Source organism: Falco rusticolus, chromosome Z (genome assembly GCF_015220075.1).
Source record: "Falco rusticolus isolate bFalRus1 chromosome Z, bFalRus1.pri, whole genome shotgun sequence".
NCBI lineage: Eukaryota > Metazoa > Chordata > Aves > Falconiformes > Falconidae > Falco > Falco rusticolus.
This window is the reverse complement of record NC_051210.1, coordinates 22,364,999-22,437,087: the sequence shown is the minus strand read 5'-3', so window position 1 is coordinate 22,437,087 and position 72,089 is coordinate 22,364,999. Positions and strand designations below refer to the sequence as shown.

General features: G+C 43.1%; 2 protein-coding genes across 2 annotated transcripts; both read right to left on the bottom strand.

Moving 5' to 3' along the window:
- Positions 1-42,435: 42,435 nt before the first annotated feature.
- Positions 42,436-58,663, bottom strand: FEM1C (fem-1 homolog C). Its single transcript, XM_037373706.1, has 3 exons — positions 58,534-58,663; positions 57,202-57,931; positions 42,436-44,989 (listed from the first exon to the last, which is right to left on the bottom strand). The coding sequence occupies exons 2-3, from the start codon at positions 57,743-57,745 to the stop codon at positions 43,680-43,682; spliced, it is 1,854 nt and encodes a 617-aa protein (XP_037229603.1). The 5' UTR covers positions 57,746-57,931; positions 58,534-58,663; the 3' UTR covers positions 42,436-43,679.
- Positions 58,664-69,696: 11,033 nt separating this feature from the next.
- Positions 69,697-71,644, bottom strand: TICAM2 (toll like receptor adaptor molecule 2). The gene is given in 4 exon segments (XM_037373826.1): positions 69,697-69,801; positions 69,803-69,932; positions 69,934-70,135; positions 71,404-71,644. Coding segments are annotated over 4 exon segments (678 nt in total).
- Between the last annotated feature and the right edge of the window lie 445 nt (positions 71,645-72,089).

The window sequence follows — 72,089 nt, the reverse complement described above, 5'->3', positions numbered from 1 at the left end:
ATGTTGGAGTTCCCAGACTGCTTACCATGTTGTTATTTATTTACCAGAGCTGGAATGATTTCAGTCCCAGCTGACCCAAAAGTTTCACTGGAAACGTCTTGGCTCCAGCTCAGCACCCCATGTAGATCATACACGACAGGCAGAATTTCATAAGCAACCAATGTGAAGCTCCCACAGAAATGACAGGTATTTTCAGGGGTAAATTGTAGAGTCTGATAAGTGACAAAGCTAGTGCTAAATATAACAAAAAATTACTGCTTAATGAGTAAGACTTCATTCGGCAGAAAGGATTCCTCCACTGACTTCATTGGCATAATCACTCAAGGTGTAGGAAGCCTTGTAATGGAGAGGGTGAGGATGGTGGGGAGGCAGTGTGGGGTTGCGGCGGGTGGTCTGGAAGGAAATAGTCTTAATTTAGTGTCAAGCAGATCTTTCAGTATTTTCAGAACCTGAACAAGATCATGTATTTTCACACAAGGACAGGAAAATGCCTAAGCCTGAGACAGTCTTTTCAATGTGGCAAAAGCAGCAGAATAAAATGTGTTTATTGCAAATGATTCCTACAGGAAATAAATGCATTTCTGTAGGAATAAAATGATATTGCAAGTAATTCCTATGGGAAAACAGATATGGAGTAACTGATCATGAATGACATAATTTACTGAAGGAAAAAAAAATAAGGATGAAGAATTTTCCAGGAGATCTTATGTGAGAAAGACTAAGTATCTTCTTGCATTTGAACAATAAATGTTAAAGATGAGACGAAACCACTACTGCTGGTATCCATGATGCAGTTGGCTAATGGCTTAGGAAATCTCAGTTTCTGCAGGTTAAAGTGGAACTGAGGGTCACATTTTCTCTTTACTGGGGAAGTCTGTGCAGGGAAGGTGAACTTACCAATCTGCACTGCCCCGCAGTGCCCAACACCCTTGCACACATCAACATCCTCCCCTGCTTTCTCAGGAGGTTTGCTCTGTTGGCCTTTGGTCAGTGTGTAATGCAAATTAACAGTACTTGTTCCTGTTCTGTGTATAGCTTGCAGCTTAAAATAATAGCATACAGGCCTGAAAAACAGGAACTCTAATTATTGGAACATTGCAATTAGTATAATAGAGTGGTTAAGAGTGCAACTGGTAAACAACTAGCAATGGCCCAATGAGAAGGATGTCTGGAGTCCATCAAAGGACTATATGAAGCCTCCACAAGACACCTGTGGTATTTTATGACAAAGACATCCAAATATAGTACTCAAAGATGTGTAGCATGAACTGTACACACAGTGCTGCTAGTGATGGTTGCTGGAGTATGTGCTTAGCGTAAGGATAAAATAATTACCCAGTTAAAAACACATGCTAAGTGCATGATAGGTGGTAACAACAAAAAGGTATGACGTAAAATGTAAGAGATTGACTAAACATAAGTCCTGAGGAGCTAGCGATGTGCACTACCTCTGTGGCTTTCACCTCCTTCAGCAAGACCCAGGTGTGGCAGGTTGCTCAGACACTGCTGGCCACTGGTGCTGGGGTAGCTGGCTCCTGGCATCTCTGCTAGACATGCACAAGCCCAAACAAAAAAAACCAACCTGCAGTTTTGAGTGCCTCCTCCAGAAAGTGCTGGGTGAAGGAGGGGAGGGAGCTGCTGTCCTGCCACTGAGCTGACACAATTAGTCACTGCCGTGACAGCTCATCTCTGCCAGTGGGCGTGAGAGGGAGAAGAGACAAGAGCTTGAGAGGAGGCAGGGGAGGAGCAGTCTGAGAAAACACATGAAGGCTAGGCTGTCTCAGCCAGACAAGGTCAACCCCAGTGGGGTTTACGCTTCTTCCTCCTCTGGAACCCTCAGCAACTTCAGAAAACTCAGACTGACTATGTAAATACACACGTGCAATGCAGAGTTACTTACACAGGTGCAGCATGAGGGACTTTTTGCAATGACATGAGAGCGAGAGCTGCTGGGGCACAGCTATGTCACATCCGTGAGGGCTACAGCCATGGTTTTTTTGCAAAAAACACAGGCCCAGGGTGTGCTAAAGTGGCAGGACATTTGCTGTCAGGAAAGTAGCTTTCTCTTTAAAAAAACAAAAAACCCCAACAACAACAAAAAAAGAAGGTAAATAAACTAATAACTTGATTAACCCCAAAGCTGCCTGGGCAAAGAGTCTTGCCCTGGACCGTAGCAGACAGGCCACTAGCCTTGGGGGCTGGAGGTCTGAATTCTTGCTCTGAGTGCATTATGGCAATGCTTTTCTCTCCTCCTGGAGATGCTCCTCGCTGTGTGGATGATTCAGAACCTGCCAGGTGGCAGTGTGACAGGTTGGGTAGACAAATGGCTCAGGGCATTCACCAGGGGCATGAGCATTGAGTTCAAACCTGTGCCCCAATTAACAGCTGCTGACACAGAATGAAACTGCTCTGCTTAAGAGGCAGAGGGTCAGGTCCCTCACCCACAGCTAGGGCAGAGGAGGGCTCTGCACCGTGACCCACTCACCGTGTCCTCCCTTTTCCCTGCTATGCTTTATTAGTTGGCGGTCCATCCTTCTGCAGAGTGGGAATATGACCAGAAAGCTGGAAGAAGTAGGCAGAATGTGAACAGCATGTATTTCAGAGGATTTATGTTACAGCAGGGAAAACTTGTATCAGATACAAAAACCTCAGTGAATTGCATTTCATAAAAGGAAGATAATAACCTTAAAATGCTTTCAGGATCAGTAAAATTAAGTAAGAAGAAAGAATTTGAGGAGCAGTGCTTCATTTTAAAACATAATACTTTGTCACCCTGTTCTTTCTCACCGAAGAATTAAAATACCTTTTGTGAGAGGAAGGTTAACATAATTTATATTAGAAACTATGATTATTATGGCAGTGAAATCAGGGCAATTATTTTTATTCATGCCCACGTTCTAGCAATGACAATTTACTTTTCTAATCCCTGTGGGACCCCAATGGAGAGCTGTAAATGATATTATCAGGCACGCTTTAGCAAATCGGTACGCATACACACAAGTGGTGTGCTGGCAGGGCAGCAGCACAAAGAAAGCCCAAGCAAGGTAGGAGGAAAAGCCACTTTACATCCTACAGCCTTGTGCATGCTTTTCCACCTGCAGGTTAGTTGTCAGCGTTCCAAAGTCAGTGGGGTTACATCAGGGATTAATTTAGCTGCAGAACTTTTCAATAGCCATGTTGTTGCTATCATGCCACTTGAAGACATTTGTGGCATATGGGATGTACTGAACACACAAATCCTTCAATTACTCACCAAATGCTGTGAAACTTGTAGGTGGCTCAGTACCCAAGCAAACAGCACTTGCAGATCCCAATTACTAGCCAGATGACATGTACGAGCCCATAGTGTACTTGAGAAATTAGTAGATAATTAGCAAGGATCTGGAGAGTTGAAACGTTTTCGATTTTTCTATAGGTCTACTGCTAACAGGTCTGAATGTGTAATAGCTAGTTCTGAGCATGTTTATAACGCCAGGTCTTCAGCTCTTTAAGGCAAAACCCACCTCTTAGCATGAGTATGGGTAGGTCCCAAATGAAGCAAGCTCTCAACACACATGGGCTCCCGAAAGTCTAGCTGTTGTAATGGGCATAAATTAATTCACTAATGCAAGGTTGCCTTGTCAGAGGAGGCTTTGTATAGAAATGTTAATCTCTGAATATATATTATGTTATATTGATTAAAAAATATGTAAGCAGAAGATTTCAAGTTGACAGCTCAACTTTGGTAGGATATACAGAGAGAAATATAGTGTATGATAGAGCCCATGTCAAAGAACTACTTAGCAAGTCCTGAGGGGAAAAGACATCATATGAGCAACTGGGAAAGTGTCATAGGAAAGCAAGGCAAATATCCTGCAATATAGGTTATGACAGCTGGGACTAGTATGTTATTTCAGATCTACTTAAATTGGCTCAAGATAGCTTTGCCTCAGACTGAACTAGAAAAATAAATTGGGAAGGAGCTGCTTCCTCGGCTCTGAAGAGGGTGGGGAAAGCCAGGTGGCTTGGGATGTGCAGAAGGTATTTTGGGAGATACAGATTAAATGAAGACAGTATTCTTGCTACTGTGTCATATTGCAGGGACAGTTGCCATAGCACCATTTTCTCTAAGAATAGATTTCTATAGCCCAGCAGCAGGTCAAAATATTTATAAGAATCTGGATTTTTTTCAAGGCCAATTCAAACAAAATGCAGGACCTGGTACACAACTGCTGATAAGCACAAGAAGTAATTCACATGTCCGAGCTCCAGACTACAATGAGGTGGGGTAATCTGGACATGGCCATTTGGTGTTTGACATGAGCTTCTACAAAAATCAAAGTAGTCTGTGATGCTGGGTCCATCTTTCCTGAACCTTGTATCAGGAGACAAAGAAACAGAGCTTGGATTGTGAGGTATACCATTTTAAGCAGATTTTGTGAAATAGGGGGACAGTTGAGGCAGAACAACGATCTGAAATTATTTCTCCTCTCACCCACTGTTTTTTCCTTTGCAGGGAACTGGGCAGCTCTCTGTGCTCCCTATGGTACAGAAAAGCAATTTCTGAGTCTGAAGCAGGACTGTCCTCCCTGCAGTTGTCTGCAAAACATGGCTGGTAATCCAGCTGCCCCTGTCAGAAGCCGGTCAAAGGCACCATGACACAGCTGCACTTTTCAGTTACAGAGCTAACTTGCCCCAAAGCAGAAGTTTGCAGGCAGTAGCTAGAAGCAGATTGCCTGAATGAGCTTGCATTGTACATTAATGTGGTAAGGGAACTGTGCTTGCTCCCCCAGCAGTTAACAGGTAAGAACTGGAGACATGCTGAGCAGCACAGAACAGTTCCCAACACTGCAATGAAACAGAATCTGACCAGGGGAACACACTGCTGAGTGACCCTCTGCAATGCAATGAATCCACCTTCACTGCCTCGCCTACCTGTGGTTGCACACCTAGGCATCAGGTTTGCCTCTGCACAAGCATCTCTCCTGGCATGAAGTGGAGATGAGAGCTGGAGTTCAGAGTATTATTCAGGAAAAAAAATAAAAGGTGATGACAGTCTCCATAAAAATGACCTCTTTTTGTCACTTAGGACACTTCCAACATAAGACAGTATTCATCTATGAGAATTGCAGTGTCACCCTTCATCACGCATTTGATGAAAGCCAGGAGACTTACTGCAGAGACAGGCAAGTTGTAGGCAGAGGATGCTGTCTCCTTTTTAGCAGTTCTGGAGAATTGTTGTGCTTTATGGAAATATCAAAGAATGGGAGAAAAGGGTGAGCAGGAAGGAAAAGGAAACCACAAGAGTCTGTCATCTTCAGGGGGTATCAATTAAGCATCTGGAAAAATGATGATACACTCTCTGCCTCTGAGCACTGCTGCAGGACAAGTAGCTTGTTCTGTGCAGGGTATCTGCTAATTGCTTATATACCACTCTCATCAGAAGATCGTAATTTTGAAACTTGGGTGTATAAAATCCACCAGTTTCCTCTTACTCTTTTCTGACATGCTTGAGCTACCACAGAGCTTCCCACAGCATTACTGTGATGAAACCTTTTTAACTTTCTCACTGTGACATTCACAAGAAGACATTTGCTGACTGTATTTGTTCCATGAACATCTGTATGCTGCCTATTCTTTCTGTTTCACCCACACCTTTCCATACCAGCTCATCTTTGCTTCGATTAAATCTCATCTTTTTAGAGATGGATATAAGCTGGACTGCAGTGCAAGCCATCTATGTACATTAAGAATTTCCCATAAGGGCATATAAAGAAGCCAAAGCAGGATATGGACATGTCCTTATGTGTTTGTGTCTTAGTGCTAATCCTATTGGAAAGAAGTTATCAGCCTACTGAACGAGGCTCTCAGGAGGAAACCAGAACATGCTATTGGCAAAACACACAGTATGCCTTCTTCTTAACCACAGCCTAACTTAACCAGCCCAATAAAATGCACAGCTCTGCTTGTGCTGACCTGTATCTAGGATGGGATGATTTTGATAGCACATCTCAAAAATAGAAGTCAGTCCATACAGTCAATGTATTGGAATGCCCCATAACAAGTTCATCTTTGAAGTTGTGTAGGAGGAGTGTGAAGAAACACGGATCCTCTCAGCATATGAAGCTCTTTGCACCCAGTACGAAGGTTTAGCAAGCTGGGAGCAAGTGAAATGGGTGGGAGTAGAAAACTAAAAAAAAAACCAACCCAAACAGTAGAAATAGGATGAACCCAGTTGGGTTACTTCTCCCACCGTGTTGTATCTGGGCCAAAACCACTGTGCTCTGCAGAGCACACGCTTGTAGCAGAGAGGACTGCAGGCAGAGAGGAGCCACCTGTTCACTGGAAGCAGGCATATAACTCCTAAAAGAAAAATCACTGCTTCAGCTGTGTGTGAGACAGGGTCAGTGTGTTGGGTTGACCTTGGCTGGATTCCAGGTGCCCACCAAGCCACTCTGTCACTTCCTGCATCAGCAAAACAGGGTGGGGCGGGGGAGAAAAGAAGATGGAAAATAACCTTGTGGGTCAAGATATAAGTCACGCACACGGAAGCTAAGGAAAACAGAAGATGTTATTTTCTGTTTCCCATCAGCAGGTGACGTTCAGCCACGTCCCGGGAAGCAGGGCTTCAGTACCTGTAGCAGTTGCTCCAGAAGACAAACACCCCAAATAACAAATGCCCCCGCTTCCTCCTCCTTTCTCTTAGCTTTTGTATCTGAGCCGATGTCGTATGGTGTGGAATATTGCATTGGTCACTGTCCTGGCTGTGTCCCCTCCCAAGGTCTTGCCCACCCCCAGCCCACTGGTGAAGGGGGGAAGGTCAGAGAACAGCCCTGCTGCTGTGGGACGCTGCCCAGCAGTGGTCAGAACACCGCTGTGTTATCAGCACCCTTCTAGCTACCAGTACAAGCACAGCCCTACGAGGGCTGCGGCGGGGCTCGGCCGGGCCCCATACAGTCAGGAACCTGGAAAGCTGGCTGTCACACCGGGCTGTTTGCAGCACGCCCCACATACAGGTGTGCTAAGCACCACTGGGGTACGGCATGCCGCATGGTGCTGTGAGGCTTCAGAGCAGAGCAGACAGCATCCCCTTACCAAGCTGGTCAACGTGAATTACGGATAGATGTTAAACCTGCACCCACTGTGCACTAACATACTTTTTAAGTGATTGCCTTGTCTTTCTAAGGGACACAACTCTTCCTGTATCACCTGGGAACACACCAGCTTGCAGTGCTGTGGTGGGGTGGGAGGTGTGGGGGCTCCAGCCCTGGTCTGGGCCCTTCTGACAGGGACATCCCAGCAGAGATGTGGAAAGCCTCCCCTACATCATTTTGGTTAGTGGGTTTATCTGTGGGCTTTTTGTTTCCCAGCTTGCAGCCCTACTCTAGATAAGAGGTAATTTTTATCTATATGACTAGGGCACTAAGAAATCTGATGCTCATGTAGGAAATGTAGTGATGATGATACAAATTATCAATATATATATTCTGAGTCATTCCCCCTATAGAAATGACAGGATTCAGGTCATAATGAGACAGAGAAACCTGTTTATCCCCTGATACCTGGTATCAAATGAATGTATGCATTTGCAGGGCAAAAATAATCTTCCAGATTAAGGAGACAATACAGCTTGTTTCCCTGTAACCAGCTAACTTATCCCTTACTGGTGTGCCATGCTCCCTACCTTGTCAGTCTTCGCTACTGACTCCTCAACCAGTTTTGTTTTACTACCGCTTCTGCTGTTTCTTGTTTCCTTTTCCACCTTCCCCTCTCCTTCATTTTTAAGCTGTTTCTCCACTGCCCAGAAATGTGCAAAGCTAACAGCTCATCCCTGCCACTTGTCACCGCTGCTTTTCCCAGTCACCTGTCCCAGTTTCTGTGTATGTCTCGTGCTGAAGTAGTGGTGAGGGGAGATGCTATGCTCAGAGCAGCAGTGGGGAAGCAATTGAATTTGCAGCCATTGCCTTGGGAGTTGAGACCTGCATGACGCATGTTCTCAGCACATGTCACTGCTGGCAATCAGAGGAGAGAAAAGCACCTATTGTTTTCTTCTCAAGCTCTAGAGTCTTCCAGTGGTATTTTTTCTCAAATTATGCAATTCACAGGAAGTCTCCTCGTATAAGAGATTATTGAGAAAATAACTGTTTACACAAATCAGCTGCAGGCTTAAAGATGTTACACATTGGAAGAAGCCACCTGCATCTTCTTATCATATCCTGTTGGTTAAATTATGTGAAGATGCTGGGACAGTGAAGACCACTGAAATACTCATTTTTTTCTGTTTTAGCATCACTGGAACATAACCAGTGGGCAGAAGCCTTGTCCTTTAGTTTTAGAGAAGCACCATTATTATTTACAAAACAACACTCAGAGCAACAAGCAAACACGGCCCATGTGAAGATGTGATAGCACTATTTTTCTATAGTAAGGCAAAACATCAATGGCAAATGATTTTTGTGTGGTCTGTGTAAGGCAATTGAAAAAAAAATCTGCCAGAAATCGTCTGTGAAAGAGTACCTTGTGCATTTCCTCTTTGGAGGACTCTCCACAAGCTACTTATCTTCTTGAAATCTCAAATCTGAAACACTGGAAATATGAAAGGAAAGCATCAGAAAAACAAAAGTTTTGCAGGCACAAGCAACACTTACCATCTCTGGATGGCATTACATTTGGATCTGGTCACTACAGCTTGGAGAATTTCTCAGCCAGCAGAGATCTGGAAATTCAAACAACCTGCAAATTTGGGAAGTCATTTCAGCCCTGCTTTAACATAAGTGTCAGGACAGACACTTCTTAAACAGATAAATTTCATTTTTGAATGCAGTATTTCCACATCTCAGACAGAAGTTTTGATATTTTTTCCCACATTGCCGACCTAGCTTCTACCTGTGTCTCCTGGAGAAAGTAGGTTAGGGCAGCTGCCCAAACCGTGGGAGCTGACTTGATAGAAACCAAGCCAGACAGGTATGCAGGAGCTTGCCATCCAGGTCAAAACCAATCTGGGTTAGCCAGTGTACTTCTCAAACCACATAAAATTATGCTAGTTTTGCGTCTTTGCGAAAGGCACAGGAGGTCTACCAGAGCATTGTACTAAAACTGTCCGCCAAGGCTGGCTTTTCAAGTCAAAAGTGTACCTCCTAAATTTTTGATTCTGGGGTGGGGAGATGGGGGGAAGTCTCACTTAGGGAAAGACAAGAAAACACAGACGTGTGTTTCAGTTCGGTTTCACCCTCTCCCCCCAACATAACACACAAGATGGGCACAAGAGCCATCAACCTGGATCAGACTGACACAGTACCTGCTTTTAACCTTGTTTACTCAACTCTTAAAAAATATATATATAAAGGTTGCGATACAATAAGACCAAAATGCATAGAATATAACCATTTCTTTATAACTTCTAGAAATGCATATACTAGAAAGTAGGGGAGGATGGTGCTTTTCATAGAGTATTGCATAGCATGGTTTTGAAAGTACAAAAAAAATGACCTGTTAAAGCCCAGTGGAAACAGCACAGACACATGCTGCCTGAATGTTTTTGCTCCACAGTATATAAAACAAGATCTGCAGCACTTTCCACAGCAACTCTTTCCACACATGCTTGACAGACAGGCCCCTGGCACCCCAGGCAGATGCTCTGCCCCGAGCACCCAGGGAGTCACTGACAGTTGGACCTGGGTGGCTTCATGGGCTGAAATGGCCATCACGTTCTGAACAGCCACTCACACACAGCCTTGGGCATTGCAGTTGCATTTGCTGAAGCATCCTGAAGGTCATCCTCTATGTTACAAACATAATTTTTTATATTTTTTATATTTGTGTTTATGGTCAAACATAATTTTTTATATTTGTATTTAACTTTCCAGCTGGATCAGCAGCAGCTGCTTCCATGTCACGTGTCACCCCAGTGACAGCGCCACTGAGGGGGCCACCAAGCCTTTTGCATGCATGATCACACCATGTTTCAGATCCTTAGAAGGAAGCTCTGGCCAACCTTGATTTAGCTGGGGCTGCTGACAGACAGCATAGCTACCGCACCTGCATGAGTCCTCCTGGGGACCACAGGCAGAGGTCCTTTTGGTGGCCACCTAAAGAGAAAGCAACTGTCCATGCTTCTCCTTTGCAATGCAGTTGGGGAAGATCCATGTTTTTGGCTGCAGGGCTCCCCAGCACGTCCATGGGCATTGTCGCTGTAGATGGCAGCTGTCACAGCAGCACTGGTTATAAAACTGCAAAATAGGATTTGGCCCTGCTGAAGTGCAGTACTAAAGCTGTGGATGATCTCAGCTAAGGATTCGCAGAAAGAAGGGCAGCCTTAATCTCCCTCAGGAGCACAGCCAGAGTCCCGCTGTTGGAAATAGCACTGTGGATGCAGTAAACAGGGGCAGCATGAGCGGCCCTCTCTCTATGTGCCAGCGGTACCTACCCAGCAGAAGGGGTATTTCAGGCCCCTGACATCCACCTGCAGGAGCCCTAGGCACTCAGCTTCCCTGTGGAGCACTGGTTTACTCTCAGCACTTTACTCAGAGCGGGGGTGCTGGGTTTCTGCTGTGAACAACAGCGTTGTGCACTGCTGTCATGTCTTTGCTATGTGCTTGCTGTGTTCCCATGCAGAACATGACCTCTGCTATCACAGCTAGCGAAAAGGGTTGTTGTAGCAGCATATGCTTTAGACAGGCAGCTAGCAACTTGGGAAAGCTGAAGCCATCTGCGGCAGTCAGCCACTGTCCCAGGGAGAACACGCTGTCCTGAATCTGACCAGGAGTTCAACTGAGCTCTTAATGGTCAACACACTCACAGATGCTTTCATCACTTACTGAAATAATCATTACAACCTTCTCTTGCTGCCTTAGCATAGCAACTGAGAATCTTAAGAGAAGCTGCCTTTTTTGCTGGTTTTTGCAAGGTAAATTTGTTTTTAATGCTTTAAATTGCATTAAGAAGAACCAAAGGAATGGGATTATCACCAGCTCAGGGAAAGGTTTGCTGCTGGCTGGGCTTTTTGCACAGGCTGTCAGGCCAGAGTCCCCTAGCCTGGCCTCTGTCAGTGCACTTTGCTCGTGAGAGTTTGGTACAGGCCCGCTGCTGGCCATGAACAAGTCAGCATTAACCTGAAGCAAAGCCAGTGTGAGCTGCAGTGGTGGCTTGTGTGACCTGGACAGGGGTCCTCTGCAGTTTCCCCATCAGGGTGCTACACGCATCAGCAGAAGGAAGGTGCTGCACTAGGAATCAGTGGGAGAAACAAACAAGTCAACCTATGTAACTTAAAACCATGCATTATATACAGCCAAGGAGGCAGTAGTGCTACAGGCACTCTCCATCCTGAATCACAGAATGGTTTGAGTTGGAAGAGACCTTTAAAGACCATCTAGTCCAACCCCCCTGCTAAGGGCAGGGTCATCTGTCACTAGATGAGGTTGCTCAAAGCCCCATCCAACCTGACCTTGAACACATCCAGGGATGGGACATGCACAGCTTCTCTGGGAAACCTGTCCCAGGGTCTCACCACCCTCACCATAAAAAAATTCTTCCTTATGTCCCATTTAAACTCACCCTCTTTTAGTTTAAAACTGTTGCCCCTTGTCCTGTCACTACAGGCCTTGGTAAAAAGTCTGTCCCCATCTTTCTTATAAGTGCCCTCTTAAGTACTGAAAGGCTGCAACAAGGTCTCCCTGGAGCCTTCTCTTCTCCAGGCAGAACAACCCCAGCTCTCTCAGTTTCTCTTCACGGGAGAGGTGTTCCATCCCTCTGGTCACTTTTGGGCCCTCCTCTAGATCTGCTCCGACAGGTCCATGTCTTTCTTGTGCTGGAGGCCTCAGAGCTGGATGCAGTACTCCAGGTGGGGCCTTACAAGAGTGGAGTAGCGGGGGAGAATTTCCTCCCCTTGACCTGCTGGCCACCCTTCTTTTGATGCAGCCCAGGGTATGACTGGCTGTGAGCACACATTGCTGGCTCACATCCAGTTTTTCATCCACCAGAATTCCCAAGTCCTTCTCTTTCTCTGCTCTCAACTCATTCATCCCCCAGCCTGTATTGGTACAGGGGGCTGCCTCGACCCAGGTGCAGGACCTTGCACTTGGCCTTGTTGAACCTGATGAGGCTCACATGGGCACACTCCTCAAGCCTGTCGAGGTCCCTCTGGATTACACTTTCTTGTTAACAAGGGTATGAATAGAGAGCTGCTTCTGCATTTGTTTCTGCACCAGTGAGGTTTTAAACCCCAGTAGTTTATGTAGAGAAGAGCCAGCTCTGCATGCCTGGCACCCTGCACCATCCTGGGACATGCTGTCCGCTCTCCAGCTTCTGGCGACAGCTCTGTGCAGAGTGTGGCAGGCTCCCAGGAGGGGAACAGAGCCAGCTTTGTCTCCTCACCCATCACCGATGGGCTCCAGCGGATGCCAGCCTCACAGGACTGGCCACTGCTGCCCTGCCACATCCATACCTGGAGGAGCTGGGCTGCCCAGCTGGACACCGTGGGAGAGGCAACTGCTCAGAAGTGGCTTGGAGAAGCAGTGCCGGCAGCTGCGCTGGAGGGGACTGCGACATCCTGCTCCTTTACAAGAAGGGCAGGCAGGAGCAATAATGCAGGAGGGAACATGCTCCTTCTAGCTCGGCGCTGAGCAGCACTGATGGAGATGGCTTTAAGCCTGGGTCAGCTCTGCGTTGCTCAACAAGCAGCCTTTCTGCTGAGGCCACCAGCCAGGGGTGGCAGCTTGTGACATGAAATGCAAGTGCTCTGTTGGGGCTTAAATTGAGCCATCATTAAATCATCCCTCATTACCAACTAAGTGATTTCACAGAAGTCCCTGGCTATACTTTGAAAGGGAAAAAGCACTGATTAACGCTAATCATAGCAGGACTCACCTAGTGTCGTGGAGGTGGAAGTCGTGGGCTGGCACTGTCACCACCCCCACAACCACTGCAGGCGGCAGAGCCATTTCACATTCATCCTCCCTACTACTGCTCTCTAATATCTGTTCATCAAGATATATTAAGTAATCCTGGGACAGCCACAGTGCAAGTTATACTGATTCAGATATAGGGCCTATTGCTGAACTTGTTCTGGGGTTTTATTATTTGGGGTTTTGGCAATGGCTCAACCAATTAAAGAGAACAGAAAAGAAGCACATTTGACGTTAGTTTAACAATACCAGTCTCTTTCCTCCATCCTCCTGTTATTCCATTGTTTTTTTCTCTCTAACTCATGCACATTTCTCTTATTTGGGAGGCAGAAAAGCTACATTTCATTAGTCACTCTGTGTGTGGTTTTTTATTGAAGTCCTTTACTGTTGCTTGCCATGAAATACCTCTTGCCGCGTTATTGTGTGAAACTATAGAACAAAATATGGTCCTTTCTAGCGCTTTTTCATTTTTTCCCTCATTGCCTACAAACCCCTTTGTAAGAAATAAGTCTTTTTGCTGAGGTATGACATTCTGTGTGACAGTTTCACAGCAGTGTAAACAACCTTTCTGAGCTGCAGTTCCTAGCACAACTGATGTTACATAGAAAAGTAAGTTCACCTTTTATATGTTAAGTGAATTCCCTAAAGTTAAGTGTTTTTTATTTCATATGGAGAATGTGCTGCATGTACATATGTGTGTGGGTTTACCTGTCTAGGTAGGTTCTGTGTTATACCCATATACACTCAATACAAGTGCACTGCAGCTCAGATTTCCTATTCCATACATTTGAGGTGATCGCTTCATTTGGACCATGAATGGAAAAAAAGTCTGCATGCAGCCACCACTCTGTATCCCGTTAGTCACATACTCAAAAGCCACCTTACTGCTTGAACACATCAGCTGTCCTCTGGCCATTAATTCCTCTCCCAGGAAAAACTACTGAAAGACACACAACCTAAATCGGCTTCAGATGATGAGAAACCAGTGGGAAAAGTCAACCATAAAGCAAAAACAGGTATAGAAATGTACTCAAGTCCTTGGCAGAAGGGTGGGAAGGAAAGAAGACATTTGCTTCTTTTGATTTCGAAGTTGGAATTCAAAAAGGGTAAGAGGACTTTGAAAGAGTTTTCTTGGGCACAGGATGCCATGACAGCATCATTGACCATGACTGGAGAAAGTTTTGATCCTCACAGAGGGCCTAGACTCTCCTCTGCCAGTGGGGGTACCTCTGCCACCATCACTGGAGCTCTACAAGTGACAGCACTGTCACAGCAGTAGCCCATGGGTAATACACCTTGGAAGGGGTCTTGCTTGTAGCTGAGGTACTGCAACGTTACCAAAAGAATGGCAAATTGAAGGAAAATGGCATGACGTTTCTCCAGCTGGTTTTGGTTTTGTTGTTTTGGTTTTTTACTTTAGTTTAAAGCCATTGTTTGATGAGTTCCAACAGGGTCCTGAAAGAGGGAGCAGTGGACAGGAGAGAGCTAAGTGAGTCAAAAGTGCACAGCAAGTCCCTGCTGGGATAGCTCTTCCATGTGGGTGTATTTACAGTACTTGACCACCTCCTCGCAGATATACTCGTGCCAGTCATAAAATGATATGTGAGCCTCAATAGCAGATGCAAATCTATGCTTAGGAGTATTTTGCATGCTAGATAGGTTATTCATCTTGGCATGCTTCATTGCACATGCAGATGAGGAATGGCTTTTTTTATTTTTAACTAAAGTACAATTAAGTTTTAGGTAGGAAGGGGAAATACTTTTCTTCCCTTTCATTAAGAAAAGCATTGTGGGGATGGATCTGTTGAAGACATTGACCTTCCATTTTGAGCAAGTTTCACTTTGGGTAAGGGCTAGCCTGCACCACCTCCATTAAATTCCACCCCAAACTTAATCAAACATAGATGTGCTGTTTGCAAAGTAATAGTACAGTCATACTGTTTGAAGTGCAGCCGTGTATCTGCATGAAGCAACTGTAAGGCAGGAGAATGCTAGTCATAAAATGAAGCAATTAGAAAGTGCGGTGGAGCTGAGAAGGGTAGTGCAGACAGCATTGCAGGGAGGCTTGGAAGAAGGCTAGGATGATTTTTACAGTTTCTCATGCAGGTAGCTTCATTAAGGGCTACGTTAGAAGAGGTGTTACACAGCCCACAGCTCTCTGATGAAATAAAATTACAATAATTTCCATGAGAGGGACAGGGAAAATGAAGGATTTTAGTATTCAGAAGGGTCAACGTTACTTTATTTATTTAGAGGCAACTGTATTTATGATGTCAAGTTGAGCATTCAAGAGGTCCATCCTGGGAGCTGGCAGTATGTTTACTTTGATTGTAACTGTGAGATATTTTTAAAAAGACAAGAAGGAGTTGTGCAGTGACATTGCCTTGCACAAGCACTGCATCTGCAGAAGCTTAGGAAAGTATTTTTGCCCTTGGAAAGGTGCATGCATATTTTAGCCATTATTTCTAATATTAGAAATCATCTTTTCCTGTAAAAGTGCTTTGAAGTAATAGAAAGCAGATACGGTATCTTATAGTCAACCTTGGTTTCCATAAAGAAGCTGCAACTGACAGCACTCTGCCTGAGACCCCAAGGGACCCCAGGATTCCTTCCTCCCTCTGCTAAAAGTTTCCTGTGTTGTCTTGCCAGTGGACTATTTCTGTGCTCTCTGTTTCTTTGCATACCTAAAATGACAGTGTATCTCTTGGGTATGTTTTGTGACTTAAATAAGGCCCTAGGATGAAAGGGTCCATAAAAGTCCAGTGTTAAATACAGCCAAGATTAATTAAAATTATTTAGGGAAAGAGGAAATGTAAACCAGAAGCTTCCAGATGTTCTTTGCACTCCTTTTGAAATTTCCCTGTCCATAACTTAGCAGGATTTTGTGCTGCTGGAAAGTTTTCTTCAGCCTTCCTTCTCTTTTTGCATCCCCTATTGGAAAGAAATCCAAACCAGCAGTACTTACCCTAACAGCTGTGTGAATCATTTTCTTCAGACCCATGGCTTTTTACACTAGATACTAACACATGCACATGCACGTACACAAAATCTGCTGATGTTTAGTCTGGGATGGACATCACAATTAACTTTTTATTCAGCACAAATCACATGGGAAGAAGCATTTACACCACCTCCTTTAAAATGCAGTCCCATCATGGAGAAGGTTGTGTGTCACAGGGACAGGAGGGAGAAATTGTTGCATTCAAGTTGGAAGTGTTGAATTAAATAACCTGAACAGCTCTGCACTCAGTGTCATATATATTTGCCCAAATGTGTTGTTCTGTGTGAGCTGCTGTAGAATTGTAGCTCAGAAGATGTGCAGTGCTGGACACAGTGCTGGGCACAGATGTGCCTCCACATCCAGTCCTGCACAATATACGTGCTGCACTGCTTGGCACTAATGTGGGGCAAGGAGCTGCTTTTGGCTCATGGTAAATACATGGGCACAATAACATTTACCAGGTTTGTCATTGTACTTGTTGATGCACAGCTGAAAAACAAACAAAACAGTGTTGAGATCAGAAGGTGCACCCCCTGTGCCAGCAAAGGGGTTACACACAGCCTGCATGGCTAACAGCAGCTGTCATGGGCTGGCTGCCTGCTGCTGTCCCTGCCTCTCCCCTTCAGAAATGATGATGTCTGAGATTAAAGAGGAATGGCCAAAAGTCTCCATAGCGACTTCCCTTCAAAGACAGCTCTACCAAATGCCGGTTTACCTATAAAGTGTGATAGATTGTTTTCTTAGCAAAAAATGTGTTTGAAGAGAAGCAAAAGCATGTAGCCAGGACACAACCATGTTTCACTTTGAAAGGTCTTACTAGTTAGCTTACAGGGTCCTCAAACTATGGCCCGCGGGCTGGATACGGCCCCCCAGGGTCCTCAATCCGGCCCCCGGTATTTACAGAACCCCCTTCCCCCCCCGCCGGGGGTTGGGGGGGGAAACCAAGCAGCCGCAGATGACTGCCTGCCGCTGCATCCGCGCCGGCCCCTGGTTAAACAGTGTGAGGACCCCTGGTTAGATGTTACAGATTATAACCAAAAGGCTGGGAGCAGACTGCTAGGGCACAGGCAAACCTTTGATTATGAATCAATGCTTGCTTATTCATGACTCTTTATTTTGATGAGACTATTGGCTTTCTTTGGGTGGTCCTAAATATTCACAGTAGGCCACAGACTGCAGTGCCCTGTGCAGTGTGTACTGCTGGTCCTAGGGTGCAAGGATGTGTGCAGGTCCAAGATCCTCCTTTACTGAGAGGCAGGCTCTACCACCCTAGCACCTGTTGATTTCAAGCTTGGAAACAGATGTTAGTGGGGGGTGGGTGGGCGTGTTCTCGTTAAATTAATTAACCTGGATCAACAATGAGTTGATCATACCTGCTACTTAAAAACCCTTCATGATCATCCACGTCACCCTGTTACTGCCCAGTTTCGTACTTCCATCTTGTAGTAAGGACATTTTTGCAGCATCTAACCTGCTAGCAGCTCCAGGACCCTGCGTATTCAAGGTTTCACAGGGGGACACCCTCCTGTAGTTGAACAGCTTACAGATACATGATTAATAGAAGGTCAGTTTGTTATTTAATTTGAAATTTATAAAAATATGTAAGTATCTACAGTGAAGAACAGGAGAGAGTTTGAAAAACAGAGGATGATACAGACAGTTGGCATAACATGGCCTTGGGAGAAGGGAGAGACACCATAAATATGTCAAACTGAGGAGTAACAAGATAAGCTTGAGGAGAACCAAATGGTTAATGAGACTGAACAGAAAATTACTGGAACCGAAGATCCACCCTCGAGCAAAGAGAGCCCCCTCCCAACAAAGCCCCCTCCCCACAGAACATGAGCGGTGAAAAGAAAGAACACTGTACCTTCAAATAGAGACAAGGCTCCTAAGAACCCATGAGAATTAAGTGTGACTGAATGTAATTGTAAAAAATTGTTCCAAGTGCATAGAATATTTTACTGTGTTAAGAGGCGTGTGAGCTTTGTGGATTTACCACCTAGTGCCCATCTCTACGCAGACATGCAACAAACGTCTCTGCTCTGTGTGTGCATTAGAGCTGCACACTGGGTAACAGAGTCGCTTACAGGACAACATTCCCACCACTATAAATCACATCTCATCTGCAGACTCCCATCACCTACATATTCACTTCCTAAACAATCAAGGTCCTCATCTGCAAAGCTCTCAGGGGCTTAAGACACAGTTTACTACTTGAGGTGCAGCTCATCATTTCACAGCAGCCCTTGCCAGGCACAGTTCAGATACTAAACACCCCTAGACACCCAAGTTTCTGTTCTCAAAGGGCTGGAGATGAAACTCTCCTGAGAACAGAACCCAAACTTTGGCTTTCCTTCCAAGGAATATCTGCTTGTGTCCCAGTGTGACTGCCATCTTGTTAAAGTGAAGCACATGCTGCTTTAGTAAGGCCAAAAGATAACTCAGAAAAATCTATATAAGGTGCACATACATGTTACTAAGGGGGAACACATTAAACCCCCTCCATTTCCCCACAGATGCCTCCTTCACAATTCCCAGTGGTACTTCAGTTGGCAGAGATGGACACCTTGAAATGGGGTGCAGGAGAAAAGGGAGACCTTTTTTATTGAATCAAGTGAGGATGATTTTCTTCTGCCATTTATTCAGCACTTTTACTGTCAGATTTTTAAAGGCAGGCATAACTCTCACATGTATTGATTTGAAATTTCACGCAGAAGGTTTATTTACTGTTTCAATTATGTCAATTTCCAAATCTTTCCCCATTAACACACTTGCTCGAGAAGGGGACAGCTGAAGGTGACCCTCCACAGGTCACTGCAGTTTCCTTTGCTTACAACCTTGTGGCTTTTTACACTGAATTTCATTAGTACCTACTAACTCAATACACATGGTCTAAGTAGGTCGTTCTGAATTTAGGTACTGCCCTCCTTTTGCATAAACCCAGCCTTATTACTCATCTGCAGCTACGCTGAGCTGTACTCACTAGGGGAGGACCTTCTACCCAAGATCACTGTCAACATACGGAGGGTGAGGTCAATCTCATTGACCTCACAGCAAGCTGCAGCCACTGTCACAAAGGCCTTAAAATTGACACAAACAGCAAGTAAAAGACAGGTAAGGTCATTGTACAAGCATGCAAAGGAGGCACTAAGAGAGGATGCATCCAACCAAAGCCTGTGGCAGAAGGTGGACAGTATACCAGGTCTGATGTGACACTGTATTAGTTTTACCACTTAGCTGTATATATAGAGTATAATTTTCTAACACAGACTTTGTTTTCCCAGCCAGACCTCCATCCAGCAGATTGATACTTGAAACTCATTCGCTCTTTCTGTGCAGGATGGTTATGTATCTTTACATTCAGGCTTTTGTAGACCCCCTCAGAAATTTGACAGATTAGTTGTCTTGACTTCTGCTCCAGCAGCAACATACAACCAGTTCATCCCAGCCTGACTGGTGAAAACACCACTGTTTGTATAGATCTCAGGTGTGACTGAAAATCACATAGGAGGCAGTCTGGAAGTACTCGTGTAGATGACAGTCAAGGAGTGACAGCCCCAGTGGGGCAGACTGATTCGGAGCGAAAAACCAGACCAGCTCTTCAAGAAACGGAAGAGTTTGCAGAAGTCAGCTTTCCAAGATGTCTCTTAGACAAGTGGCCTCCACAGTTTTTTTGATTGCACATCCCTATCAGTAAAAAAATTTTGAGCATGCCCACCCAATATATGTATATTTATTTACTTATAAATCATATATATATACTACTGTACCGTATATCAGGTACATCATAAAACATACACAGAAATAGAAAGGACGAGTAAAGATTAAATAAACAGTATTTTAAAAATATACTCTTATCTTATTTATATGTACAAAAAATATTTTCTTCCTGCACCCCAATGGGTTGTCTTGCACAAGCCCTGGGGTGCATGCCCCCCCACTTCAGAGACCACTGTCATAAGCTGCCAGACCAGCACAGGGGGAGGATCCACACAGCAAGCTGTTGAAAGCTGGTAAGAAGGGGAAAGGGATGAAAATAGCACTGTGCAATGAACATCGTGCTTGTGTACTACATGTCTCTGGTTACTGTAGGGATGAGAGGAGCACGATCACTGAAACACGAACTGCATTAACTGCTCTTCTCAGAGCTCGTTATCCATGGATGTTATCACCACCTTTCAGTGCCAACCCAGACAGCTGCAAACTGTTTTGCAAGAGTTGCAGCAGGAAGAAATTGTGCAGGTCCAGGGAGGATAAGAAAAGGGATTTTCCTGCTCCTGGTTTTACAAAAAGGAATGTAGAGGGGGACAGCCCGTTCTTAGGCATTGAAGCTAGCATCATGTAGAGTGACATGGGTCAGACCCTGCCAGACCCTTGCCAAGTCCCTGCTGTTTGGCAGAAGGACCCACAGGTTGTGCGTTCAGGATCCTTGATGCAAAAGGCAGAGCTGCAGAGATGACAGCCTGCACTCCACAGTACAAGACAAGATGTAGCAAAAGAGAGGAACAGCTCACTAGCATGAATCCAGTCTAGTCCCATATTTCAGTCAGACCCCAACCAGCAGTAACTGCTTAGGGCAAGAGCATAAAGCATGATGCAAATATAAAGCAATCCTTTCCCTAGCATGCAATCTGGAAATCAACCATTTAGGGGCTCAGTTGCATGCAGACTGTGCGGTGTTTCCTTGAAGTTTCAATGTAATGTGCCTAATCCCTTTCTAGACCTACTGGTACTTTTAGCCACATCAGCCCTGTGGCTAAATTGCAATTAACAGTGCAAAATGCAGGCTAAGTACCACACGTAGCAGTGACAGTCATCACAGGTGATGACCCTGTAACAGTGGGGTCATACTCATTGGTTCCTAGTGATGGTGCAGCTTCAGCAACAGCTTTAGCATCCCCTCCCCTAGCCTGTGCAGTGGCTCCAGCTGCCTTGATCTGAATGCTAGCAATGCAATTCTGCTCTTCGACATGTGCAGCAGAAGCATACATTTTCCTGGAGAGCTTCCAACTTTCAGCTCTTCTGAAATAGATAATAGTTTTCACACTGAACCAGTGTATTTATACAAACATCTTTCAATAACTTACCTCTCAGATTCAATTTAGTTTGTTCACTCTGAAGCACCCAAACACATACATTTCTTATTTTAATTGGAGGTAGTATTCTTGGTTTACAGCCAATTGGTGTTTAAAAAAAAAAAAAAATCCAACTAATGATCCTTTTGGAGGTTCTTTGTTTGTTTGTTTTCTTTTAACCAAGGTGTTAAATGGAGTTCTAAAAAGTGGGGAAGCAAGGAACGTGGAAAGCCACCAACTTTCTCATTCCAGCCCTTGCTTGGCAGAAAGTGGAAGAGGGACAGACCTAGAGAAAACAGTCAGGGTCTGCAGCAGTTGAGTGTTTTGTTGTATTTTTGCCAGGTGTAGCTTATCCCATACAGTTCAGCACCTGCTACAAATAGGTGATGGCAGCTCTGCATAAGCTATGAAAGCCACACAGATACAGGTGTGGTCCTGAGCCTTCGTTACATTTCATACACCAATCTTTGCTCCATTTAGCAAAACAGAATTTGTGCATTAATGGCAGGATTTTTCCTTTAAAGGAAAGCTTTTATGAGCTGAACATGTTTTCTCATATAGTTCTCAGCACTGTTCCCTGCAAGACCATCCAACAAACACTTCTACTAGAGAGACACAAGGGTTCATCAAGAAAAGACCATGTCAAATTTAAAAGATACAAGTCCAACACTGTTTTGATTCCTTCTGCAAAGAATATTGAGTCATATTTATTTTAAGTCTGCTGTTTATTTCGGTTTATGAAAAACAGTGATCCCAAGGATTATTAAGCCCTCAACACTATTAATCAAATAAAAAATAACATCAAGAGTAAGCAAAGTGAACCCTAGAATTTTTTTAACCACTAATACCAAGTTTTTGCAAGGCATCAGCTCAGTTCATCTTTCTCAGAGATCTTCTTTTTTCCTCTGCCCAGCTTCAATGCCTGAGGCTCTATTTGCACAGCTGTTGAACAACCTGAGTTCCCACTGCTGCCTCATGAATGCTTCACTTTTCCAAACTGTGAATGCATAAATTGAGACAAGCAAAATAAGTAAATGCATTTGAAATTAATGGACTTGAGTAACTTATTAGAAGTTGGTGGATCCTGGTGCTAGCAAGATAACCCACTCTGCCTCTCGGGTATTTCAGTAAAGATAATTGTAAATGTAAATTATATTTTCAGAAGGTGGGTGGTTCTCTCTTGTGGCCTCAGCACTTCATGTTGCAATAAATTGGCAGTTCTCAGATCACAGCCTTGTGAGAGATGGCTAGGAGAGCAGCTGGGACCACTAGCTTCCACCTTTGCTCCTAGAGGCGAGACTGCACTGCACAGATGCTGGAGCACCTGTATGCACATTGCTGGGACGTATCCTCCCAGCTGAGCTGCCACTGGTGCCATTTCTGTTTGCATTTCATTCCTCCATTACCTGGCAGTGGAGGAACCCCAACACCTCACCAGACTCTTCAGCAGGCACCGGTGAGGACTTGTGGGTGGTGGTCCTGCTGCTTCTCAGCATCTTCTGCTGCCAGCCAGCCATCAGAGGAACACACAAGCCCTTGCTTCCATCCTCCCCAAAACAAGCAAACCCAAAAAAGAAAACCCCAGCTGTGAAGTCTGGTCCAGTAGACCTGTCTGCTAAGCAGGTGGCAGGCAGGAGGTGTCCAGACCATCCACCAAGTCATTTCAATCACTGCTGCCACTCAGCCACCAGTCTATAGCAGCAGATAGCCTGGGAAATCAATTCTCTTTACAGACACTGCCCCCCACCCCACCCCATCACAAAGCAGGGGTGCTGAGGGTCTCCCTGGAGCGCATTAACTATGCACAGAGCACAGGTGTGCTCCAGGGCTTGTCATGCCTCCAGCAGCATGTGCCAGGGCAAAAGGGACATTTACTCTTTCCCTCGCCAAGGTGTGCCCTTGTTCCCAAAGGCTCATAAAACTAAAGTTTAAAAAGGGGAGAGGGTAAAGAGAAGGGGGCAGAGAAAAAATGTTTGCGTGTTCTTTGTTTATTGCGGTTGGTTACATTAGTTTCTTCCTGAGGATTTTGAGAGCATCAGTTCAGTTTGACCAGACAAATGAACTGCAACAGGACCTGCAGAGATCAGAGCTCAGTAGGCTGCTGGAAGTAAGAAGATATTTGATATTAAAAAAAATTATAGATCCATATACCAGAGAATTGCTATAAACATCATCATGGTAGGTGGGAGAGGCGGGCGATGTAACAAGCAGCTGCACTGTCAGAAGAAGTTTAAATTGATTTTTGATCCCTTATACTGTCCCACAAATGTTGGTCCTTCTCACCAAGTAGTGACTGTGCTGCTAGGAGATGGTGTGAGCTGTAAGAAATACATTTTAGGAATTGGTCTTAAAACAATATGGAAATGCAGTGAATGCAACATAAACAGTTGTCTGCCTAACAAAGTCATCCTTGTGGAGTTTTCTTGTAAAACTGCTGTGTCAGTTCCAATTAATACTGATTTTAATCTCCACTGAAACCATTGTTCCTTGGAAATGAAGCAGGCATTGCTTTCTCACAAGCTTTGGCCAAGATTATCATCACACTTGTTTCACATCAGTCACACACTTCACCGAGGGCACACGTCCTGCCTTTTTTTCAGGGGAAGCAGGGAGCATCAAGTAAATCTTACCCATTCAAATGTCTCCATGTTCAAGTAACTTACATTTTAGCAAATGCAGACATGCTAAAATGCTATGGCAACACTGAGGTTATGACATAGAGGAAGTAAAGCAGTAAATTCAGCGTGAAAGATTACACACTGGCTGCTTTTCCTGTTACAAAAGAAAACCACGGGGCCGTGACCAGGCATACTGTCAGTCTTCCCACCCAGTCTTCCCACTCATGCCAATTCATTTTACTGCATAAGTGCTATTTAGCAGCTCCGTAATGCTTTTTCACCTGGTTTCCCAGGATAATTTTTTATTTTGTGGTTTACTCCCTCATGCATTCACATTGCCTGAGGCCAGATCATACCCTCAGGTAGCTCACTCCTATCAGCAAAGGAGAGCTAGAAATCTATATTGTGCAGACATCATGCTTCTCAGCTAGTTTTCTTGCTAGAAGCTTTAGTAAGTCTTGTATCAACAGAAATAAGGGCATGCCCTGGTCTGGGTTACAGCGTGACAGAGCACACTGCAGCCGCTGGTTTCCCAAGGAGGTGGCTCCTCTATGGACAGCAAAGGGCAGGAGAGTGCTCCAGTGTCTCCTTCCGTGGTCTGGCACTGAGGTGTGCTGCTGATCAGCTAGCCACAAGTTTTACTAATTATGAAGGTATTTATAGGATACAGCTAGCCACAAGTTTTGCTAATTATGAAGGTATTTATAGGATACAGGCAAAGCTGTAACTGCATCCTCTGTGTCCTGCCCCAACCTACAGCCAGATCTCTCCGACATCTTGGGCAGAGGTTGTGAAGATAATTTTTTTTAGGGGAGATGTTCCATAATGCTTTACAAGAAGTTGAAAAAACAAGATGCATGTTCTTAATGACAAATGACCCACTTGTTTGCTTCACTAAACTCAAATTCATGTGACTGACTGCAATGCTTAGGTGTGACAGATGCTGAGGTTGAGCTCACTGAGGAACAACTGGGTGAGGCCACCTGGCTTGTTTGAGTTTCAGTCACAGAGGTTTGCACTATTGTATTTCACAGACACGCAGCCTCTAAAAGATACTGTGCCTTTTTTCCTCTCTAACACTTTTTCAGCTAGTTTAGTTGCCTTCAACTGCAACAAAATTTGCTTTCCAGCAGTGTTCAAATAAGAGTCATTTTAATGCTCAAATTACCACATCTGAATATGGACTTTTGTAACTATTAACCCATTTTCATACAAACTAGCAAAACTGACAGTACTGCATGTTATTTAAAATAACTTTACTCGAAACCTGCATAACTGCTTTTTAACTAATACTTAAAACCACTGACATTGTCGGGTATCTGCCCCTAGCATTTTGCTGTAGATAAAGCCCCACAGCTCCCATCAGTGCTAATTCACAGTGATTCAATGCCAAAGATGCCGACTGTACCAAGAAGCATTGCTGAGACTGTATTTTCTCATTGCAGGTTGCTTAGTGACCTATCACTAAAACAAACGTAGTCATTCGTATATTTAAAGAGTAGTCTTTCCCAAAGGGTCCAGCATTTTGCAGGCACACCTGTTACTTGCATGCTTGAAATTTCTGTCCTGAAATGACAGGCTCGATGTCATACTCCAGCTGGCTAATGCTTTTTATAAGGAAGTCGTGGAACATGTGTGCAATCCTCTGACTCACACTACACATCAGCTTGGCTTAAATCACACTTCAACGTGCACGTTGTCAGACCCACCACAGCAGCAAGTGTCAATAAAGCACTACCTTTCCCAGACACATGCAATTTATACATTTGTTTCCTATTTCTCCATCCTTGATGGAAACGCTACCTCTCAATAAGTACACTGTTCAGTTAGTTGCATGTGAACAAGGGCACGTGGCAGTATCTGAGGGAAAGGGTTTCCCACCAGCTGGGACACAAATCGTCCTGCAATGTTGGGTCACCCCACACACCCACGACAGGGCTGAGCACGGAAGTCCTCCTCAGGCACTGGAAGGGCTCTGCTCTGTAACAGTCACACCTTGTGTTTGATGGCTGGAGGTTAAGCGATGAATGTAGGGGTTGTGTTGGGAGGTTAAAGATGTGTGGCAGCCAGTGCAAGCTCCAGTAGAAGGGCCCAGGTATACGGGGTTGCTCCTTCTTACACTCAGCTTCAAAACTAGCTGAAGTCTGAGTAAATACTGAGCAATAGATTTATGCAATAAGGCTTTAAATATCTGTAATAACAGAGTGAATGACACCAAAAGGATGGCAGCTGAAGAGTCACGGATATACACGCTCACATCTTGTCCTTCTCAGCTCAGCCTGTCACCCACAAACCCAAAAAAGCTGCAAGCCCAACAAAATATATTTGTGAAGGCAGACACTTTATTCAGAAAATTCCAAACGCAAATGTTTCACAGGAAACTTTTCTTCAACCCTTCTGTTTGCACGCTTGATGCTGGCAAAGCTGACAACAGCCTTTGCTGCAGGACTGGGACGACAAAAACAATTAATTTCTGGCCCAGCTGTTGAAAGCCAGAAGGTAGGAGGGCAGAAAGGAGGCCCATCCCCAGGAGAGGAGTGCCTGAGGATGCTGTGGCACTACCAGCTCCTGCATAAAACTGCAGTCATCACTTCTCCTCATGGTAAAGCCAGGTCTTTTGCCTGGCTCATTTCAGAGCAGTGTGTGGGGCAGTATGCTTATGAGGGATACAGTACGTCAAGGACCAACCTCATGAACAACATGCAGCATTTGCTTTCTCCAGAGGCTGGTGCCAACTGGGGCTGAAAGAGGCTCGGAGCACCAGCACAAGCACCAGCAGCCCCCTGCCCTGCACGCACACTCCACTCCCCTGTAACTAGCACAGCTAATTCCCAGCCTCCCCGCTTAACACTCCCTGCTTTGAACAAAGCTCTTCTAAATTGCAGTTTTCTTTTCCTCCCTTCCTTCAGAGCATGTCCGTTAACAGGCACCTCTAAGTCTGGCATCAGCTGTCAGAGAGGTTTCCTCCTGAGTGTGTTTGCAGAGCTCCCACTGTGAATGTTTCACATGCACAAATGAATTGAGTCCTCTCAGCACACCTGTCATACCTGATTGTGGCCGCCTTTTCATTTCAGAGCTTGATAAACATTCCTAACTCTGCCTTCAACAAGCTGTGCCTCTATTCCTTTTTTCCTTTTAACTTTTCCATGTCCCATTTGAAACATGAAGGAACTGATTTTTTAAGAATACAAAACAGTCAGCTTTATCATATTTCTTTATATGTTTAAAGCAAGTCTTTCCTGCCGACTTCAGTTACATCTGTGAAAACAGAAGTGCAAATGCCCAGTGTAACTACCCTTGAGAATTTAGGTGGAAGCCAGCTGCTTTGCAGCACCAAAATCCCATACCAGAGTCAGGTGGCATCCAACTGGCGAGGGTAGTGGTCAGGCCCTTAGCCACAAGGCTATCTGTTTGCTTGTCCTGCAATTGTCAGGCCCTTTTGCTACACATGCTTCAGCTCCCGCAACAGCAAACAGCTTCCTTTCTTCCAAACACAGCCCTGACTCACACCCAGGATCACATCCTGTCCAAGGAACGAGGAAGGGGTTTGTGAATAAAATAACCTGATCATGTAATTGCCAGCAGCTTGATCAGCCATGTGCATGTGGGAATGAAAAATGAGACTGCTGGCAGTCCTTACTGAATTTTTAATTGTTTGACTTTGTCATCATATTTTCCCTCTAACTTTGCTCTTCTGCATAATTATATACACACATGTCTATCCACATGAAGAAGCTGTTCAGAGAGACTAGATGATGCTGGAAGAAGTGTGGGATCAGAGAAGTGAGCGCACTGGGAAATTAGGAGTGCATCCAGTGGCTGAATAATAGTCAGAGATGAGGAAGCATCAAGGAGTAATAAGACAAATATTGACAATCAGAAAATGCTGAGGAAGGAAACCTGCAGCTTGTTGATCTATTAAATTAATATTAGGGGAAGAAAAGCACAAATCCGAATAAATAAATACATCTGAAACAGTGCATGCAACTTAGAGGTGATGTGTTTGTGGAGCTTACCCTCCACAGGCTGGCGCATTGAGCCAGCTGGGGAAAAAACCAGAAATACCCCTGCCTTGGTCTGACTCTGGTAAAATATGTGTGCAGTTCTACACTGAAGCGCATAAATGAGAAATCTTTCTCCCCAAATATTCAGCAGAGAGGCTAGACGATTCTATAAGAAACATTTACCATCAAGATTTTCAAGACTCAACTGGATCTGAGGCTTCCTGACCTGGCCTCCTACCTGGCCACACTTTCAGCTGTAGGTTGAATAAGAGACATCCTGAGTTCCCATCTAACCTAGGTAATCCTGTGGAAGCTAACTAACGGCACCAGCAGCTAGAAAACATGCAGTGTGTCATGCATACTTAGCATCTGGCTGAGAGTCACATGTAAAGTAGATTTCCAGTCTCCTTGACAGCAGTGAAGCTGCTCACAGGAAGAAGTTGAGCAGAAGCATGTTCTTAGTTATCAGCCTGATTTGGTGGGCTGTCATACTATAAAGTGCGCTGTTCCAAAACCACTCTGACCTGTAAGTTTCCAGCAGCATAACAAGAACGAAAGCTGGCTGAAAAGCATAAGACCACCAAACCCAGGAATTTGCCAAGGCATGTTGCAAATACATTTTTGAAAGCTTTTTGTGTGTTTGAAAACACAATGACAGTTAGCTTAATCAGAAGTTCCCTGTACTCTGTGACAACCTAGATTTTATATTATTAAATGGCTTAACATGCCTGGCAAAATTTCACTTTGCACAGCAGTGTACACAGTGTATTCCTATCTCTGTATAAACAATTTAATCCTATTCTAACACACTGTAGTTTCGTAAGTAAGCATACCAATAATTCAGAGCCTTGTAGCTGCAAAATCCCCCCACGAGCAAGAGAGGAGCAAGGGAGGAGCAAGGTAATCACACAGTCTCACTCCTGCGTGCCTTACAAGAATGCCCTTTGGGGCTAAGGACCATGTGAGCCACTAGGAGAAGCAGCCCTCCTCAGAAATATTTCCCCCATCTCCCATATCCATGGTGATCCTATTACTGGTTGTCCCCATTTTTCTGTGCATCTGCATCTTCACACACAAGGTACAAGAATATAATAATAAAAAAAACCAATTCAGTTGCTTCCACCCCTCTTGACTTGAGAAATTTCTTAACTTTTCAGGGGATCTGTGCCAGACTGCAGGCACAACGGTCCCTCTCTGACTTATGAAGCCTTACTCCTACTGATGGAAGGCAGAAAAATTCCTTGCTGCTGAGCCACTGCACCTCTTTCCTCTTCTGTCCTTCACCAGTTTGGCCATGTCATTGCAGTCTTGCATGCTGTCCATATTATAGTTGGCAAAATCTAAAGAATTTGACTCCAGAGTGCTCTGAAACGTTAAGAAATACCTTGAATTCCTGAAGAACAGGGAGAGTCCCAGCAGCCTGCCATTATAGTGCTGTATTTGCACAAGCATTTTGATGGCACAAACCTGCCTATATCAGCAAGCCCTTACACAACATAGACTTCTTCCCAAAGAAGAGTCTTGCCCTCAGAGGACAGCAAAATGGCTGTGGCAGCTGGCAGAACACATTGCCACCAGCCCATTGGTGACTTCTGTACCAGGGAAGAAACAAGCAGCACAGGTACCCTTCCAAGGGAGGTATTAGCCTCATGGCTCACCTTCAACATTGGAAGCTGAAGGAGGTCCCCAGGAGCACTGTAGAGGGAGTTCATGTGAGCCAAGTGCAGATCATTGGGGGAACTGCATGTGGGCATGCTTACAGCACTAGGTGGGAGACAGCAGGAATCAGGAAAAACAAGGAATATGATGGCACCCTCCTAAGCTTCACTAAGTCTTGGAAGCCAGTGCAACACTGTTAGTAATCCTGACATTTCTTTGCCTTTCCTAGAAACTTTAGCTGGCATTTGCATTGTTAATAATGCTGCCATGTCATTGTGACCTTGCACCGTTGTCATCCTGGAGACACGGCTGGGAAACAACTTGCTTCTGAATGCCAAAGTTTCAGGCTGTCTGCAGATGTGAGACCTCTGCCACTGGTTCGCTCCCAAAGGCTAGCATCACAGACACTAACACTAAAGTCTGCATTTAATTTAAAAAACCCACAAGCCTGAAATGAAGGAGCAGGCAAAGGGGATGTATCTTAGTTCTGCAGCCTGCAGTCTCCATTCCTTCCTGTTGGTGATGCACTGGGAATTTGCCCTGTTTCAGAGGTGTCTCTTACCAGTACATGTTCTGCAACACAACCCATAGCTAGGGACATATTTTAGTAATATTACTATTTGGTAATAACTGGTAGCGCACACCAACTGCACCACACTTGCTGTATTGCAGCATTTCACTAGGCATGATGGAGAATTACTGTGCTTTGAACTCTCAGACACGGGAGACACGCCAAAGAGGCTTCTGGTCTTCATTTCTGTGAAGAATTAGACAAGTTCTCAGTTCAGCAGTTTTGCAAGTGAGCTATTTAAGCAAACTGCACTTCCACTTTGCAGATAGTATGATCATTTTGAGGTAAAACACAGTTATGTTGTTGGTAGCTCTTTTTTACATACAGTTATTCCATTTTGGGGAAAAAAAGCCAACTTGCAAAAGCTTTTAAGAAAAAAAAAAAGAATCCTACAAAACCTGAGTCTGTAGGTGTTCCTCTCAAAACCCTCATATCTTTATCAATCTTGGAAAACACTTTTTTTTTTCCTCTTTCCATTCAATGAGCAGCCTCAATGGAAATGTTCTGTGAATACGTGCCAGGCTTCATCTAAGATACATCTGCGGGGGCAGCAGGGCAAAAGTACACATGGTGGCTTGCAATCAGTTGCAAATGCTCACAGCAGAAAAGGAAACAAAGGCAGTTTTTGATTTCTTTTCCCTTCTACACTATGTTGTCACACATTTTTCTAACCATGCTAAAGCAGAAAAATAGTTCCTACTTACCCATATATGCAGTTGCATCATATGCCATTAAAGACACAAAATCCAGTAATCTCTACGAAAATTAGCTTTCTCCTTGGTGAGTAGCTTTGTCCAAGTGCATGTTTTTCTCCATGGCCAGTTTCAAACAGCCACACAAGCCATAAAACAATAATGGTTAACACTTCTGGTTCTCTTAGTGCCTCAGTTTAGCTATCTGGTATCTCTGCAGTTGGCTTAATGACTTTCAGGCACTCACTTCGCCTTTGCTACTTCAGGCAAATTAAAAGAGACATGTTAAAAGCAGAGTTAATTTCTAAGGAAGGTTCACAGCTCCTGCAGCAAAAATATAGTCCACTGGCTCAGTATTAGATCAAATGTAGGCATGTACGTGTAATAGAAGGTCAGTCTGTTATTTAATTTGAAATTTAGACAAAATATGTAAGTATCTATAGTGAAGAACAGGAGAGAGTTTGAAAAACAGGGATGTTAGTTAATCCTTGAAAACAGTTAAACAAGACGGAGCCCTGGGAGGAGGAACAAGACGGAGCCCTGGGAGGAGGAACAGACACTGTAAATGCATCAAGCTAAGAAATAACAAGATAAACTCAAGTTGAACCAAATGGTTAATGAGACCAAACAGAAGATTACTGGAACTGTGTGTGAACTGTCCTGCTTAGCATACTAAAAGAACCACACTCAAGCAAAGACAGCCCCCTCCCAACAAAGCCCCCTCCCCACAGAACATGAGCGGTGAAAAGAAAGAACACTGTACCTTTAAATGGAGACAAGGCTCCCAAGAACCCATGAGCATTAAGTGTGACTGAATGTAATTGTTCCAAGTGCATAGAATGTTTTACTGTGGGTTAAGAGGCGTGTGAGCTTTGTGGATTTACCACCTAGTGCCCATCTCTAAGCAGACATGCAACAAACAAATACCCTGTCTCTGTGTGAAGTTGGCTCTTTGCACACCGGGTAATGAGACAACAAAAAGAGCGTGCTTCCCTATTTATAAGTATGTGCATGCCTATGCACACAGTGTTCTGCTAGACACGCACATGCATATTTATGCCATGAGCTATACACGCTCATTTTGATGTAATACAGGCACACTTGCTGGGCCCTGCCTGGTTAACGGCAATGGAATGCCTTAAGCCTCTTTCAAGTTGTAGTTCAGCACCCACATGTGCTCAACCCCAGGTGCCAAGTCTAGGAGCTTCAGGAGACCTTTCAACAGTCTCCATGGTTTAAACGCTCAGGCTGGAGACAGAAACTACAAATTCTAGGTGCGTTTTAGGTTTGTGAGTCTTTCTTATATCCTCGATTAATTAAAAATCCCACCTCTGTATAAAAGCAGATGATTTCCCTAATTTGAATAATAGTAACATCCGCGTAAGTCAGCCGTCTGAACAATTACTGAATTGCCTCCCACTGTGAGCTGAGAAGTGATTTCTCAGCAGAAGCATCATCAGCCATCTTCTAGAGAGCATATAATAAAAGGCCTGGACAATGTCACTTAACCTTTTTTTTCTAGGAGTATTTATCAAATTTTTACAGATAATGCAAATGGGTTGTTCCAACTGTCAATAGACAGATGTCCTGAATTGAGAAAAGGGTGTGCATTCCTCCCTACCTTCTGAAATTTCACTTTTGAACGTGAACTTATTCAGGACTGAATTGCTTTCTAGTTTTATGATGCCATTGCACAAATCCTACAACATTTTTGTCTCTGTCCTTGATGGGGTAGTTCTTAATTTCAAAGAGTGCTCTTTTATCTGAATGGACTGCTGAAGAGTTGACTATATAGACAAACTCTGCCTAGAAGGTACAAATTTTGTGCTGAAAGGCCCTTTACAGAAGACACTGCAGTGATTTCATGTCAATCAGGAATTCTTAGCATCATGTCTGAGAATGGTTTGGTGACTATGCATAAAATCTTAGCTACTTTGAAAAGACACAAAGCTACATGTACTTATGTTTCTTTTTCTGGGATCAAAGCTTGCTAAAATTACTAAGGTGATATTTCAGGTTTCTTTTCCAGCCTGGCAGCTCACAATATTTGAGCACAGGCTCTGATCTATCTATAGTGTCTGCCTTGCACTGCTTTTTGCTATTAGTACAGCAATGATACTTCATTTCCCCACTGAGTATTCTTCCAGCATCTTGTCACCCTACCCAACAATAAAATTTACTATCGCCTGCTAAATCAGCTTGGTTTCGCAATAGTTGCATGCCCTTCTTTCTTTTCTTCTTGGCTTTTTTCTGCCAATGTAAGACCAACATCATAGAGCTGAAGACTAAACAAAGCAGGTTCAAGGGTCTATTAGGAAAGAGTGGCACCCGCCCAGCGTGTCTCCATACCACTTGCACTCAGAGCAGTAGGCTCAGATACCTTGACTGCTATTCTATCCTTGCTCCTGATCATGGAGCAACTCAGAGTAGAGGGCTGCCTAGATCAACACACTGCTTGTGCAGTCCCTGTTCTGGAGAACAGGAGGATGATGGCCACTGCACACAGGGGACAGAAGGGGACTTCTAGCAGCAGCCATCACTATCCCTGTTGCTGCTGCCCATGACAGCAAGAGCAGAAGGTGCACTCTTCAGCCTCATCCCTTGCACTTGCAGCAGAAACAAGCTCAGACCTTTGTCCTGACACCATGAAAGATGCAAAACGGTCAGGAGAGACTGCTATGAGGAGTTGGTGAATGCAGGGGTTTATGAGAGACATCCATCCATGGCATCCCTAAGTCACCTAAAGTCTGTTAAAGTCCAACTGACCATCACATCTTCCTCTTTCTATCAGACACTTTCTGGCCTTTCCTCCCTCTTTTTTTGCAAAAAAGCAATCCCCTGCCAAGGCAAGATTAGATTTCCTTTTGCCAACTTTGCTGAGAAGCCTTTGGCCAGCTTTATGCAGTTATCATTCTTTCGCTAAGTCTGCAGAGGTCTACTTATCCAGCCATGGTAAGGTTAACAGTAGCCTGGGGGCAAACAGCATTGTAAGTGTATTTACTTGCTTCTCCAGTCCCACCAGTAGGTGCCTGTACCTTGTCCCAAGGTGCAATCAAAGCATGCTTGGTGTTCCACTTTCTAGAAGTATGTCCAGCTTCCTTTTATTTTTTCCTTTTTGGATTTAAGAAAATAGTTCCATATTCAGTTCAGGTTATTAACATACATTTATACAGTAGCCATTTAAAAAAATTCATTATCACCCATTTTAAAATATTCTTTTTAGCCTACTAGAATTTATCCTGTGAGGTAGGTGACCCTTGCCTTGTAACGGCACAACAGATTCAGGCAGAATATACAGTAAGAGGCAATTTTAAATGCACTTCCCACCTTTGCAGCACCAACAGACATCTTCAGAAGAAACACATGACATGTCACATTCCTAGTACTAGCACGTATTTCCACAGCACAGAAAGGTAAAATGGGGTCATGGAGCAGCAAACTGGTGGACAAACTTGTGGGACTTGGAAAGACACTGACAGAATGGCATATTATTAAGGCAGATTTTCAGAAGCCACAACCTGCAAAATCAGCAAATTTGAAAACATAGGACCAGTTGTTTAAACAGGGGCAAAGCTTTTTAAGTAGCTTCTGCATGGGAGGAGATTTGCTTGTGGAATCACAACAGCTTACACCAGCAATACTTGTATGGAGTTCATCCATAGCCTCATGTGAGACAAAATACATTGTGCAGAGCAACTGATGGAGCCCACATTTCACATTAATGAGGAGAATAAGCACCCGTTCCTTGCTTAAGAAGCAGGAACAGTAAAGAGAGGAGACAGAGAACACAGTGAGAAGCAATGATGGCATGGCTAGAAAAGTGTGATGAACAATGGAGGGAAATCTGAGCTTTGAGGGTTTTTTTATTTTTGAATAGCTACCATTGCTCATCCTCTGCACCAGCGTTCCCCAGGCATCACTGTCAGAGAGAGCTGACTAATTTGGCAGCTGACTCCCAGTAGCAGTGCAGGGCAAGGGCAGCTGGGGCCAGGCAGGGTGCATGGCTGTGTTCAGTGGGGCATGAGGGAAAGGTGTCACAGCTGGAGAAACAGCGATGCACAAAGACAACCAGAGAGAGCTGGAAAATTAACCTCAGGCAGGGACAGAGGTGGGGATCTCAGGAAAACTCCTGCTGGGGACTCAGGAGAGAGCAGACCTTACCAGACAGATTTTTCAGAAGTGCCAGACCCCTTTTCCCACAGAACAGTTTTCCATCAGATGCATGTTTCCTTTTCCAGGATTCATTTCACATCACTTTAAGCTTTTTAATACACCAGTTTCCATCTTGGAGGACTGAAATGCTTCATTTTGTGAGAGGGTGGTTATACAGTCTGGTCTTGCTTGTAACACACACTGAGGTCAAAAGAAACTAGGATGCAAACAAGGTCAGAACCCTTATTGCTGAATTGGGAGTCACTGTTTCCCTCGACCCTCTTAGTAGGCAATCATAACTTCTCAAAAAATTAAATGTAAACAATTTTGGCATGTATGCTAAATTAATTTAAGGTAGTGCAATAGTCAGTATACAGACAAAGATGGTCTTATTTTGTGCTGCTTAGTCAATTTTCATTTACAGTCTGTGTGACTACAGCTAACTACAACTCAGGACATTGAGTAAGTAATGAGGGAGATTAGACTGTACAAACCAGAACAATCCTTTGGTCAGATGCCACCACCTTGATAAGCAGGTGAAGGAATTGTATGATATATGATGTAATGTCCTGGCCAGTGACTGGATCTACTGCTCTCTAGTGAGGTCCAGGCTGTGATCAAAGCCTTTTCCGTAGTCTAAGTATTTTAATCTCTGTGTGGATTCTTTCAAGTCTGATAAGAGTAAAGCTCACACTGTACCAAACTGTTAGTAGGGAGCCTACCTTCTGCCCAGTCTGCTGCTCTCAAGGAAGATACAGACATGCATAGGCTGCTCTATTTCTGTTCAATTTATTGAACTGGCCCAACATGTTCAAAAATTACTGAGGGAAAAGAGGGATAGACACTGTAAGACTGTGCAATGACTTCAGCCTAATTTCCCTAAGACGTTCCTGGTGGGGTTTTTTTTGTTTGTTTTTTTAGAGCAGACTCTTCATGTATGCAATTACTAACGTCAAACCATACCTGGAACAAAGAGTCAGAAGATTAAAAGTCCCTGGAACCAGATGACCTGAACCATATTCCTTGCTACAGCACAAACTTCCTATGGTCATTTCAAGAGGTCACTGAGTCTGTGACTTAGTTTCTGCATTTATATAACGCAGCAAATACTTTACACCACATCAACAGCACTTTGTACTAAGGTCAGTCATGCTGTCAGAAGGAAGTATCATCGACACGTACAGCACAGCTGACTCATTTTCCAACAGCTAATGATGTGGTAGATCCACCTTAGCAATCAAATACATTATCTCATTTTAATTTTCCAGCTCAAAGCATAACATGGATTGTGGGATGTTACATTGGATAGGCAGTAACCACTTAAAAGCAAGCAAAAAAAAAAACCAAATCCAAGAGCGTATGTGTCAACTTCTGTTTAACATAGGAAGAGAAACATAAAACTATGGCTACACTGGTATCAGTAAGGAGCAGATCTGTAGCATGGAGGAGTTGGTGCCAAGGATCAAAAGTCTGTGACACTTTGGAGGGTGAAGGGAACAGAAGAGGAAAGAGGGGTTATTTCAGAACAACTTACAGTCTGCTCCCATGAACTGAACACCCATTAGTGGTCAGAGCCTGCTAGGTGAGCTTTTGGAGCACATCTTTCAGCCCACTTCCATTCAAAAGGAATTCAGGTCGGGGACTAAGACAACTCTGTGACATGAACCCAAACAGGCAAAGTGAGGACAACTGGGAGACTCACTTCAAAAGCACACTCCTGACCTAAGCTACAACACTGGAGTGGGTGCCACTGCATGGGCCAGCCTTGTCACAGCACTATCCACTGTTTGGCTCTAAGGTTAACACAAGGTGGCAAGGAAAGATGTGTGTACTCATCATTTGGCTACTCACTGGGCATCTCCCTCACAGAGAACATTGTTATGTTACAGTAGGCCCTGTATTTTGGTTTGGGTTTTTTGGGGTGTGTGTGTGGTTGTTTGGGTTTTTTGTTTGGTTTTGGGTTGGGTTTTTTTGCAGCTCCCTGGAATTCTCACTTAGTGCCGGAGGGGGAAAAAAAGCATGATAAAGAAGGTGATGTATTTCTTTCAAGCAGCAAAGCCAGAAAAACAGGGTAGGAGGACAGATAGCTTAGGAGGACCCTGTCTCACAGGCTAGCGAATAGAAGTATAGTGTGAGCCTGGTAGCCACAGATGCAAAAAAGAAACAAATGGAGAAAAAGCAAGTTTACTATTCTGAGGCTATGGGACAGAAATAATAAATAAACCAAGTCTGGCTCATCCACTGAACATTTTACCTCACATTCCAGTTAGGATAATGCTGTGCGTTAGATGCAAGTGGCATCTACAAAAATTAAGATTTGGACAATAAAATTGTATCTAAAAACAACTGACTGTAAGATTACTGTGAAAAAAAACCTGTTCCACTGTAACAAGGAAAGAACTGGCAAGTTAAATGTCAGGTTCAGCAGGAAAAAATGTTTAGTGAATCCGTGAATCCCTTTTTTTTTTTTTTTGGTAACATACAAGCAAGGGAGGGGAAAAGGAAGAACTGAACCATTAGGTCAGCTTACTTGACTCTGGATTGTTCTCTGTTCTTTGCCCATCCTTAGTTCTTGGGCTTTCTTTGGTTGGTTGGTTTAGCATAACCACATGAGGGCTGCAAGAGGGTAACTGTCTAAAGGACAAACAAGTGCTGAAACTACGAAAAGATCCAAACATACAAAACTATGAAAAAATAAGTATCAAACGGGAATTAAGTTCCTTATTATTGAAGGGCTAGCGTTCCAAATAGTCTTCTGAAGAGAAATTTGGCAAGGAACTTATCACTTAACAAATCTTCAGGAGATGCGATAGAAGCAACCCTTTGAACTTCAGATTGGAACCTGCATTTTACAACACGATGGGAGACATGATTGTCATTTACATCATAGCCTCACACCCACCGGCTTCTGACAGGCACTTGTAGGGATCAGAAAGCAATTCTTTTTCCACCTTTGAGCATAATTCAACATCATTGTCTGTAACTTCTGAGTTACAGAGGAGAAAGTTTATTCTCAGTTTTTCAGAATGCTGGAGATCAACTGCAAGATAAGGCTTTGATTTGGTGGGAGGGGGAAGGACTTTCCGCTTTTCACTGCAGATGGTATACATATGCCCTCTGAATATTATGTGGGAAACAAACAAATACACTGCCTTTGCCATACATACCATACACTTGGCCTCTTTTGCCCTCTTTCTGCACTACTTTGTATGGTGAGTTTTGGTCTTCGCTTGACAACCAGCATTTGCTACCACCAAGAAGTATTGTTGCATGGGTATACAGCTTAGGTAACCAGCAGACACTTCCAGACGAAAACATCTTTCATCATCTGCAACTGCAGAGGGATGGATAATGATGTAGAGGATCCTTTTCAGTTCTTCCTTTTCCTAATTAAGAGACCTATATTCAATTCATTAAAGCCATCTGTGTGAAAATTATCTCATTGTGAACGCTCTGGATCAGTTTTTCTCATCTAGAACCAGATGCTGTTTGTAACTGATTAGGCCTACATCTAAAATTTCAGCTCTCTGAAGCATATGCTGCCTTTTAAGTATAGGATTGTGACTACTGTGTCTAACTATAAAGATCCTTTGAAATTACAATGTCAATGTTATTCAAAGTCTTCCATTCTCTAGCTGCCTTTAATGAGGACCTTCTCATAGTTCTCTCACCCCTGGAATGTTCTATTCCTCTGTTCTAACTATCCATGCAATAGGGAAGAGACTTCAAAAGTTTTAAGGAGAAAATTAATTTGTGCAACTTCCTTACTTCTTACTAGGTCTTTCTAACTACTTTTATGCTATAAACTAAGACCACAACGTCTTCACAGAGTTAATAGCATGACTAACTGCATTTTCTAGAAATGGGAAAATGTCTCCTGTATTATCCAGTTCAAGCCTTTTCTTTACTGTTACCCACTACCAGAATTTAAAGGCTTGTTTGGACCACCATTTCATAGAAAGAAAGAGGATAAAACGTGACATTTTGTTTCAGGTAAAGGATCCTTAATGATATGAAGACTGAAATCTAAAGCTGCAGCATTCACATTTAACTATTTAAACTCAAAGAAAGAGCGGCTTACCAATGAGTATTGCAGTAACCCTAAAGGAAACAGATACATAGACTCAGACAGGTGTTCTCCAAAACATATTTTTAATGTAATCTGCATCTGGAGCCTAGAGAGAGAGAGAGTAAAAGCAGAGAAATATGCTTATTTTTCCTTTTTTACATTACTGTTAAAGCTAAATCACGTCACGTAAAAAAGAAACTGCAATATTTCCATACATGGAGCTAGCCCTGCATAGGAATTATTTGTGACAGAATGGAACACAAACACGTTAGTTAAAATCAAACTAACAATAGCTTTTCATTCTGCCCTCACTGAGGGCTGAACAGTTACTTTCACACTTAAAGCCAAGAGATATGAGCAGTTTAGTATATCTCCTATCAATTTCCCCAAAATTACTTTGAAACATTAAATGCCAGTTGACTTCACTGTACTCACAGAAGATAGAAATTAGTGTTTAGCCTACTTATATTTGTCAACATTTTAAAGTATAACAGGCATTCCACTCTATTTCAAAGCAAGAAGCTATTTCAAGAGCAGTCATCCTGCCTTTGTCACCTTGCAGTTGATACAAACCGAGGAGAGATACATTTTTTTCCTCATAAGGTTATTATCTTTTCATAAACCCTCCTGTAAGGATTTTGCTATAGCACTCTATTCCTTTTTTAAGGTAGTGTTTTGTACAAATGGAAGAGGTTAATTTTAACCAGTTGCAAAACAATCATTAAAACAGAGCTCTTTGGGGACTTCGGAAATACACTAAGTAACTTCTCATCCAGGGACTGTTGTAATGTGTATAAAGGTAAACTAACCACACTGTTGCCTTGCATTTCAGAAAATGTCTTCACACGGCACTTAAACAGAACAGAGACACCACAAACAGCTGGAATCTTGTTACGAGCATAAGCTATACAAAAATAGGAATAAAATTTTAGAATTTGGTAAGAAAAGCTTTTTTTTTTTTTTTTTTAATGAGAATACCTTTCATCTTCCTGGTTGAAGTATTTAAGTTGAAATGCAAGATGAATAGCAGAAAAACTGCTTTAAGTATTTATCCCCAAAAATACAGCTTCAGAGGTCTCAACAAGTGAGGAAGTATCAGTGTCTTTGTCTCTAGAGAGCAATACCTAGGAACTGTTTAATCAATTTTAAAGCCTGTTTCATCCCTTCAGGGCATAATTTTTTTTTCTGTAGCATTCTTCTGCATCAGTAGCTCTGATCAGCATGCAGCAGAAGCAGTGTATATCCTCAGAAAAAAAAAGCCCAAACAGGAAGAAAAAAGAACAGAAAAAGAATGCATTAAAAATATGATAAAAATAAAATGTGTTTTGAATGTTCTTTAGTTCCTCATCCTTACCACAGTCTGAGTCCAGCTAGCAACACTACTGCGTGTATCATCACCATGTTCCACTAAAATAAAACATATACCCACCTCTGAAGAGTAACCACAGTAAGAATGGAACAGATTTCTGGTCCAGAAATTTGGTATCTATACTGAAGTTAAGACAAAATTGGTGTGGAGACAAAACTGATTTCAATCAGGGGCTGAGGGGGCAAAACTTACTACCCAACTGCACTGGCCTTAGTGGCACATGCATCTCAAGAACTGCTGCCCCAACCCTCTCTTCCAATCAACAAATCCAACTTACGCCTAACACAGTACCCAGCACAGGCTCTCTACCAAATTGTTTTAAATTAAGAGAAATTAAGCAGAGTAATGTAAACACACAGGGCTAAATGGAAGTGATATTAAGTGCATGAACTCATCTGCCTGGACACCTGAGCCCAAGTATCCAGCAAGGCAACAGTTCAGCAGATAGCCTTATCACCATGAAAAATTAAATTCTGCACAGAGGTGACAGTCTTTAGGACTGATGCACATTGGTTGATATTTAGACAGAACTACATACAATAAATCAGTGCATCCTATTAAATTAGTTTGTTTTTAAAGAGCAGCTAACAGAATAAGCCTGCCTTGTAGCAATTTTCACTAGGTTTACATATACTTAATAGTGATACGCTTCCTCTTCTGGGAATGTTTTCCATTTAAAAATTTGCTAACAATTAACAATTTTTGCAGACTAATAATATCCAACTAATTTTAAACATTTTGGTTTTTGACAGTTAGAAAGACAGAAACTTAAAACCACTAAAGAGTAGAGATTCCAGAGTATAAAACTCAAACTCTAAAAACCCCTTTCTCTGTGACCTATAGAAAAAGAATTAATGACTTGAAGAATAATGTGGATCATTTCTAGTGATTTGTTGATTATCCCTACTTACAGAATAGTAGAAAAGTATTAAAAAATAAAAAAAATCAAAAATCAACTTAGATGTTCACACAAATGACAACTTGGGTATCATGTGTTTTAATCATTACAAATCAGAGAAATTCAGCCAATTTAATAGAAATTTACTCCTATGTATTTGTGAGAGCAGCTAGCACCCTGGCTTGTACCAGACAGAAACGGTGCAGCCAGGACTACGGCAGTGATCATACCCCTGTACTCTGCACTGGTAAGGCCACACCTGGAGTACTGTGTTCAGGTTTGAGCCCCTCGCTACAAGAAAGACTTTGAGGTGCTGGAGCGTGTCCAGAGAAGGGTAGTGGGGCTGGTGAAGGGTCTGGAGCACAAGTCTGATGAGGAGCGGCTGAGGGAAGTGGGGTTGTTTAGCCTGGAGAGCAGGCTGAGGGGAGACCTTATCACACCCTACAACTACCTGAAAGGAGGCTGTAGCAACATGGGTGTCAGTCTCTTCTCCTACATAAGAAGTGCTAGGACAAGAGGAAATGGCCTCAAGTCATGCCAGGGGAGATTTAGATCGCATATCATAACAAATTTCTTCACTGAAAGGGTTGTCAAGCACTCCAACAGGCTGCTGAGGGACATGGTTGAGTCACCATCCCTGGAGGTATTGCACTTAGGGACATAGTTTAGTCGTGGACTTGGCAGTGCTAGGTTAACGGTTGGACTCTATGACCTTAAAGGTCTTTTTCAGCCTATGAGATTCTATGATTCTCATAATTTCATACAGTGTAGACATGGCATGGGACAAACAGATGAAGGTTGCTTCAAAATACAGACTCTGAAAGTGGCAATACACAAACAGCACTGCTTTCAACACATCTTTGTTTAAAAGCATCCCCATATTTTTCCCCAGTAATGGCTAAGCTGGTAGGCACCATGCTGTACACTAACAGGAATACCAAAAGCCCAAAAGCAAGGAAGAACTATTCTTATATGCTCCTAAGACACATTCTTCCTCAATGTAATTTACAAACAACAAAAGAATTCTGACATCAACTTAAGAAATAAAAATATTAAAAAAGACTCACCTCAATTTACCTTTAATCAATTTGGCTTCTAAATATGTCTATCACTGCCAAAGGCCTAAATCAACTTGTTGAATTTCTGGAGCAAGAACCCCGCAGGCACACTTAACTGCCCACCACTGAAATAAAATATCAAGCCCACCGACATTCAATAGGCTTGACAACTAAACCTGCAAGCTAACTTACCTATCCAACAGAAACTAATTTAAATTTAAGACATTTGCAGGTCTAATGTGCCACAATAAATTCTACTATTAATCAACAGTAAAGTGCTGAATTATATTAAATACCTGATTCACACTCAGATTTAACATTGTTTAGATTTCTTATCAATTCAAAAGAGCCCTTTCTGTTGTAAAAGCTAAGCTGTTGTGCAAATATTATAAAAATAGGTACTTTAATTAGGAGCTACATACACAACAGAACTTCTGCTTTCTTGTTAAGTACAGCTGACGGCATAGTAGAGATATAAAGTCCATGCAAGTATTTAAAAAGATACGTAAAATGAAGAAAAAAGGACACTGCTAGAGAACTTCCAATACCCTGGCAAACAGCCACTTACTATATTTGATGATGTCTAGATCTGGACTGATAAGCATCATGCCATCGACATGCTTTATTTTCTTTTGCAGCTAAAGTTGATTTGTAAATTTTAAACTACAGCATACATTTGATTTATTTCTCTTTAAAGTGTATCATTAAGTTCAAGGTTAAACTCTGAGCAAACTTCACATCTAGTCACATAACCAGCACAAACAAGACATCAGTGCAAAGGGGAAGGTGTCAGTCATACACAATGAGGACTCTTCCCTAACTGCACAATGCAGTAAAACAATTTTCAGATTTAAACTTTAAGTGGACTACAATGAGAAAAAGCAAGATTTTTCTTCTCCCAAATTTAGCACAAGTTTCCAAAGATCAAAAGGAAAGCAACCTCAGTTACAGCAGTCAAAAAAGTCAAACCCAAGTTTGGAGAGCTGGTAAGTAAACTCCAAAATTAATCATGCTATGAAGACAGCATTCTCAAGAGAGCTCCAAACAAACTGCAAAACAAAATTGGCATTTAAGTTGAAATTGGCCAAGTGCTGCATAGAAATATGCTCACACACAACAGTCATGTTTCTCTATGCACTATAGAGAAGATAAAAGCACTTATGGTAGTTGCAAATGTTAACAAGTCCATACAACTTGTACGATTTAGCAATGAGTCCATAGAAAAAGAATACAGGAAGAGTAGAAATGCTCAAGCAAAACCAAAAGATGACCCTTCAACTGTATAAAATCCACATAACAGTTATAGCAAAAAGACATCAGTGGAAGATATTCAACCCAGTTCCAAACACCCAACAGGCAAGTAAAACCAGAATAGACAAGCCTTTGGCAGACAATTTTAAAGAGTCTAGATATGGCATTACATAACTAAATAATCCACAAAATATATTATATGGCATGTTCATATTAAATACTGGGTAACCAACTCTGCAGATCTGATGCTAACAATACTTTAGCCAATGACAGCACGATGGAGCAAGCTAAGGGAACGCTGGTGTATCACAACAGTGCTCAAGGAAAATATCTTCACCAAGTCGTGTTTCAAAATCAGTACTCTGGGACTCCATACTATCACCTATGGAGCAAAACAAAGTTCTCTAGTTTCTCAGGGATGTGCCCTGCATAGTATATATTATGATTCACTATTACACGAGCAGCAAGACACTGCAATGTAGTATGATTTATGGGCTGGATTAAATTTTTTGCTATTTCCTTCTCATCCAGCAAATCACTAGCAGTTTGTTTATGCAAGTTTGTGGCATCAAAGTGTGAACCTGACTTGATAAGAAGATTCATGATGTCTGGATGGTTGTTCAGCGCAGCAATGTGTAACGGACTGTTGTTATCTGAGTCTCTGACATTCACATCAGCACCACATTCTACCAGGATAGCAGTAACTTGTAGAGAGGGGAATTTACAAACTGGGTAGCGACCCACACATGTAGTGTTATTATCAACAGCAAGGTGAAGTGGACTGAAGTTATTCTTCCCTCTGGGCTGAAGCTTAAGAAACTTGTAAATAGTCTGTTTCTTAAAATGCTCCTGTTCTGAGCTGCAAGGTACTTTCTCCAACAAGCAAATTAAATGCAAAATGATGGAAAGGGCTTTGTTCAGCTGTATCGGATCAGGGGGACACTGGGTTTGTTTCATGGCCCGTTCTATTTCAAGCACACTTTTGCACAGTATACCCATGAGATCATCAAATGTGACAGTAGTGCCTAGCAGGCCTTTTGCCCTATCTTGTAGCATGAAGGAGAAAAGTTCAGCAAATGACAGTAAACTGCTGGCTGTCATAGGGCTCAGTGGATCAAGATTGTTCTGCTGCATGTCCAAAGCATATTTCCATAAATTGATGCAACGCTTGAAGTTTCCAGAGTCTGCATAGACAGCACCTCTGTATCTAATATAATAGGATGTATCTGGGTGAGAAGGACCAAGAATACGTTCTCTAATTAATAGTGCTTGCATTCTCATTTCATCAGGGTCTGCAATGAGATTTTCTAGCTCTTGTGAGCTGTTTACCTCTTTAGCATAATCGTATGCCATAATTAGTGTTTGTGGCACAGGTTTGCTCAGGATATTAGTCCTATCACTGTATCTCATTTCCATAGCTCGCTTCCAGTACTTCAAAGCGCCAAGCAGATCTCTCTTCTTGTCCACGAACGTTGCTCCTAGAAGCTCCAGAGCATTTATGCGTTCAGCCTTACTGGTTTGTACATGCTGTGTCAGAAAGTCCACAATATTTGTGTGGCCTGTCACACTAGCTGACATAAGGGGAGTCATTCCATAACCATCCTTTTCCATTTTAGCACAGTACTTGAGAAGCATCTTCATGATCTCCAAACTTCCAGATTCCGCACAGTCATGTAACGCAGTGTTTCCTGTAAAAGAAGAAACACCATTACGCGAATCATAGTTGAACTGTAGTCCAAACCCCACTACAGTAATAGTTAAGAAAAATCAGTTTAAAATACTTTTTAAAAAAGCTAAACATTAATAGTTAAAAAAACAGCTGTTTTGACATCTAGAGACTATGAAAGGCCAAGTAAAACATTAAAGATCTGATTGAATATCAAGGCTGCCAGGCAGTTATACAAACAAAACTGCTTGATATTATTGCCTGAAGGAATTAAACAGGTTTAAAGGACCCTTTTTGTCTCATTATTAAAAAAGATCAGAATTAAAATTGAATTCTCCACTACATATAAGTGCAGGAGCAGGCAATTCCATTATGTTAAAAGTCAAGCAAACAGCAGAAGACCAGCCTGGCTAAACAGGGAACTACTTGTGGAGCTATGCCAGGGGAGGTTTAGACTGTACATTAGGAAGCATTTCTTTACTAAGAGGGTGGTCAAACTCCAGACCTGGCTTCCTAGAGAGGTGGTTGATGCCCCCAAGCCTGTCAGTGTTTAAGAGTCATTTGGACAATGCCCTGGATAACATGCTTTAATTTCTGGTCAGCTGTAAAGCGATCAGACAGTTTGACTAGATGATCATTGTAGGTACCTTCCAACAGAACTACTCTATTCTGTAAGGGATTTTCTATTTGCTTTCAAGTAGCAAACAGAAACTTAAGCTTGCTATCTCCATGTTGTTTCACTTTTTCCTTCTTCCCTTGTCAAATATCCCTTTCTCTCAATCTCCGCCAGCGACTAAAAAGTAATGAGACCTGTACAAAAATTAAAGCTGGGCCAACTCAACATTGGCTTTGTTTGCCTCTACACTGTATCTCTTCCTCTCTCCATGTGCCAAACAGGTGACATATGTGTTTTGAAGCAATTAACTGTGGAACACAGTTATTCCCAACACAATGGAAAATAAAATCATCACAACAGGCCCTTCATCTCAGCTGGGGCCTTTTGAGACTGCCAGTATATTCTGAGGAAGGTGGATATCTTAATGTTTTCTTAGGTCTTCATCCTGAAGTTGCTCAGTAATCCCTCTGCTCCTCCAGTTAGGATTCCCAAAGCCAAGAAGAAAAACATAACTTCCGACAAACAACACACAGCCATCTATCTTAAGCGTCTTATCATTGACATTCACATTATTTCTCATTAGCATGAGAATTCACAGTCTTTTAAAGGCATTCTAGTTCTAACACCATGTAAGGAAATTTCTAGTAAGCACTAGTGCCACCTGTTTGAAAACCCTATTCACAAAAAATTAGACAGCAAGCACTGGACACAACAGCTAAATATTTAACTATTAGGCTTCAACTAGGTGAAAATTTTGCTTAACTTCAAACATAAGTACTTCTCTGGAGAAGGAGACAAATGCTTCTGGTTGCCTCCCAACATAGTCGCTTATGTTGTTGACTGCTTTTAAAATGACACAGTTTATAACTACCTTGTTCTTTATATTATACATACTACAGATTCAAGCATAGTAACTTTTCAGCCTCCCACTAAATGAATATGTAAATTATTAACAGAATGCTCACGTAAAAATTCTGGCTCTAAGATTTCTTACATCTTTACAGCTGCAAATTCCAGCTAACTGCCCATGAGATCATCAGCTTCTGTTGCACTTCAGCAAGTTTCCACATTCACAAATGAGACCTCCTTTTCTAAGTGTTCTCTGCCCAGTCATAGTCATCAGATTTGGTTTCTAGAATTTGAGAAGTTTCAGAAAACTTCTCTAATTTGCAATTTTTTAGGCTTTTTTCTTATTGCCAACAAGACAGCAATTAACAGTGTGCTTTGCTGTTGTATTACTAGTTTTTAACAGAACTACAGTGGGTAAGGAGACAGCAGTAGTCTTGAAACCTTCAGCTCATGTTTGGGTTAAGCATGTATTTATATAATTTACTGATCTAAACAGTTTCTATTTATATTCACACACTCTGATTTTTTTCCAGGCTCTGATCTCTAGAAAATGCAATTCACTCTTTATACTACAGTACTTAGCTAATCAAACTCAAACCAAAAGCATGACCAAGATCTGTCTTAAAAGCTGAACACTGTATAGAAACAAATTAAAACTAAAATGGAGGTAAAGTCTTTCTGCTATTATATTCTTTCTGTTGAGAATGCATTGTTTACACTGTCTTAAATATATATATACACATGTACTAACTTTGAATGTTTTGCTTTTGAATTTATCATATGCACATGTCTATAAGGAAAAAGATTCATACTTATTAAATGCAGTTCAGGAATAGAAAATTTGTTCCATTTTCATTTCAATTATAAGACCCTAATGTAGTTCCCTACAAATAATTTTCATATCATCTAGCTTTTACATTTGTGACTTCGTATCACACATCTTCCTTCTAACAAGACACAGTAAGAGGTTAAAGTTGAAGAAAAAACACAAAAGTAACATTCAGAAATATCTGGTCAAGCCATAATGACTGTCCTCTAAATTCAATACCCACTTGTTGCCAGCAAAACCAGACACCTCAGATCTACAATGTAGACCTCTATTCGGTGTTTTGAATTAGCAGATTATCATGCAGTAGCTTGCTTTTATCTTCTGTTGACAAGCCATCAAGCCAACAAAATGTTCATCCAATGCTTTTGCAAGTTTTGGTATGCAGAAGAAGTGGTATATAGAGACTCAAGGTCTGTTTGGATGAAAATTTTTTAACGGACACTGGGTATTTTGCCTTAGGTTCCCCACTAGTATCCCAAACAGCCTCTGTTAGCTGTTTCTCTTCGTATCTTTCACTTCTCAAAACTTCACATGTAAATTGGTCTGCTGCTTCTTCCTCAAACTTGTTTGTTCTCTCAAACTGGAGAGCTCACAGCACATTTCAAGGCCTTTTTGTTGCTTTCAATTCCAGCAACCACAAGAACAGCGCTAAAGAGGAATGGCAGTTATTCAGGACAGACTGAGTCTCAATCCAGACTCAGCAGATACTAAGACTTAGCTGACACACTAATCAAATTAATATAAAAGATGCGTAGAAAGTTATTTTCAAAAGCTTATGACTCAAGTTTAACATGATTTTGCAATTATAGCAGAGCTACAAACATATTCTGTCCCCCCAGCCAGTATTTTGAGTGCAAGTTCCAAACATTAAAAAAAAACCAAAACCCCACAGAAAATATCAGATTGTTTCATTAACAGACAGTGAACTTAACTTGGAAAATATTCTTTCCCTGAAACATTTTGGAATAGTGGCCAGTGATTTTATTATCATTTCCTAACAAATAAGCTGAAGAGGACACTCCAACACAAAGTGGCACTTGAAATTGTCTGTTAGATTAAGATTCACAAAGCTAAACCCAGTTCTTACAATGGCAAGTGATTTTCAATCTTTGATACCTTAGGCAATTTTTATCATTCATAGAGAGCGTTAAGTCAGTTATAGGTCTGGCCACACTACAGTCTTTAGCACGAGCAACAAAATCTCCAAGCACATAAACGGAGATTCAACCAAATTTAGGTGGATTAACTCAGACAAATTTGACATACATAGTTTATCAGCTGTAATCCCCTCTTGTCCTTACCACACTGCAGACCAGAACACTGTTGATACTTCAGTATTGAGGGGTGTGAGACCCTTAAACTCCTAAAATGGGAAGATGTCAAACGCAGACAAATACACAAACTCACCAGCACACATACACTGTAAGAATGCTTACTATGCTGGAGAAAGCCTAGTTAAAATGCAGCTACAGCATTCAATTCAGAACTAAAGACTGGCAGGTTCCTCACACCACCTGCACTTCCACACTCAGTGATAAAGACAAAACCAGATGCATTGGGGTGTTGGCTGAGCCACCAATTAACACAGCCATTTCAGGGTGCATTCAAGTCCTTACACCACTTCTCTCAACAGAGCTCTGAAACATTGGAACTGGCACCTGTTTTCTACCTTCAAATTAATATTTTTTTAAGATATTTAAAAACTTGTAACATAAAAGCATCTTAAAGATGAATAAGTGAAAAGGTACTAATAACACCACTGTTCTTAATATTGCTTCACAACTATTAGTATACATCTTGCTGGTTTTAACAATACAATCAATGGCAGCTATTCATATTACACACTGTAGATCCATTGCCATATAATGCTGCTCTTGACACTCTTTTATCAATTGCCAGGCATACATGCTATGACACATTAATACTGAAAAAATCCACACAAATTAAACTTGGCCATGGCCTGGGTAACTTCAGGTCCAATCCAACAATCTGTATGTCATTAATTTACAACGCAGCTATGCAGAACATGTGGAAATACACTCAAGGCATCAAGGAATTTCACTACTCTGTCCAACTGGATGTCCTTGATTTAAAAAAAAAATCACTTTTTTTATTCTTATTACAATTACTGACATAAGCTGTGAGTAACAGCTGTTTAAGCATATCAAAAGTAGCATTTTTTAGCTACTTACATTGTAGTAACCCTTGGAGTTAAAATAACTATAATTATTTTAAGCCACGCACAAACTAATAAAAGAAGGCCAGCACCGCTATTTTTTAGTGGCTGCACCTTATTTAAGTTTGACTGGATGGTACAGGTACAGCAGTGGAAATGATATATTGTAAAAAAGCCCAAGTTTCCAGAAAAGTGGGCAGGGGAAGACAGTTGAGAGCTGCCAACTTAGAAAACATAAACCCCAGCCTTAAGAAATAACAAGATTACCATCCATCTATATCTAGCAAGTATCAAGTCTTAAAATTTGAGGAAGAACTTGAAAGAAAACATGCTAGTGGCCATTATACCTAATTCAAAGACTATGTTCCATATACTAGCCATGAATTGAACAGTTCAAGGAAGTATAGCAAATCAATCATTATTCTGTGAATTAATTCATCCAATTGAAAAACACTGTATTGTCTATAGTGACAGGAATAAACAGTGGCTGAACACAATTTAGTAGTTAATCATATTTTTGTAACAAAAACAAACATTGTATCTACTACTATATTAAAAAGGGAAAAGGCTAGAAATGTAAAATTTGAAAGTCATTCTCCTTGATAAGCAGTTTTCCAAGGCACACATAGGAAGATGTTGGTCAAATTCAAATATTTTTTTAAAGGTGTGTATTATTATTTCAAAATAGGTTTCATTTAATTTTCCTAATGTATTTTCAATTTTAAAATGATCTGCAGTAATTCAATCATATATAGAAGATAGCTAATATTACAACAACATGAAAAGCTCTTGCTCTTGCACAGAAACAAAATTGGACTGGGAGTGTTTTGGTAGTCACAGTACTTCTTTGTTAGAAAATAGGTACCACTACACCATACTGCTAGTAATACTTACAAATAGGTTCCATCTGTATAAAACTTTACTATTCATGTTACCTAATAACTTCCTTTAATTAAAAGCAGCAACAAAGGAATGGAATAATTCCACCTCCAGTCCTTCCAAAACTTGCAAAAATGAATTAAAGATAAAGGTATGTTCAGTTGATGCAGGAGCGTCATGTTTTATTCGTTTGTTACAGTCCTTCTTTAAAATGGCATGAACACTACGCAAACACTTCATGTAACACAGAACTAATTCCTCATCGAGTGCTACTAAAAGCTTAGAGTGGGGGTCAGGCATTCAAATTCATAATGAGGCCATGATTTCCTATGTCAAAAGCAAATAATTACTAAAATAGACTGGTAGCTTGTGACATGGGTATGAAAGAAAATGAAGCAATGACACAGAAAGTGATTTGAATTGCAACCAATTAAGTACATCCACTTCCTAACACTTTCAAAATGCTTGATCAAATTTCTGGGTAGTAGAAAAAGAAAGAGAAAACACACTAATTTAAATTACTGACTTGTATGCGAAAGTAACCCCATGTATATATTTATCCTGGTTCCAGCTGGGGTGCAGTTAACTTCCTTCTCAGCAGCGGGTGCAGCTGTGCTGTGGCTGTGCTGTGCGAGCAATGCTGACAGCACACGGGTGGGTTTGGCTGTGCCCGGGTGGTGTCTATCCTCAGTCAGGGACTTCTCAGTGTCTCAGGCCCGGCCAGCGAGAGGGCTGGGGGGGCACGGGGAGCTGGGAGGGGACACAGCCGGGACAGCTGGCCTGGGCTGCCCGAAGGGATATTCCACACCATGAGGCATCATGCTGAGTATATAAACTGGGGGAAGAAGCAGGAAGGGGGGGCCTTCCAGAGTGATGGCATTTGTCTTCCCAAGTAACCATTCTGCGTGATGGAGCCCGGCTTCCTCGGGGATGGCTGAGCACCTGCCTGCCCATGGGAAGTGGTGAATGAATTCCCCGTTTTGCTTCACTTGCATGCACAGCTTTGGCATTACTTATTAAACTGCCTTTATCTCAACCCTTAATTTTTCTCAATTTTACTCTTCTGGTCCTCTCCCCCATCCCACTCTAGGGGGAGGCAAGCAGCTGCACGAGGCTCAGTCGCTAGCCAGAGTTAACCATGACAATATTTTTGCAGCCTTATAAATTAAATCAATCACTTTTATAAAGTGAATTTGTTCAGGTAGCATTTACTTTTTTTTTTCCTAACAGAGCACTAAGTAATTAATTCTTCCCGGTTTTACTTTTTTTTTAAAAAAAAAAAGAAGATATAGCTACATATATACAAACATGGAAAGTACACAAGAAAAATGTTACACATCCCTATTTCATATGCATAACAAAAAAACCCCTAAAGGTATGTCTTCCCTTTAAGAAGAAACCAAGTAAAAATTGCAAAGAGCTGATAATGGCAACAACTTTTAGTCTAGTTTCCATATACTATAAAGAAATAATCACTCTTTTGCTCCAAGTACTTCACAAAAACTTGCATTATCAATTACCAATATGAAGCATGCTGTTAATAATTTAATTTCAATATAAGCTCCCTTTTAACTGAAATTCAAGAATTTATTCCTTTAAACTGTATCTTCCTTATTCTATGCAGGCATTCCTATGGAAGTTGTTTCCACATTGCATCATACACAAAGTATCTACAAAATGCAGTGCACTGCCCATGTAATACCAACCAAAAAAAGGAGACACACACACACCACACACACCCCCCCCCCCCCCCAAAAAAAAAATACACAGAATACTTTTGGAGTAAGGGTTTATAAACACAGAACAACAGAGAGGAAAGAGGGGAACGCATGGGGAGAGGAGGGCAAGAGCAGGGGCAGTGGGAAGGAAAAAAAGAGGAGCTTTCCACTTTTGTTTTTTATACCCCTCCCCCTCTAAATGAATCTTGGCAAGCAGACAAGACAAACAACCTCAGAAGAGAACAAACCTGTCAGACTCCTTAATGTTTACTGCAAGAGAAAATTAATGATTTTTAACATATAGTAAACCACATACAGCAAAGAGTGTGCATCTCTCTAATCCCCCTGCTTCTGAGTCTGCCAATTCTGCAAAAGATTCGCCCTCGCCGCCCCGGCCCTTACCAGCAGGTTTGAGTGTTACACTTTCCAGTACCTGGATAAATAACAATACTTAAATAGCATGAGTCCTTGATATAGTATTACTGTACATATAACTTTGATACAGTGCTGATAGAGACTGAGGCCTGTATGCCTCTATAGTTTCCAAAGTGAGGAAGCGAATTCAACAAGCCTGGTCCTCCACATTATTTTACAAAGGTATTCTAATCAGTACTGTGCCAGTGGAATTTAAGAACGATAAAATATTGAATCACAGTTTTCATTTGCATTTTCAAAATACCTAAGTCCCTCCAACTGCCACAGTACTATGGAGGATCATAAACAACAAAGAATCAGGGCTTGCAACCAGACATCACTGTGCAGATCTTGAACACCTAAAAGGTCCAGCAGTTCTTAGGAAATTTTCTAATACTCAGGAGGAGAAAAATTAGAATTTTGGCTACCAGATGAATCTGCTAACTACAGAAGAGGAACAGAGTTAGTGAAGACCACAAATATCACCTTGAAGGGAAAAGGACCACATACCAAGCAGCTGAGCAATGGAAATACTTACAAGTCATGTTCAGAAAAAGTATCTGCCTTTCAAGTAGATACGTTTGAAAACAGTCCTTACTCCCTGTATCATTATGTTCAGACCACCCTGGCTATCAGCACCTGTGTACTTAATCTATAATTTAACTCACTAATTGCAGAAAGGCAGGGAATGAATTCCATTATTGCAGCAAGGCTGGTGGAGGAAGACAAAGTGTAACACAAATTAACAAAGTACGCATTACGAATTTTCAAAATGCAAGATACAAGTGTCCTGTCTGGAGTTAGAACAGATGTATAAGATCCCTTTAAAATTATTTTGCATGCATATAATTTTATTGGAGCAATTACATGAAATATTTTCTTTCAAATATAAAATCCAACAAACACAGCCCAGGTATATCCCCAAGAGAGCCCAAATCTCTAATTTGAAGGCCCCAAAGACTGCTGCCACTTGAATTACATGAAGCGCTTCCCTCCCTACACACAGCAGCCAAACCAAGACTGTGCACAGAAACACACCACTGAAAACCCGTATTCAAGAATCCAGCAGTCTGTTCTGAATGTGATGAAGGAGAACTCTAACAGATCACTGGCAGGCTTTGCAATGCAGCAGAACAGAAAACTGCATACAGCTGACACACAGAAATCCTCCTCACCCAGCATAAGGGTAGGTCTGTGCTTCACTTCAGACTTCGTTCTAGGGTTCTACCTCTTCCTGAAAAAGCTCAGGCTTCTGCTACTCTAGCATTATCCACACTGCTCCCCCTTTTAAAAGCAGTATAAAACCCTTTAAGGTCTTTAAGTTTAAATGGGGGGGGGGGGGGGGAGCATTCAAAAAAACCCAAAACAAAAAAATACCCCAACTTGCCATTCAAGACTTATACCAGTGAAAGTTAATAAGTGTTGTTATTTTTAATCTGCAACTTTTTTAAACTAGGAGTAACATACTGGAGAAGCCTCTGAATTAGGAAGACAGTGGTCCATTAACTCACTTTGCAAGTATTGCTTTGGCTGCTTTTTGCCTTTCTTAAAGAAAAAAAAAAAACAAACAGAAAAGACAAAACTCTACAGAGATCTTTGCTGTTTTCCACAATTCTGAGAGAAAAAACCTCACCCTTCTTACCTCAGGCATCAGTTTTTCCCCTCACTAACACTGGTCATAACCTAAAACATTCTTTAAAAAAAAATCCTTGGTTTAGATACCTGTTCCCTACGGGCTTCATAAAAGTTTGGGGAAACTGTGGAGGTTCAGATCAGCAAAACAGTAGAAACAAAGACAACTAAAGGCTTGTACTTTAAATTCAGAACCATCGGCCATCTTTCACAGTAGAGCACCAAACACTCCTTCTTTGTCACCCTCTCCAGCAAGACAATGCCAGAACTACACCTTACCTCGACGCAGCACCTAATCTGACTCAGACTCTGAAGTCTTAACATCTGAATCGTTTCCCAGCTGTACTTTTGTACTTTCACAACCGTCTTGCAAGAACCTCCGCATTCTGAATTTCCATAGTCCAAAACACAGTTGCACGATTCTGCTTGTATTTCAGAAGCAGGATTTCACCACGCATTTTCACTTGCTCTTTTATACTCTGCCTCCATTGTCACCCAGACGTTTAGATGCCTGTGAACTTACCTATTTTCTCATCTCAAAATATTTGGATTTTCCCCTGGAACTGTCAATATTTTAAAATTTTTCATATCTTTCCCAGCTCTAGATTTTCCTGGGTTTTAAAACAATTAGGTTATACCTTGCAATATGAAAATCCAGTAGAAAAACACAAGGAATAATTCAAGTAATTTTGCCCTCACCCTGGTTTTAAGGATAAAATCTGGGAAAGAATCTATAGTAATCTCCCACAACAGCATTGCTACTGAAGTTACATAGTTTTGTTCTTATAAGGAGAGTTGTAACTTTAAATACAGCAACATTTACAGTAGCTAAAGCTTTTAATTTTTCCACAGATAGGCTTCTGCATACATGGCCCAGGAAGGTGCCTGTCTAAAAAGACTTCAGACATAAGGATAGCAACAACTTCTACTACCCCAGAGCACAGCACACAGGTTCTCTGTATCTCCTTACTCCAAGGGCAGACACATTGTCAACTGTTTAGTACACAGCAGGGAGGAGTAGAAACTGAAAGTAATACACAGAGACTTCCAAGTGGAACATGACAACGTAAAATAAATCCTGTTGGAAATACTAATTTTGAAATTAATAGGTGCTAAGCATTCTTGCAAAACAAAGCTGAGAAGGTTAGTTATTGAGCCTCAGCCACTGCAATACCCATACTGTTGCAATACTTAGGGCTATCAGTTTTGTTCAGTTCTGCCTTTCCACAGCTTTCGCTTTCAGGGTTTATAGTACTTTCTATCTCTGATCGGAGATCAGGCTGCTTTTAAGACGTCAAAAATAAAAAGTATGCTTGTGTCATATCAGAGGGGATTTCCACACACAAAAATGTATTCCACATACTTGACCAATAGATGTCTATTACGTACATATATGTTTGTAAACATAGCAGATCAAAGCAAAAATTGAGTTGTAATGAGCTAAAACTTATGCAATCCAACATTTTTTTACATTCAGTTTAAGTAAGGATCAGTTATACCATACAAACCTTTGCTCATGTGCCTAGTTGTGAGTCACACAAAGTAAAGCAAGCAGAGAGAGGAAGGAATTAAGGTAAGAGAGAAACAGAGAATACTGAGAAAATCCGCAGGAGTGTATGGCTGCCAGTCAGCCATTTAAACAAAGACAAACAATACTAATGCACTAGTAAACTGAACACTAAGGACCAGTAAACCCTACCCCACCAACACAAACCTGAGGGCGGGGGGATGTGGGCAGTGTGGGAAGCTGAGATGTATCTTTTTCCCTGTTACATCACAGAATTAACAGCACTGCTCTGTTCATACCAATCACATAAACGGATAGGTTTAAAACTAAGGAGCAATACACACTTTATATTTAGCTTGTGATTCCAAGAACCCTGTCTAGAAAAATGACATTTTTATCCTATCACAAGTCCATGATGATTCACAAGCAACCTTAAATCGTTACAAAGGAAGATTTATTTTGCTCTGCCCACCTCTATGACAAATCTGTAGTTCAGCTTTCTTTACATTAAACCCACATATCTGCATGATTTGCTGAAAAAAGGCATATTTAACTAAACAGCTTCTCCAAAGATTACTCTCATATCTGGCATTTACCAGTATCATACAATAATCTAGATACAAAGTATACTTTAACAGAAATAATTGCAAGGTAAGTACACTGTTACAAATGTGATTGGCCTGAAACAGGCAATGGAAGTATTAGGCTACAAGAAGTTTATTAGCAGATCAGTTATATTTTTATATGTGTGTATATATAAAAATATATAAAATAAGATGCTGAAAACCAATCCTGGCTCACTAAACTACAAATTAACCCTAACCTGCAATAATTAGCATGCTTTTCAGGCAAATATCACACCCACATACAAGTTTAAGATGTAATAAAAAAACCTGTTGTTAAGAAAAAGGTCCACATAATTACAGTCATAGCAAAACCAACAATCTTCACTTTGAATGATAACGCCAGGGTAATTGTAAACAGGAGCAAAGAGATGACGTTTGTGATCTGTGCAGTTCTGTTGATATCACAGTCACCTGTAACTTCATTTCATTAATCCTAATATATGTTTTTGTTTACTAACACTGAAAAAAGTTCCAAAATCATTCAACAATTCAGAGGGAGAGGAGAGTAAAAAGCAAAGTGGTTATTTATTTCCAACGTAGAAAGTTTTTCTCCTCTATACATCTTTCCTTGTACTAGTATTGACACAAGTTTTATGTACAGTGTATTTGGTTTATTTAGAAACTGTGTGAAAAACAAGAATATATGCTCATATGTGTTTGAGTATGTTGCTACACCAGCCTACTACAAGGAAGAGTTCTTACCGAGTGTATTTTTTCACATTCTTAAATATGACACTTGTATGACTGAGTCTTTTTAAGAATTAGGGGCTTAAGATTAAAATTTATCAATTTAGAATGAAATTATACAACCCACGTTAACAAAGGAACACATTGGGAGAAAAAACACAGTAAAAACATAGCTATACACCTTTTTTTTTTTCTCATCCACTTTAAAAGACTAGAATATTATTTTTGGATGTCAGCCTCGTAAAGGTAAATAAGTAACTTTACTCCTATTTACAAGGAAAGTAAAAAAATTAAAACTTACCTTTAACACTTTTTCTGTTGACATCAGCTCCTTTTTCAAGTAAATACTGAGCAATGTCTTTGTGGCCTTTGTAACATGAGATCATCAAGCATGTATGCCCATGACGGTTTGATACTTCCAGGTCTGCTTTGTGCTCCACAAGGTACTTTACGATTTCCAGATGACCATCAAAACAGGCAGCTCTAAGCGGTGTTGAATTTGTCAGAGTTGTATTGTTGACAGATGCACCATGATCTAAGAGACACTGAACCACCTTCAAGTGGCCAGCTGCTGATGCTGCCCATAACGGCGGAGCCCCCTCAATGGTCTCACCATCAAAATTCACCGAACCACCAACTTCTATTGACGCAGAGCAATGGTCCAACAAGTATTCAACCATGTCAAGGTGACCATAACGGGCTGCCATCAGAAGTGGTGTGGCACCATTGGTTTTCTCTGACATCAGTAGGGCTACCTCTTCTCTTGTTTTGCTTGCCAGTAACTTCAAAAGGAGCTGCAGCTTGCCAGCACGAGCTGCATTGAACACTGCTGTCTTTAGATCCATTTAGTCTGTACCTCTCTGCTTCTTGAAGGATACACGCCTGCCTTTTTCACAGACAAAAGCTTACTGGAAACACACAGCCCAAACAGAATGTCCCCAGCTTCTTCTCAGATCAGTTTCATCTAGATGGGACAACATGAAGACTCTGAACAGGGTCCTGAGAAAGCACCAGCTGTGCTTGTTACAGATCTGCAAGAGAAATAATTCTGGATTTTTTCCCCTCCTACTTCTCAAACAAATAACCGCAGTTGTATTTTTCTACAGCGACACCCCAACAACTCGCTGCAGTGGTGCGCCAACGTCCAGCTGCCGTCCTTGGGACCTCCCGGGCCGCGCGGTGCCCCCTCAGGAAAGCTGCTGGAGGGGAGGGGGCTGATCCTAGCAGCATATTATCCACAGCAGCTGCGGAAAAACCCTCTTCGCCCTTACAGCGTGACGAGCCGTATCCCGACCTGTTCTGAGGCGCAGCCGAAGGAACGCGCCCTCCGCTCCCCCCCCGGAGCCCCGCAGACACGCACCCCGCGGGGCAACGCCAGCCAGGGAGAGCGACGCACGCCCCGGCCGCCGGGCTTTGGCCGGGTCTCAGGAGGCAAGGGCAGCCCGAGCCTGCCCCTTCCCTCACGACCACCCTCAGCCCGCCCTGAGGGCCGCCGGCCCGCTTCAAAGCGAGCCCCCTCCCCCACCCTCCCTCCCCTCAGGGCCCCAAACCCGCTCCCGGCTCCCTCACGGCCCGCCTCGGCCACCGCGCCCGCCCGAAGCTGGCCAGAGAGGGCCTCCGGTCTGCGGGTTACCTTCCCGGGGCGCTGTCGGCCCCCTATCGCCACATCCAGCCTCACAGGGAAACACCGGCCGCTACGCGCCGAGCTCCGTCCAACACCGGCCCGGCGCCTGCAGCGCGGCGAGGCGCAGCCGCCTAGGAGCGGCCGGGACCAATCAGAAAAGGGCGTGGAGGGCCGCCAGCCACTGGCAGCGGGGCTGGGGGCGGGACTACGCCGCCGCTCAAGGGCAGCGGACAGCACGGCGGGCGGCCGCTAGGGGGCGCGCCGGGGCGCCCCACGCGTCGCACCCCGACGGCGGGGCCGGGGCTTGCTGGGGGGGTCGGAGCTGGCCGGGCTCTGCCCCACGCCGGGGGGCAGCTCAGCCCCGCGGGGCAAAAGATGCCATATACGTATGCCTCATGAAGTAATAAATTTTGAGTGAAATGTCTGCTGTTTGCAGCGCAGGGGATGCTCGGGCTCTGGGCAGCGTCGCTGTCTGGCATAAAATTTGCAACGTTGCCGTGGCTTGCTATGGGCTTAGCAGGTAACATTTGTTTTATTCCTATAATAATGAAAAGGGGAAAAGATCTTGCAAAAGCTGCACCTGAGCAAGGGAATGTAACTTCTGTCCCAATTAAGTATGTTATCTGCCAGCCACAGAAAGGAGGGATGCCATACGCGGAAACAAACTTGGAGAAGACCCATGGGCGTTAAAGGGCAGTAATTTGGGCATCAATTTGCAATACAATCTAGCAGCCTCTCCTCCATACTCGCAAAAAAATGGGAAAAAAAAAAAGAAAAGAAAAAAAAAGGGGGGCGAAAGGGAAAAAAGAGAAAAAACACAAAGCAGCTCCATTTGAAATTTTGTGTACAGAAGCAATATATCACAGCCTGGGCTGCTGTTTGCCCCTTTGTCCCTGTGCCAGCAAGGCAGTACAAAGGCTGCTGACTGGTTTGTCTGCAGACCTCAGAGCCAGAAAGATGAAAATGACAGGGATACAGAGAAGAGCAATCAAAATTATTTAGGATCTGGTGGTTAATTTATGGAGAGAGATTAAAAGATGTAACTGTGTGTAAATGCTAAATTAGAAGTAAGTTGGGTTAAGAAGAGTAGTTTTTCAAGATACGTGAGCGAAGTGGAGAATTATGTGAAGAGTTTTACAAGCTTTAGTCAACAGCAATTGGGAAGAAAATGAAGGAAAGCCCATGCTTAGCATCAAAAATAATATCCTGGTAGGGAGGCTGTTGTCAAGCCAGAAAAATCATTCTGAAGTTGCGGGGCCTTGTTGATAGAATCATTTGTGTCTGGGCTGTGCAGGTCATATCACATATAAATAAGGTACTGTAGGGAACAGTTCTGTGCTGGAGGGAACACGGAGGTGGTGACCTGACAGACCTTTCCCCTTCAGTCCCTGGAGTCTTCCGGGCGGGCGGTACACAGTGCAAGCAGCACTGGTGGATGTGCAAACTGCAGGGCTTCATGGTCGCTTGTAAAGTGGTGGATGGAGCAGTGCTTCTACAGATGTCAAATCTGCATGTCCCCACACCCTCCTGGCTCTGAATCAGGCCAAGGTCCTGGGGCAGGGCCCACGGGAGGAAAGGTGGGCAGGCAGGCCAGCGGGGAATGGGAATGGCTTCTGCAGAGACCTCCTGCCTGGGCCATGGCAGACAATGAGCCCTGGCACGGAGCTGTGAGCTGCACTGATGGGGAGTTTGGGGACAGCCTGCCAGACCGCTGGGGTTCTTCTTTAAACAAAAACCTTTGTCCCCTGTGGCAGATATGCTTTGACATTTCAGAAATCTATCTTAAGAGTCACTAGGTGTAGGCATAAATGAATTAAGCAGAGAAATAAGCTTACAGAAAATTATACAGGAGTTAGACTTCTGTAAGTGCCATCCTTCTCTTTCATACCTCAATACAGATATGCCTTCAACAGTTATTTAATTGTATTTATACTTTATAAAGGTCACTTTCAGTACACAAGTGGACTTAAGGAGGTCTGGCAATGTGGCTGCATCCTGCCTGCTGTTGGACATGTCTCACTTCCATGCTGGCCCACGGAGGCAGCACTTGCTCAGCAGTACCTGGCTCCATAGGGGCATGAAGAGCCGTGGGTCCAGGCACAGCCCCAGCCAGCACTTCCCCACTGCAGTTATTTTCTGACTTCCACAATGGACCTAAGCCCTGCTTCCCAGCAGTAAGCAGCAAATATTTTGACCCAGTGTACCTAAACCACTGTGAAAAAGAAGAGATAACTCATTACTTTAAGGTTTCAACTTCAACCATTTGTAGCCAGTCAGTCTGGCACGGGATACAGTGCCAGGGGCAATTTCATCTGACTTCCCTCCCCCTTTCTTGTAGCCCCATGCCTGTGGGGAACAAGGGTGGTGTTGTCAGACTGGGATTTTTTGTGGTGCCCCGGTTGCAGCCCATGCTATTGAAAAGACCAGTTAGCCTTGATGCTTGATTGGTTTTGCTGTTTTGTTCCCCAAATAAACTCTGTTTTTGAAAGCTGTGAATAGAGAACAGTATTAAGTGGAATAATAACATTTGTTGCCATGATTTAGTTCTCACCTCAGTGCATTCTTGTCCTCACAGCTATTCAGCAGAAGGTACTTGTCACATACATGAAGGACTGAAGTGCTACCTACCTTGCAGACACCTGTGGTCTGGTGCGCAGCAGTCCTCCCCTCAGTGTCTGGGTCATGCCTCTGTGGCACTGCATCTCACAGAGCAGTGGTTTACTGCTGCATCCACAGCCCTAGTTCCAGATTGAAGAAATGTTAATTTTGTGTATAAATGGTGATACCATAAGGAAAAACACGCAGGTCACCCAACCATGCTTGACAGAGTGCTATGTCTGAAACAGTGGGAAGGTTTTCAGGACTACCATTGATAATATTTTAGGAGGCAAATTCTGTTTTCAGCAAAAGATCCGGTTGTAAAGTGCTGTATTATTTAGTTTCAGCCCTTCATGATTTAAACCTGGCTGGCAACCAAGTCCCATGCAGCAGCTCGCTCACTCCCCCCACCCGGAGGGATGGGGAGGAGAATCAGAAAGGAATGTAAAACTTAAGGGTTGAGATAAAGACAATTTAATAGGTAAAGCAAAAGCTGTGCACGCAAGCAAAGCAAAACAGGGAATTCATTCACCACTTCCCATGGGCAGGCAGGTGCTCAGCCATTCCCAGGAAAGCCGGGTTCCATCACACAGAATGGTTACTTGGGAAGACAAACATGTCCCCCCCTTCCTTCTTCTTCCCCCAGTTTATATACTCAGCGTGACGCCCCATGGTGTGGAATATCCCTTCGGGCAGCCCAGGCCAGCTGTCCCGGCTGTGTCCCCTCCCAGCTCCCCGTGCCCCCCCAGCCCTCTCGCTGGCCGGGCCTGAGACACTGAGAAGTCCCTGACTGAGGATAGACACCACCCGGGCACAGCCAAACCCATCAGTGCACCATGAGCACTGTTCTCACATCAAATCTAAAACACGCACTGCACCAGCTAGTAAGAAGAAAATTAACTCTATCCCAGCTGAAACCAGGACAAGTTCTTTATCCCTGTGTCCCAAAGGACAAAGGAGGATGGTGCAGAGCTTTCTTCCTCGTTGAGGCAGGCTATGCACAGCAATAGAGCAGAGAAACCTCAACCACATCTGCACTGTTATCTTTGGCACTAGGAGCAATACATCTACATTAATATGGTAATTTCCTCAATTTTTTTATCCCACTTTTCCTCACGCACCAGCCAGTATTCACAGCATGACTATACTTCTGTTAGGCCCTGAACTAACTCAAAAAAAGTGTTGCATTTTGCAAGGTGGACATGTACTCCAGCTGCTCTCTGTAGTGTGTAGTGCATGTCTTACCTAAACTGGCACCGGTTCCCTATACAGAGGTGGGAAATATAGGTGTACATGTAGGGAATATAGGCCAGGAAGGGGGTACAGGGCATAATATCAGGAAGATTCCCAGGAAGGGGAGGCAGAGCAGACGGTAAGCTGAGCAGAGAGGTTCCTAAGGCATCTGTGAGTAAATGCCAGCATGTGAGCTGAGTCCAAGTTAATCAATAAACTGAAATAACCTGTGAAGCACAACCTGAATCCTAAGTATTCCTTGAGGTGACTTGATCACTGAGTGAGGAGGTGGTGACCACAAACTCTGGTTGTCTGCTGCCAAACTTGCTTTAGTAAAGCCCCTTCCTGGCTGCCGGTGCTTGCCCACAGCTCTGGCAGCCCAGGTGGTGGCACAGATGCCGGCAGTGATGCTACATGCAGTTATTGTCATTTGCTTTTACCCATGAATATTTATGCATTTTCATACAAAGCAGAAGAGTTTCATGAGGACTGACAGAGACTCTGGAAATATCTGCACCCAGGGGCTGTGACACCCTCTGAGGCAGCAGGAGACCCTGAACCATGTAAACAGGACAGGTGATGTGAACCTGAGCCCCAGCATATGCTGCATCACAAAACATCCCTCTCTCCCTCAGGACAGCAAGCACCACAGGGCTTTGACACACACTACAGTTGGGGAGATAGCATGCATGAGGTATTTGCATATTTAGGCTAAGTCTCCTAAAATGTGATTGCTTACTTCAGGTGACATTACTGATCCAGATGTTCACCCTTTGGTCTAAAACCCCAGCCCTTTGCATGCAAGTCCACCAGGGGACAAGCCAGATGATGAAGTTTCTTCTTTAACTGCTAACTCTTGCTTGTATTGTCCTGTTGACAAAACTCTGGGAGCTGAATTCATTACTTTTGCAAATGAATGAACTTAGTACAAATTGGTGTTAAAACTGTGAGAGGTTATGAGCTGGCTGGGGATGTGAGGCTGCAGGAACTGAGAAGTTTTGGCAGGGTTGTTAAACGCCTGCAACCTGTGAGCTTTCCTTGTCCTTCAGCACTTAACTCACAGCAACTGCTGAAACTGTCTGCAGCCCACGTGTGGACACAGATCAAGAAAGAGAAGTCTGGTCCTGGGAAGTACCTCATTTCTCAAGAGGAAGTAAGCGTGTCTGCCTATTCACCCTGGAGTGTAAGGATGACATTTTTTTTCCAGCAAAGTCAGTAAAAGTCAGTAAAAGACCTGCACATCTGAATTCATACATCCAAAGACATTCCTGTTAGCCAGTGCACAACCATACATTGCCTCTTCAGTAACAATAGCCTGGCATTTTGGGAGAGGCTGCCCTAGGCTGCATAACAGATCTTGAGCAGTAAAACTTGTCAATTTAACATCGTAGAAATTAAACGTAACAAAAGCAGCTACCAGAGTATAATTCTTTGCCAAAACAACGTTTGCAAAATAATCTGATTCATCAGTACAGTCAACAATCGGCTAAGGTGTAGATAAAAAATGCGTCAAAAATGAGCTTACTTTTTAAAAGTGGCTCATTATACTTGACCTGTGCTGTTATTAGGTAGAGCCAGTCATGTTCATGTTGCTAGTCATGCTGGGGTTAAACTGTGCTCTGCCATGGTGTGATCCTCTACCACGGATACGTTGGGCCTACACGGTGACTTTGCTTTCAAGCCATTAGTTTGACTAATCCTTTGCTCTGGTAAACTTTAGGTTGCACCCTTGTGACACCAGAATCCTCTCCTGTCCTGCAGACTATACCCATTCTGGTGTATTATAGACATAAAACTTCCAGAATAAGCTGCTCACAGTCTCTTTGCTGCCTTTTTTTTTACCCCATACATATTATCTCCCTGTTAATTTCCTTTCTTTGCTCCTAGGCCAGGGAAAAGATGGGCCCAACAGTGTTGATAAAGATACACAGACTTTTAAATATTGAATTCACAAATTTCCACAGTAGGTGGAATAAAAAATACATAACATCCTCTGCTTTCCAAGTATGGAACAGATGTTTCACCTACTATGAAACCTACTAGGCTAGTCATGATACTTGGGAATATTGCATGTCCAACTCCCAGGCATTGGGAGTTAATTCACTGCAGAGAAAAATTACAGAGCTGATTGGCCAGGGAGCACTCTGGGCTGATGGAAAGCTCAAAAGGCTCCAGGGGGTCCAAAATGGTTGGAAGCAAACATCTATATGGTAAAGCTACTTTTCCTCAAATAGATGGCAGTAGAAGCTAGAGCGGGGAGGTGGCCCAGAGGTAATCAGAGAAATACTCCTTTTACTGTAAGCGCCAGCCAGCACAAGCACAGAGAGCAAACAAAACAGAGTACAAGTGCTAGGCAACAGCCCAGATTGAAACATGCCACGCACTGCAGCCCCTGCAGAAGCTGCTGAGCGTCAGGGAGCATGCTGGTAGTATTTCAGTCCTTGGCTTCCGATGCAAGTGCCATAAGCGTCCCTACATCTTAGTCATCTGCAGCTGTAACTGTCACTGGAAGTCTGCAGAGGCACCGAGCAGTTCAGACTAGCCATGACCTTTTACATTGCCGTATATATCCAGAAACCATTCTGTCTGTTGCAAAGAATTCCATTTGTCAAAGGTTTTTGGCCACGTGGGTGGGTGTGCACGTATGCATGCAGGCAGTCACATGCATGCGTGCTTTGGAGAGTTCTGCTCTCATTTTCTGCCTTATAACCATTTCCATAAGCAGCTGGTTGGAGGCAAGCACGTGGCCTTAGCAAAAAGATCTCTGGGATTAGCTTCCTATTAAATTGTGTCTCGGGACTCTTCCGTTAATCCGCCTCTGCTGACTCTAGCTTGGCTCTGAAGAAACAGAGGGCACGGACTAATAGGAAAACTATTTCCAAGCCTGGCTTAGTTCTGTGTTAGGAGGCAGAGGTTTGGGTTTTTCTTTTAAATGACATAAGGCTCAGCTACTTGGTTTCTCAGTTCCCTTATGCAGGGGTGTCTCTGCCTGTCTGTCTGGTGGCTTTCTGATAAGAAAGACTGGTGTCATTTTGGTACAGGCTTTCCTTCTTGTGGAGCTGCGTTGGCCGCAGCCATCCACCGGTCATTGCCCTGCATCGTCCCCTCCAGGCACCAAACTCCACAAGCTCTTCAGCACTTGCCTTTAACAGCCAGGTTTCGCATTTCTGAGTAAGTCTGCAACAGACACCCATGTAACCAATTCCCTCCTTATGTAGGCTGTCTGTTCCGCTGATGCAACCTATGAACATCTACTCCATTTTCTTCTGCAGGCTGGATTACTAAAATATGTTTTATTGGGGCTTCTCGAAAGCATGCCTCAGAAGATTCAGTCAGAGCAGATTGGAGCCGTTTGCTTGGCTTTTAATGCTAACTGCACTGAGCTTATTAAAACTGTTCTCCACAGATTGTCTTATCTTATTTAAGATTTATAAACCTCTTGGATTTATGACACTAGTACCTCGCTAGTACCGCTGGTACACAGGCACTGTCCTTTCCTTGGGTATCCCCCAACTCTGCTGCCAGCCAGGGGGTGCAGGTGAACCATCCCCAGCACTGAAATCTGAGGAGAAGCTGCCTTATCTCAGTTTTGAGTTGAGGTTTTTTTGCTTTTTTCCTCCCTTTTAGTGGTTAGGCCAAATGAGATTGATGATTTTCTGAGAAGGAAGAGCTGCTGCTTTTACCCTGCCTTTTCACCGTGCTGGGTGAGGTGGGAGCTGCAAGACTTCACATTTTCCACAGGCCAAGTTGGTTGGGAAACGTCTGAGACAAGTGCCAGAAATTTTGCAATAGGATTGTACTTTTAAGAGAAAAAAACCCAGAAAATGGCTTATTCCAGTTACTATGTTTTGGCATTTTTTTGCAGAAGTCTTTATAGGCCTTTAGGCAGAGCAAAGCAAAACTTAAAATCACAATTAAGCTAGAGCAGAGAAAGCCAAATACTCCATTAGGCATATGTAGTGCGCCAGCTCTGCTTCCCATTATGCAATGCCTTCTTTCACAAGACTTTGTAAATAAAACACGTGTAGCCTCTGGGTCACTGACCTTGTTTAACAGCTGAACATAGCAAAGCACAGAGACCTCTTTGAGCACCTAACCTGCTGTGGGGAGAGGGGGCTGAGGCTGATGCCATGGAGTGTTTTTCTAGTGTGCTGCCTTGCTGTCCCAGCCCTCAGCCTCACCACTCGCCTCCCCCATCTGTTTGAGCACATCTGATTTTCAACCATTAATTAGGCACATGCTTCCAATACTGTTATTGAACCAGGGGACCACCGCAGCTGGCCCCCTGGGCCAGGAGCCTTTCACTCAAGTCCAGTGCGATGCTCAGCATCGATGAGGAGATCTCTCCCTGCCTCTGACCCTTTGCTCACTTCTGCCAGGAGGGGACAGGTGGTGTCAAGGTGCCATCTGGGACCTCCAGAGAGAGGAGACAGCACAGAGGCTTCTGGCTGCAGAGTGCTCTGGGATGCAGGCAAGAGCCTCCCTTGCAAGAACAATAGTCATGGCAACAGTGCTTCAGCTTCTCCCAAGGAGCAGTAATTCAGCTTCAGATGTAATTCCATATATTTGATTTGTGTTGCCATATAGCTCACCCAGCAGTATGCTCAAAACTCCTGAACTGTTTTTCTCTTACCATACCAAAGACAGCGGTGGTCACCCAGCTTGCTGTTCCAGCACTCACATGCACAAATGTGAGAGCAGGGGCAGGTCACAGCTGGATCACACATGCATTTCTTCAGCTTTTTTTATTGCAGGATACAAATTTCCTCCCTTTGCCTGAGTATCCCCACATATCCTTTTAAGTACTGCATTCTGCTGCAGTGCTTGGGGAACTCCTCATGTAGTGTGGAGGCAGCTGCCCGGGAGAGGTACAGCAGAGCTGCGGCAGGCAGCAAACGCAGTCTAAGACAAGTAACAGGAGTCTCATTTGGCTGGAGTCTGCAACTTCCAGGCAGACCTCAGCTTACCAGCTGTCAGCCGGCAGGGCAGCACACTAAGCATCCCAGTGATACCAGCAGGAGGATGGGTGGTGGTCATTAGTGACAAGGCACACATTTCTGCATGAAAATGAGACAGCAATTTTTATGTGCATGCAAGATGGCTGGCTGTGTGGTTCTTGCAGGCAGTATGAAGCAGTATGAGCAGACAGTAAGACTAGTGGGAACACCTATTTTCTGAACTAACTGAAAGAGAACAACATTAAAACATAAATGACCGGAGGAATTCGACCCTCAAACATTGCTGAGAGCTGCACAGTAGGATATTACCTGCAAGTATGAGCTTCTCACCAGCCAAACAGCTGGTATCTCCTGGGATCAGCTAGAAGGAGCAGTTTTATAGAGGTGGAAGCAATAACTAGCAACAACAATGCAGCAGGTCGGTAGCTCAAGAACAGGAGTCTCTGTGTTGCTGAGGTTTGGGCCAAGCCTGAGAACTGGTTTCCCCTTTTAGAAACATTTAGCTGCATAACAGCCCAGGACAGACCACATTACCTCCTGTTTCTCTTGGGCTTTTTTCCATTCTCTTTTCCTTCTGCCTTCTTTGCATAACTCTCCCATTGGAATGGTTTGTAGACTGTATGCTATAGACAGGTTGTCTTATGTTTACCCTTTTAAACATTACAGGGAAAAGTACATTTACACTGAGGGGAAAATAAAAAAGGTAACAAATACTGTAGACAACACTTCAATCAACTGGCACTGGCAGAAACTCTTGAAAGCCTCCCACAGCTGAGGGAGCATGCTCACTGTGTTTGTGGCTCTCCTTGAGGAGCTTGGGTGGCTCCAGCCACCCCACCATGACAAGGGGGCAGAAGGGAACAGAAGGCTCCCCCGCCCTGTTTATGGTCACCTGGCCCCCAGCACTAGGGTCAGAAGAGGCCCTCTGCCTGCACACAGCTGCCTGTTTGTTGATAGGCATTGGGGACACCTGAGGAGATTAACTGAGAAACCCCCTACCCTGCTCAGGACTATTCTGCCACCCAAGGAACCATGACCAGCTGCATGGAGGGTGCTTTGCAGGGGCTGCAGACACCCAGCAGCCCCCTGGCTCCACAAATTTGCTCTCCTGCAGCACAAGGATACAGCCCACACATGGATGATGCACAAGGTGTTCCATAACTGACTCTCACCCTAGATTTTTGAGACAAAGCTACATAGCTGCTATTCTCTCTCGCAAAAGAGGGAACAGAAGCAGAACACAAAACATTGTGTCCAAAACCATGCCGCATGCAAGCAATAGCACAGTTATGATCTCAGCTACTCCCGCAGGCATGGTATCAATGCTAATCCAGACACCAAGGCGACCCTCACTACCTCTTATTTTCAGCAAGGAGCAAACTGTTTTGCTTAGAGCTGACTGTCCTTACATTTGGAACAGCCAGATTTCAGTCATTCACAAAATAATAAATTATCTTGGTTTAATTTAATTTCTACCAGAAAAAGCAAAGATTTCCAATGCTATTTTAGTAATTACATGCCACATCAATACAAAACTATAGTGAAACCTAATGCAAGCTGGCTTACGGAATCACAACTAACAGTCCTATCAAGAACAGGAGGAAAAAAGAACGCTGGAGAACCATCTTAAATCTGTTCAGATATGCTTAAGAACTGGGATATGTGAAGTGTACAAAATACAAGTAATTCAAACCAATGTAATTTCTGTGGCTCTCCTTTTCCAGCCTTAGCTCAGAACACTTGCTTTGAAGACACCCCCACATATTCCCTCCAATGTAATCGTCTAATGTTTTCCCTTAAAGAATGGGCCAAACTAAATTTAGTCAGAATAACCCAAGAAAATATTTCTTGAAATAACAAAACATATCAGCATGTGTTTTCTTTATAGAAAAAAATCCCAAATGTAACAAACATAAAATGTCTTTGAAATGGCCATTTCTCAAAATGGTAGCGTATTTCAGAGTGCCTTTCACAATATATTGATTTAATTGTGATGTCAAGCCTCTTCTGTTAATATTTTTCAGTATCAGCTACAAGGTATGAAAAGCTGTACATCGTTAATAGAAAACAATACATGTCTGGCAGAGCTCACAATATAAAGCTGAACATAACTAGGGTTTTGGGTTGGCAGCATCTTGTACCTCTAAGTAGACACAGTGATAGGCATGCCTTCCTATATGGCATGCGTTCAGCAGTACTTAATTAACATGCCTTGGCAGAGAACTTTACCCTTAGTTTTGTCAAAAGAAGAGTTTCCCTTCCTTTATAAAACAAAAGCAAGGAATATCACTTCTGCTTTATTCTAAATATGGTCTGCCTTCATAGTTTTTCACCATGACAAGTGCTCTAGTTTCTGTTTCATCCTTTCCTCCCTCCATATCTCTCACCGTTGCCTGTATGTAGACTGGTGGAAAATTTCCACCACTTGTTTTTCAAAGCCAGGACTATCTTCTTACAGGGCATTAGCAGCCTTCAAAACAAACCCAAAAAGTTTTATCCTGGGAAAGTGGGTTATTCAGTGCCCTCACAGGTAACACAGAGTTGTAATTTGTGCTGTTAAGAGCACTGACAAGGGAGGTGAAAGACTGAAACGCATACCAAGATACATTCCAAAAATTCTGTCAACAGCATTATAGTCTATGCTGAACCATTCACAGCGTCACTTAAGTTTTCCAATACATGTTCAGTTCAAGGCATTGCTGTAAAGATTATTCCAGATTTAAGATAAAATCTATTCTGCAGCAGGTTCTGGATCTGGATGGCTTCATCTGCATCATTGTAAGCACGCAGAACCACAGACCTATAGAACACAGTGCAGAAATCTCATTAGTGCTGCAAACTCCTGAAGCCCTGCTTGTGGGCTCTCTGACTTCAGCAGAAGCTGCACAGTTCATTAACTGGCTTGGAGTCTCCTAGACCTATACTTAAGCTGTTAGCCTTTTGCTGCTTTCTGCTAGATTGGTTTGTCTGGAGTTGGTCCTGCCCATTATGAAAAGCATACACATCCAAAAATTATTTGTTGGTGTGACTAATGTCTGATTTCTCCATTCTTATAAAAAAAAAGTCAGAGAAAGAAAAAAGCAGAACTACTGAGTGTTAGAACAACACAGAAAATAATTCCTTGCCTTTACTAAACTACAAATTTATTTGACTAGAGGAAGCTATTACTCATGCTTTTGAAAGAAGGCAGAAATGCTGAGAGAAAAGCTGATACTCCAGTTCAATAGCTCCCAGACCTTTTTTCTGATGAACTCAATGCTGAGTACTCTCCAGACTGCAAGCAGGCCAGGCACTTCCCATGAAGACCTGCCAGCTGCCACCAGTAGGAAAGTCCACCCAGGGAGATCCTGCTCGAGTGGTTCCTATGCCACAAAGGGAGGTGCTCTGCAGATAATGTTGGCATAAGGATGGCAGGGTGGGAGCTCATCCATCCCCTGTGTGATCTGTGCTCTCACCCCAGCCAAAATCAGCACCTGTCAGACACAGGGGCTGCCCAGCTGCCAGCGGCACTGCAAAGCCAATGTGTCTGCTCTGGGGAGGGGATACAAGGTCCAGCACCTGTAGAAAACAGAACAGCCAGCCTTTTGCTGTCTCATTCCTGTTTATTTCTTTAATTGTAATTTGCACAGCTTTAGCCGAACTTACAGGAGCATCCTTCCTTTATGCAAGGAAGTTGGAGGACCTGCTTTTTTTCATTCTGCTAATGCTGCAGCTTGCAGACCTGAGCAAACCCCCCAGGGGAGAGTGGGGCAGGAGCGATCCTGCCACTTTCTCTGCAATTGCCAAACCAATCTAGCTATTACAGGAAAAGTGCAGCCCAGGCTCACACCCTCCAGAGATTTTAGGCAGCTGAACTGGCCTTGAAGCCGATCTGGGCTCCAGTGCCCTTACCCAGGTTACAGAGGACATCCAGGGCAGAATCAGGCCCTGGGCAGTAAGGGCAGTGCTGCCTGCACAGGGAGCGGGGTCTGCCTGGCGTAACCCCTCCGCTCCTGCTGCATGTGCCTCCCCTTCTCCCCATGGGTCTCCCTCCCCTGAAGTCCCGGCTGAGGAGGAACGGGCACGATCGCCAGCGGCACCCTCAGCCCACCAGAGCGGTGCCGAGCGAGGCAATCCATGCCTGACACCGGCTGAACACCTTCCCCACGGGCCTGGTGCTCTCTGAGCTCCTCCCGCCCTGAGAAGCCCACCAAGACCTCCCACAACCAGGTCTTGGCCTGACGCACGGCCTTTCCCTCTTTTGTACACAAAGTTAAGCCAGCGTCAGCCCGTTCTGGGCTCATATCGCACATGCGGCAGGAGTCTGCCACTGCTTCGTGCTTTCCCGTCATTGCAGCCCCTTCCAGCCTTGCACAGTGTGCTTCTGTCCTTAAATATTAGTTTCATTATATCAGTAGAGCTTCAGGTGTTTCCCAATGACTGGGCAAAGAGCCAGCACCCATGTTTGACATGGGAAGAGCAGAGCCCCAGAGAGCAACAGCACTTTTGTCCTGCAGCAACACAAAATCCTCACTCTTTCTACCTTCATTTCCCATCAGGCCATGAAATTTTCCACATTAAGTGAAATTCCACTGTGGATGTTGTGTCTTAATGCTGTAATCTCAAAAATACAGGCAGGAAAACCAACTGCCTCCAGAGGCAGGGGCCAAAACACTGCAGATCCCTTTTGGGGTAAAAATAATTAACTGTATTAAAACCAGCAGATGGCAATTTTTTTTTTCTAAAACAGATTCGGCCTGGATCAAGTCAATAAATATTGGAATAAGCATGTCTTTA

What these genes read in the sequence shown, in the direction of transcription:
- FEM1C (XM_037373706.1), bottom strand. Translation starts at nt 57,745, where the DNA reads ATGGATCTAAAGACAGCAGTGTTCAATGCAGCTCGTGCTGGCAAGCTG. An exon ending in CAACAGAAAAAGTGTTAAAG is followed by an intron (nt 44,990 to 57,201) that starts GTAAGTTTTAAT and finishes CTTCTTTTACAG; the next exon opens with GAAACACTGCGTTACATGAC.